The sequence below is a fragment of the Silene latifolia genome, chromosome Y (assembly GCF_048544455.1).
Source record: "Silene latifolia isolate original U9 population chromosome Y, ASM4854445v1, whole genome shotgun sequence".
Taxonomy (NCBI): domain Eukaryota; kingdom Viridiplantae; phylum Streptophyta; class Magnoliopsida; order Caryophyllales; family Caryophyllaceae; genus Silene; species Silene latifolia.
Genome location: NC_133538.1, coordinates 253,288,083 through 253,360,171, shown reverse-complemented (window position 1 = coordinate 253,360,171; position 72,089 = coordinate 253,288,083). Strand labels below are relative to the sequence as shown.

Genomic DNA, 72,089 nt, shown 5'->3' with positions numbered 1-72,089 from the left:
TATTAAACCGACTTATTTAATATTACATTTTTGCATCAATTTTACCTGAAACTGATGCAAATGATATTAATTAAAAAACAACTGTTATACACACGGTCACACACTCTCAAAACCGCTCTACGCCTATACTCCTCTTCTTCGGCTCTAACCTAATTTCCCACATCTCAAATACCAATTAGGGGGTGTTTGATTCAAATAGAAAAGGTATGAAGTATGGGTTTGGAATAAGTCAAACCCATACCAAGTGTTTGTTTGGCAAATTTGGAGGTTTTATACCAATACCTCAAACCCATGAGGTATGGGTTTCTCATACCCAAGGAGGGGGGTGGGTATGAGATTGATACCCATGGCCATGGGTATCAAACTATATTAAACAAAAATGTGAAAAAAATACTATTACATATTGTAAACGAAACATTTTACATAATTATTTGATTAAATCTTTATTTTCATGATTTTATATGTTAAAAATATTATTTAAAGTATTGGATTTTACCTATTTCAACTTTAGCTTAGTTTCAAACCATACTGCCTACAATTGAAACAAACGCAAGTTATGAGGAATGGAGTTCCAACCCCATACCACCCAGGTATGATTCCTGATTCCAAACCCATACCCATGCGCGAAACAAACGCCCCCTTATTTTCTGCGATAGACGCACACATCCTTGCCATCATCGACAGCTAACTTCTCCACTGCGATAACCCCAGCAATGGCGGCTCATCCCTCTGCGATTTTTCGTTCTCTTTCTCATGGTATAATCCCCTAACTTGAATAATTTCGATTTAATTAATTAGGTTTTTGGGTAACTAGTTTTTTATTCAAATTTTACAAAATTGATTTGTTTTGTAATGTTTGTACTGTCATTTGAAGTTAAATATACTAAATTTATGTTGCATTATAAGTATTTGGCTTAGACTGAGTGGATTCGATGATTAGGGTTGATGAAAGTAGGGAATTTTTCTTAATTACAAATTAGGGATTTCTGATTCTTCAATATAAGTATTTAGCGGTCGAAAAATATTTGCTATTGGTTATCTTCAGTCATCCAAATTTTTTGCTGTGAAGACTTAAAAGGTAAATATTTGAGCGTGAACTCTTCTTCTAGTAGAGGCTATGTTTGATCAAAGTTTGAATGAGAAACCGTTTTTGGTCATTTGAGCGTGAACTCTTCTTCTAGTAGTTTTGGCAGTTTTGAAGAATTGAGTTTTCGGGTAGATATACGAGTTTCACTGAGTTTATTATGTAGAGGCTATCTATTTTCAATGCCAAAATTTTAATTCTGGTTAAATATTTTATGGAAGTTGGTGACGGAGTGAATTTTCACCAAGGGAGTACGTCTGTAATAAGCGGTTATTTATTTTATTTCAGTTGTTTGAATGAATTTTATGGAAGTAGCCAACACCTGATATTGGTCAAAAGTAGTATGCTTTATCTGAAGCCAATGAATCTTACAATCGTCAGGGTCACATAATTCACTATAACTAAAGTGTATTTTTCATTTTCGTATTGTTCTTTATAGTGAACTTCTCAACAATGGCCAGGTAACCAGGTTAGTTATGCAAATTATGAGACTAAGCACCCAACACTGTCATATTAGAAAAGGAGTTGCTGATGTTCTTTTATTTGTGTTCTGGATAAGGCTCGTGCTACTGGTTTTAATAACCATAAGTTTATTTGGATACATGGTTTTCTCTCTACGACTTATCTGAATAACTTTCGTCTTTTTATCTTTACCTTTTACAAGCGTGGTGTGCTAGATCGGTGTATTACTAAGACCAATTTAGTAACCAACTTAAATTTATTTCTTCATTACAAATTAGGACCTTAATGTTCCTTGATTAACCAACTTAAGTATTAACATGTTTGTTGAAGTGTTGAACAGACAACAATCAACATTAACTCGGTTGGCGTACCTGACCGACTTGTTATACTTTACCTTCTTCCATCACATCTTCAGGTTTTCTCTTTCTCTTATGATCTGTGTTTTGCTAAAGTACCTGATACGGTTTTAAGATTGTTGTTATTGAATTTTTGTGTTGGTTATATTATTAAGTTGCTGCTAGATTGATCAGTTGTGATCTTTGAATTCTACGCGCATATATTAGAAACGGTAGAAACGGTAGAAGATTTTATTTATTTTTCAGTGGTATGTTACTCTTGGAATCGTGTTTCATCTTTAATAAAGCAACAATGAAGGTTAATGCCAATACCATGGCTTTTACTAGCTAAAGAGATCGGTTTGAAAATCCACTCCTGGGATGATTTTTTGGAACTGGTAAGCCATGCACAAATATGCATAGGCTACAATATACTTCGTTTGCTATCTATTTTATGATTACAAGTGTATATAGTAACAAGTTCTCGATAAAAAAATTGTACATAATGCGAAAATATTTGCAGAGAAGCAATCAACAATTTGATCTTCCCGCGAAAAAGGAAGATGATATTTTTACTATAATGTACACTAGTGGTACAACCAGTGAGCCTAAGAGAGTGCTCATCTCCAATGAGACAGTTGTCACTGTTGTATCAAGCATTAATTTCTCATTGAAGAACATCAATGAAGAGGTATGTTCACTCTCCAACATTCTCCGCCGCAAATATTGTAAAAGCGCTAGATCACTATAAGATGGTCATACTCAAAACTTCTCTTGTTCTAATTTCCCTGCCTTTTGAAATGATGTGAATCCACATCTAAGGCAAACAAAGGCAAACTGACAGGTATATGTCATACCTTCCCCTAACACATATATTTGATCTAGTAGTCGAGGAATTATTCATCTCAACTGATGCTTCAATTGGATATTGGCGTGGGGTAAGTGAAATCCTTAACTCAAAAATTTAATTTTTTTTTCCTAAATATTTAGGTTGATCTCACATATGAAACTGTCGCACATAAGACTCGCAAAAACCTTAAAGCCATTATTCATGAAATGTGGAGTTTTCTCTACTCTGATAACTAATTGTGTGTTTAGGATGTCAAGCTATTATATGAAGACATTAATTAGCCGAAACCAATGATACGTTGCACTGTTCCGCGTGTGTTAGATAGAATCTATGCAGGTCATACTCACCACATTTCTATTGACTTTATGTTTTTTTTACCTCAAACATCAAATTATAACAACGTTACTCTACCGCGTTAAAAGTTTCCTGCCTTGAAAAACCAAGGTTTCAGCCTTTCAGCTGATCAAAATGAAAAATCTGTTAAAAAATCACGTAAATTGACAGCTACTTTAGTAACAGTATGTTTCGTGAATATACTAAGCCATTTCACTTTATTTCCTGCGTTACAAATACATCTCGAGAAGAAACCGAGAGTTATCGAAACAATTCAAGTAGTACTCATCTGTTTAAGCTTCTGATGGTTTCCTGTCTGTTCCCCTCACTATATTGCTCTGATACTTATCTTCCCATGTACCCTTTATCCGTGTCACAAAGTCAATGATCAGACAATTGGGTAATACCCGTGTGGCCGTGTTAAATACATACAACCTAGTCTGAGCAACACAATATACTGCTGCCAATGATAAAGGTCTTTTTTTGATATGTTGTATGAGTTAATTTCCTGCTGTATTAATGAATGCACATTGAGCTATATATGAGGTTTAATCCAATCATACTATGCCCTGAAATGTCTGTAATCTTACGTTACACAAGTGTATGCTATTTTTGTGAAAGCTCATCGTGAGACACCTTGATGCTTGGAATTACTGGATGTAATAGGCTGGTACATAGTTTCAATTTTTTATTTTATGTTAAATCTTTGTGCCTTTTTAGCTACCTAATCAAATGAGCTAACTAAGGTGATTTTTGCTTCATGTGAATAGCCGGAATTGTTTTAGTGGCTGCTTTGTGGAGTTGTCGCATACCTTCTATGCAAAGTTAAATAAAGATGAGGCTGCCAGAATGGAAGGTTTACTCCTTTTCACTCTTAGTAGGCTATAAAATAGGTAGAATACTTGATTACTTCCTATCTTTTTAAGTTTACTACAAAAATTTTGCTATTAAAGGCAATCTAGAGGTCAAGGCTTTTAATTTTGCTATTTTCCGACACATTTTTCTTTTTGCAGCTATCAAGGGAATTCACCGTGTGATGGTGGGCGAGACTATATTTTTGATGTCTAAAGATCATGGTAACTTTCTTTTGCGTTGCTTTTGATCAGCCCAACACCTATCACAAATTTGTTTATGTATATTTGATGGCAGTTTTGATATACTAGCACCGTATCATTCAATTAATTGCCTTTGATTAAAATATATCTCACAAAGAATAAAAAGTAAACAAATGACCGAGAGTAAGGGAGTACTATTTATTTTATTCTATTTGCTCGTCTCTAATGGCATACTTCTCCATATAGCAGCATAGAATTAGGTGGACATTCATTTGATAAGCGAGCTATCTAATATGCTGTTGATTCTCGATGATTCTAGGTCAAGGAACTTCATTGAATATCGACGACATACTCCTTATTTCTTTGTTTTTGCGTTCGCTTTTTGTTGCAGCATTGCAACTCTAATTATTAACTTAAGGGTGTTATCAAATATGTGTTGGAAGAAGTTTTGCGGACACTGAAACTGACTGAAGGAAGCTTTCAAATATGCTTTTGATCATCCCAGAACTTCTCAATCTTTTAGTGGGTTTGTGGCATCGAGTTTGGATTGATGTATAGTTTTATGTAAGTTTACTAGATGTTTAGAGAACATTTAGTATAGATTAGCTTTGTAACTAAGACTTTTGTGGGATTATTTGTACTTTGGATTGTATTTGGAGCGTTGTTGGGTTGAATAAGATGTACTGTTATTTTACATGTGATGTATTAGTAGTTGGTTTGATTTTTTAATTTGTTGCAGGTTTTTATGTTTTGGTATTCGGCTTGTGAGTTTTATGTGATTTCGGCAGCAAATTTTTATATATAAAAAAAAATTAATAAACTGTGTCGGTTCTTGAAAGAAATGATGCAAATGAAAAAAAAATGAATTTTCCCTAAAACAAAATATCAATTACATCAGTTATGATAACAAATGACGCAAAAAATAAAGAAAATAAATCGGTTCTATAAAGAACTGACGCAAAAAAATAAAGCAAATATATCAGTTATGATATCAATTGCGTCAGTTTTTAAAACACAACTGACGCAAATGTTGAGCTTTCTGAGTCGGTTTTTAAGACAAATCTTACGCAAATGTTGAACTTTTTGCGTCGGTTCCACAACTGACGCATATCAAATTGATGTGTACATTATTTGGACACATTTAGTCCCCTAATTGAACCTATTTTGCATACTTTTATAACATTCCATAGCCATTTTATCCGTCAAATCCTTCCTATTTGCTTTCCTAGTGCATTTTATATGTTTTGTAGGAAAGGAGATAATAAGGCGGAAATTCCCGTCTTTCGTGCATATTTGGAAGCTTGTTGACGATATTTGAGGGACTAAGTATGAAGAAGAGGCAAGAATGATGACCAAGGATGTAGGAATAAAGTGTATATAGAAGGATCAAAGGGTTATGAGTAAGGATGAAGAGAAGGAAGACATTGCAAGAAGAAATTGCTCGAAACCCAAACCAAGAGTTGCTCCTTTGTCTCTGGAAGTATTCTAGATGAAACGGCGTCGAAAAATCAAGTGATCTAGGCTTTTGAATCACTCCAATAAGAGTCCGGATGAGAAAATGACGTCCGTTTTACAATCCGAGCTCAAACAAAGAAGCTGTCCGCCAATCCGCTCGTCCCGAGACAAATCCGCTGGGATTCTCTTACAGCAACTTTCGTGTTCTTCTTATTCTATGAAGGATGCACATATTTTTCAAAGACCGGCGAAAAGGAGACCGGAGTCTCTCTTGAGACCGGCGATTCCCTACCCAACAATTAGCATTGTTAAATTACTATTTTACCCTTGCTTAACCTAATGATGCTCTACTATATATACCCCATTTGTAATAATCAAAGAATAAAGTTTTCATTAGGTTAATTCAATCCTTCTTTAGATTAGATTAGGAGTAGATTATAATAGATTACTCTTTAATCTTTCCACAAATTACACATTAATCTTTCCTTAATCATTGTTCAAGTTCATTATTGAGTAATTGAAGTTTATTATTGGGTAATTGGAAGATCATTTAGGTTTATTGGGAGATTGACAACCTTCCATCAATCATCAAGTACTTATATTATTCTTTGCATTATTATTTTGGAATCTTCATAGGTATAACTCTCTTAATCCTTGTTTTATTTATTGTTAATCTTTCTTACTTGTTCATCATGTTTTGCCTTATTAATATGATTGACAACCTTGTTAGCATGCTAAACTTGATAATGAGTGAGTAGTCTCTTAGTTAGGATTAATGGGTAATTTGGGAAAACAAACATGGGGAATGATTCATGCTTAATCTAATATGCTTCCATAATTAATTTGCTCGCTTGTTGTGATTTCAACTTATGCACATGTTATGTTTGATGAAATGTCAAGCCTATGAATCCTTGCATTTACAACAATCTCTTATCTTTTCAATGAGACTTGTAAGACATAAACCAACTCGAGTCTCATTATACCATGCATATAGTTGGATAGGGAGGATTAAGTCGACTTGTAGGTGTTATACAATCTAATCGATTCGGCTCCGGGATCCAAACTTTCCTAGGATTGTAAGATATAAACAACCTCGATCCATCACAACAATAATTGCTTGCATCTAGTAGGAAACATGTTTGTATGATCAACTCCCATGAATCCCTTTTGAACCCATGATATCCTAGCATTTTTAATCAATTGTTTACATCTTTCCTTTTGTTGCTTGTTTATTGCTTTTATTAGATTAGAATCATCAACCCATTATAATTGTGACAACCCCAAGCACAACCATAATTAGATTGAATATTTTGAGTAACCACCGTCCCATGGATCGACCTCGACTTACCACTAACTAGTTGTATGTTGAGTATTATAAATGTGTTTGATTGGATGTGACCCGACGACATCACCCATCAAAATGGCGTCGTTGTCGGGGACGGTGTTGTTTATTTGAATTGTTCTTTTGTCTAGTTTTAGTTGTGCTTCTTTTTCTTGAGTTTTATTGTACTTGTTCTATTTCACATGCTCAACATGTCTACATTCACTTTTTGGCAATATGAAAATGAATCATTTGATAAATATGTTGTAAGATTTGAAGATTATATGACTCATGCTTGGTATCATGGTTTTACTCTTTCAAATTATGAAGCATGTTGTGTTGTTTATAATGGCATGAACCTTGAAACCCGCAACTTGGCATTTCACTTAAGTGGTGGTAGAATTTGTGAGATGAGTTGTGAGGAATTTTGGGAATTTGTTGAGTTCATGACCATTCATTGTCTCAAGCAAACTATACATGACATATTTGAAAGTGCCAAGGAAGGTATAGAAGCGATAAAAAGCACATTTCAAAAATTCATTGAGGAAAACTATGATGAAAATGAGATTTGTGAGGATGAGAAACCTTCCTATAACCTTGAGCCAATCCACTTTGCCCACAAAATTAGCCCACCTTGGGAAGATGGAGTGCTAGATGAAGAGAGTGATGATGAGGAGGATTACATTTTTGATTGTGAAACTAATGCTTGGATGCCGTCATCCTACTCCTCTTGTGTTTCAATGAAATCAACCTCCATAGAATTTTATGTTAATGGGCAAAGTGAGAATGATATGGATGTGAGCTTGAGAGAAAACTCACCCTTTGAGGATGACATATTTGAGGGAGATAATTGTGTTGAGCTTGGTGAGCCTTGCTATGACAACCCCTTTGATAATGGACCTTGTTGGGATGAGGAATATGATGAGGACATTTGGGAACCCCAAATAGACACCCTTAAAATCACCTTGGATGATAATGAGAGTACTTGCATTGAATGTGGTGATTTTGACTATTTGGAGGATGAGTTGAGTGAATTGCCAACCAACTACCCATTTCATGTTCCTTCCATCCATCATTTCTCTTATAATTTTTGTCATAATGTTCTTGACATGCTTGTCCGGTCTCTTACTTGGGCATTATTTCATTGCATAATCTTGTGTTGTTATCCATCCCTATTTATTTCTCACTCCCAAGAATTTGACCGACTTCTACGTGCTTTGAGTGCTAGTGATGATTTTCCATGAAATTGTTAATTAATAATCTTTGGTTTAATGGAGTTCCTCAATAACCATTAATTTGTATATATGCATTTAGTATAGTTTGCATTGTAATATTTCTCACATGATTCATGTATATAGGTGCATATAGATTAGAATTCATGCATAGTCACTAATGGCCAAACCTATTCATTTCTACTCTAGAAATAGTGTTTAAATCGGTTTGGGGAGGTTTGATCATAGGTGACCATAGTCTACTAGAAAACATGCATCATCTAGTGTAGATTGCTTTCATTTGTTATATATGTCATATAGAATTGCATTTAGTTAAAGCATGCATTCATTCATGTCATATCATTCCATTTGTACTTTATTTCAAAAAATCAAAAAATCCATAAACATGTATTTCTTTTTTTCAATCCTACTCCTACATGTACATTGAGGACAATGTCCAAAATAAAGTGGGGGATGGAAATTTATATTCCAAAAATGCATAAAAATTGAAAAAATTCGAAAAATCACAAAAATATGTCCTTTAATTTCATAAGACAAAAACCCATAAAAATTTGAAATTTTCAAAAACCCAAAAACAAGTTCATTTTCCTTTGTAGTGTAGACTTGTATATATTGTTTGTATATATTATGTTTGTCTATCCTTGCTCACATTGAATGACTATGCCACATCCGAGACATGAGGATATTGAAGACCGCATGGTATGATCTTTCCAATTTCCTTTTTCCACTCTATGTTAATGACTATGTGGCTTTATTTTGATTGATGCGGTATAAACAATGTGAATTTAGGACTTGCATTTAGATTATATGGCATATTAGTTGGTAGAATCAATTGCATTAGGATGTATATATATGTTAGTTGCATCATGGCATGTAGTTTGCATGTTAGAAATTTTTTTGTGAAACCGTCTACTTGGGAAGCTTGACAAGTGTATATAGGCCCTAGTAGATGCTTTTTCTTCTTAAGACTTTGCTTGTTAGAATACTTGTAAAACACCCTAGGATGTGTCATTCTAGTATCCTTTGACCCATGGATTAAGGCCTAGTCAAGAGTACCTTGTGGTGTGATAACTCCTTGGCTACCGTTTATTCCAAGGTGACCCTTGAAACCATGCAACCATCATTCATCCATGTTCTACCATACATTTTGTCATCAAAGGGAATGGGCACAAAAAGAAATTGTTCAAATTTGAGTTCAAGAAATGAAATGAAATGTCAAAAAGTTTGCAATTGCATCAAAACAAAAGAGGAGTAACAAAAATGAAAACTCCTATGCTTCAAATATAAGGCACCCTCGTTACTAATTGGGTGACTTTGAAAATGTTCAAAAGAAAATACAAAAGTTGAAAAGTTGTCAATTATTAAAATGCCAAACATCAAAAAGAGATGGCAAAAGAAAGTGTCCTCAAATGTTATATGCCACAAGAAATTGGGGGGAAAAACAAAAACAAAAGCAAACTACCAAATGAAACTCAAATACTATTGATCCCTTTATCCATCGTATCCATTTTTGTGCATGGTAGAGAGGGGACGACCCTTCTTCTTGTCAAGGCAAGAGGGGTAATTCCGCGATCCTCTAGTGTTTCTAACACCATAAGGAGTCTATTCTTGACAAAAGCATTTAACGATTGAGGACAAAGGTACCCTAGCTTGACACAACTTGGAGGTGATTTATTGGTATCCTTCTAGGCTTAGTAGTTTGAAGAAATTGCATCTATGAAGAAGTGTGTACCCTTGAATTACTTCCCTTGTAGATAATTTCCGCCACTTAGATGAGGAAAGTGGCTATTATTTTGTAGATGCATCCATTACTTGATTTTGTGTGCTTTAATGATTGGATGTGTCGCCATTTTGGCAAGCCCCACCTTGCCTTGCAAGAAGGCATCCTACCTCATGGTTGTCTTATTGTGAGTTGAAGGGGCGGAGTGAGACCCGCTAATTGTCTCATATCGGTTATATTAGTAGGATAGTTTAAATAAAGGTATAGTTTTTGTCACCTCTTTACTCGAGACGAGTAAAGGTTCGGTTTGGGGATATTTGATGTGAACATTATTTGCACACATTTAGTCCCCTAATTGAACCTGTTTTGCATACTTTTATAACATTCCATAGCCATTTTATCCGTCAAATCCTTCCTATTTGCTTTCCTAGTGCATTTTATATGTTTTGCAGGAAAGGAGATAATAAGGCGGAAATTCCCGTCTTTTGTGCATATTTGGAAGCTTGTTTACGATATTTGATGGACTAAGTATGAAGAGGAGGAAAGAATTATGACCAAGGATGTAGGAATAAAGTGTATATAGAAGGATCAAAGGGTTAAGAGTAAGGATGAAGAGAAGGAAGACATTGTCAGAAAAAATTGCTCGAAATCCAAACCAAAAGTTGCTCCTTTGGCTCTGAAAGTATTCTAGATGAAACGGCGTCGAAAAATCAAGTGATCTAGGCTTTTGAATCACTCCAATAGGAGTCCGGATGAGAAAATGACGTCCGTTTTACAATCCGAGCTCAAACAAAGAAGGTGTCCGCCAATCCGCTCGTCCCGAGACAAATCCGCTGGGATTCTATTACAACAACTTTCGTGTTCTTCTTATTCTATGAATGATGCACATATTTTTCAAAGACCGGCGAGAAGGAGACCGGAGTCTCTCTTGAGACCGGCGATTCCCTACCCAACAATTAGCATTGTTAAATTACTATTTTACCCTTGCTTAACCTAATGATGCTCTACTATATATACCCCATTTGTAATAATCAAAGAATAAAGTTTTCATTAGGTTAATTCAATCCTTCTTTAGATTAGATTAGGAATAGATTAGAATAGATTACTCTTTAATCTTTCCACAAATTACACATTAATCTTTCCTTAATCATTGTTCAAGTTCATTATTGAGTAATCGAAGTTTATTATTGGGTAATTAGAAGATCATTTGGGTTTATTGGGAGATTGACAACCTTCCATCAATCATAAAGTACTTCTATTATTCTTTGCATTATTATTTTGGAATCTCCATAGGTATAACTCTCTTAATCCTTGTTTTAATTATTGTTAATCTTTCTTACTTGTTCATCATGTTTTGCCTTGTTAATATGATTGGCAACCTTGTTAGCATGCTAAACTTGACAATGAGTGAGTAGTCTCTTAGCTAGGATTAATGGGTAATTAGGGGAAACAAACATGGGGAATGATTCATGCTTAATCTAATATGCTTCCATAATTAATTTGCTTGCTTGTTGTGATTTCAACTTATGCACATGTTATGTTTGATGAAATGTCAAGCCTATGAATCCTTGCATTTACCACAATCTCTTATCTTTTCAATGAGACTTGTAAGACATAAACCAACTCGAGTCTCATTAGACCATGCATATAGTTGGATAGGGAGGATTAAGTCGACTTGTAGGTGTTGTACAATCTAATCGATTCGGCTCCGGGACCCAAACCTTCCTAGGAATGTAAGATATAAACCAACTCGATCCATCACAACAATAATTGCTTGAATCTAGTAGGAAACATGTTTGTATGATCAACTCCCATGAATCCCTTATGAACCCATGATATCCTAGCATTTTTAATCAATTGTTTACATCTTTCCTTTTGTTGCTTGTTTATTGCTTTTATTAGATTAGAATCATCAACCCATTATAATTGTGACAACCCCAAGCACAACCATAATTAGATTGGATATTTTGAGTAACCACCGTCCCATGGATCGACCTCGACTTACCACTAACTAGTTGTATATTGAGTATTATAAATGTGTTTGATTGGATGTGACCCGACGACATCACCCATCACAAATACGTCCCCTCGATATACGTCAGTCAAAAACCGACGCAAAATGCCCTCTACAATTAACGCAATAAGGGTTTTTTCCATTAGTGCATGAGCGCAATTAGGATTTACGAATGAATCCTAATGGCGGCATGATAGGCGGCCAAGAGTGCTCTCCGAAATTATAGCTAAAGGTAGTATAACCTTGTTGCTGATTCGAGTGTTATAGCTGAAATTAATACAACTTTGGGTCGTTACTCTAGTTATGGCTGAAACGGGTATAACCTTGGAAATATAAATCAAGGTTATAGCTGAAGCTACTATAACTTTGGATGCGAGTTAAAGTTATAGCTGAAAGTAACGTAACCCTGAGATTATGGCTCAAGGTTATAGTTGGAACTAGCATAAATTTGAGTTGCGTGTCAAGGTTATAGTTGAGGTAAGTATAACTTCAAGTTATATGTGTTGAAGTTATAGTCGAGGCTAGTATAACCTCCCATCTATAGTTCATGTTATGACTAAGGTTACTATAACCTTGGTTGTTTATACTTGTTTCTTATGTTATGTGATGTTCAGTTATTATATAACGGTATGTTGCATTTGTCGTTGGTTACTCATGTTCTTATGATAAGTGGGTTAGTCAGTTATACTATCCTATGAGTTGGGTCGTGATGTTGTTCACGCATGTTGGTACAGTCAGTTATACTGTGCATTTTTTTGTGGGCTAGTTTGAATAGATGACGGTAGTATCAGTTATATACTATCAGAATGAATTAACGCCACCCGTTGATGCGGGATTTATTTTGGTCTATGTTCGGGGGTTGCCAGAGTCATCAGTTATACGCTCTGGGTCCCGAGTGTCGTTCGGTGTACAGTTATTGCATCGAGGGGTATGGCCAGGTCTTAGGCATATAGACAGTGGTGATACGCTATACATAGTACCATGGAGGCAGTGGTGTTATGCTCCACACCTATGGAGGCAGTGGTGATATGCTCCGTCAGTCAGAGGCAGTGGTGATACGCTCTGACAAGTTAGAGGCAGTGGTGATACGCTCTAACGGGCTTTCGCTCTATTCGCTATGCTTTGTTACTAGCTTTTTGACTTCTGTTGCTCTCGATTGTGTGTGACCTTATTCGCTATGCATTGTTGCTAGCATTGTGCCTTCTGTTGCTGTGAATCGCGTGTTACTTGGGTTGTAAGTGTCCATGGTCTAGTGGTTGCATATGGTCTAGGTTCGCATGATTCCATTGTCTAGTGTTGTGTAAACTGTAGTATGTTAAGTTGAAGTCGAGTTTTCATGAGTATAGATGGTCCCACATGTTTACTGGGTTTGAATTTCATTTGTTTATGATTGTTAGTCATATTTAATTGTTGTAAACATGACTAGGAGAGCATCTAGTTACTCCCGACTGATTGTCGACCCCCATTCTCAGGTTGTTCAGATGATTGTTATTTTCGATGATATCTAGCTGGGAAAGTACTGTGCGGCGAGATGAATAATAAATTAGGAGTTTGTTTTCATGTTTTGAGAACCCTGGCCTGAATAATGTAATAGTTTGGTTTTTAGATTTATTAGCGAACCGGATTGTTCAGGTGTTTCCGCCACCTTGACCCTTTTATCATTGTTATACTCTGATAATTCATTTTATATACGTTTTCCCTCTGTTTTATAATCCGGGTTGTCACATTTGGTATCAGAGTGAACACGCTCCCAACTCTCGCTTAGTTGATAACTAAAATAAATGACCTAGCTGTTAATGAGTGAGAGTAAATGTGATAGAAACCAATAGGATTTGTTGGTTTTCGTATGTTTGTAGAGTGTATGAGTAGTTGTTTGGAGTGGTACTTAGGTTCTACCACTTATAACTGAAGGTACTAGACCCCTAATTAGACACCTCTAATTAGTTACTAAATTACTTGTTAATTAAGTCTTAATGATCTAGTTACATGCAAACTTATAAGATGACTAAAATGATGTAAGAAAAGTATTACTTACAATGCTTAAGGAAAAATTTGGGCACAACACAAGGACACCTTCCTTGTATTTTTCTTGTGCTAAAAACTCAAGGATGAACTTCCAATCTTCAAATCACCAAAGTAGGTGATCTACTCTTGATGGCATCCAAGATATCGCCCAAAACCAACAAAATTACTAACTAGATAATTTAGATGATAACCTTGAAATAGTATTAAAAATTATTATTATTATAATAATAACTGATGTATATTATTTCAGTGAGTTTTAGGTGAGTTTTTGTATGAAGATTAGAAGGAAAAAGATGAAGAACAACTATTTTTCATTAAGGCCTAAAACCGGCCACTACTAGGGAAATAGAACAATTTTTCCTTCTAAATTTTCTAACCTTCACCAAAGAATAAGTTGAGGGTATAAATAGTCCTCAAATGTAAGCAAATAAGGGACATAAGTTAGTGGGTAAAACAAAAACACATATGATGACTATCATCATAAAAGTGGCGGCATTCATGTGGACTTTCGGATCCATTTCGACTTTCGACATTTGTCCCACAAATGATTATAAGTCCTATATTTAATTATCTTATATAATTAAATATTAATTCAATTATTTAATACTTAAATAATATAAATTAACAAATGATGTTCACCCAACTTTTAAGTATTATTAGACCATTTTATCAATATAAAATGTGTCCCATAAAACTCTATTAGCTAATTTTACAACCTCTTGTAAATTTAATTAGCTAATTACCTCCGCCTCAAACTTAAAAAAATCATCGTATTAAAACTAATGCTTTATCAGTAAATAATACTAATTTAATCAAATAACTATTAAGTACTAAATTTTTATCTCATTTAATCACCTTAATAAGATATAATATTTATTACTCAATTATCACATAATATGATAATAAATATACTTAAAAAGTCACTTGACTAACCATTAGTCAATATGTATATTTCAAGGAACTAATTATCCAAATAATTAGACTTCTATTTGGGCTCCATCCTATAGGTGTGACCTCGAGGGATCAACTGATCACCGCCGTCGCATGGCAGTAACGTCAAATTCTAGTCAACCGAGCGTTACCGATTTAGGTTAATTAGTTGACAAATAAAATATTATTTCCCTGATATTCCTTTTACGTGATTTATTATGTAGACGCACTATTGAGGAGGATACTACTCCAACAATCTCCCATTTGTCTGACACAAGTGTGCGCCACCAATTCTCTTGTCCGGTAAATCTCCCACTCAATGCAAGATGTCTTTCAGGTCGTTATTGCACGTGATCATATCATATAATGGTTTCCTCGATCAGGAGAATGACTGTCTGGCCGGATAATCTAAATTAGATCTCATCTGAGCGTGGCAACGTATTTCCAGTCACCTCTCCTCGAGTGGCCTTAAAATAATAAACCCTGACGAGGGTGGATAATCATGTTGACTTATTTTCTTCGTTCGATACAGATCACAATGACCCAGTAAATGTCCTTCAGCCTCCTTTTACGGTGCGACCTAGGAGAAAAACCAAAGATACCGGAAAACAGTACCAACTCAGACAAATAGTCGCAAATCTAAAGAATTGACTCAAAGGAATAAATATAAATCCTTGCCACGACCAGGCAACATAAGGATTCTGTGAATGGTCACTGTCTAATAGATCGTATCAATAATCTGCCTATGTAATGGACCAGCCATCTAAATGGCCTTATGACAGTCGAACTCGTCATCGATCACCTTACAATCTAGTCACTCTGAGACGTCACTTCATTAAGTAACTAGGGACAAAAATACAATGTTAATCCAGTTCACTTTAATAGGGTCCGACGTTGTCACTACAACCAATTTAGATAAAACAAAGTATTTAAATTCAGATAAAACTGAACAACTAGAGTTTATACACTATAAAAACTCAAACGATGAATATGATTATCATATATGAAATAATTAATACAATATCTAATTATTACATATCTCATAATCTACGATAATTCAGGCATTTGCCTTAATCCTATAAAAACTACATGACCATCATGCTCTGCCTGCGATAAAAGCTTGGCTAAAGGATCTGCAATATTTGCTTATGTCCCAACCTTGCAAATCGCTATTTCTTTCCTTTCAATATAATCTCTAATTACATGAAATTTTCTTTGTACATGTCTAGACTTATTACTTGACTTGGGCTCCTTCGCTTGGAAAATTGCCCCACTGTTATCACAATAAATAGTTATAGGATCTTCGGCTTTCGGAACTACCCTTAGTCCTTCCAAAAATTGCTGAATCCACACAGCATCTTTTGCAGCTTCAGATGCTGCAATATACTCAGCTTCCGTTGTAGAATCCGCAATGACCGACTCTTTAAAACTTCTCCACCAAACCGCTCCTCCATTTATCATAAAGACAATACCAGCCTGGGATTTCATATCATCCCTATCTGTTTGGAAACTGGCATCCGTGTAACCTATTACACGTAACTCAGTATCTCCTCCAAATACTAAGAATGAATCCTTAGTCCTTCTCAAGTACTTAAGAATATTCCTGACGGCTATCCAGTGACTCTCACCTAGATTGTTTTGATAACGACTCGTCATACTCAATGAAAACGAGAGATCGGGACGGGTACAGATCATAGCATACATGATCGATCCAACAGCGGAAGTATAAGGAATCGATTTCATGCATTCAATATCCTTAGGCTCAGTAGGACATTATGACTTACTCAAAGTAATCCCACTGCCTATCGGTAGAAATCCTCTCTTAGAGTTTTTCATATTGAACCGATCAAGAATCTTATCTATATAATCCTTTTAACTCAAAGCTAAAATCCTTTTGGATCTATCTCCATAGATTCTGCTGCCCAAGATGCGCTGGGCTTCTCCAAAATCTTTCATTTGGAAATGATATCCCAACCATTCCTTTATAGAAGTAAGCATAGGTACATCATTCCCGATGAGCAGTATGTCATCTACATACAAGAAAAGGAATACAATCTTACTCCCACTAAACTTCATGTATAAACACGGCTCCTCAACACTTTGAGTAAAGCCATTTTCTTTAATAACATGATCGAAGCGATGGTTCCAACTCCTTGATGCCTGCTTAACACCATAAATGGATCTCTTAAACTTGCACACTTTGTTAGGATTATTAGGATCCACAAAACCTTCAGGTTGTGTCATATACACTTCCTCTTCTAAAAATCCGTTCAAGAAGGCGGTCTTGACATCCATTTGCCAGATTTCATAGTCATGAAATGCAGCAATCGTTAACATAATCCTAATGGATCGAAGCATTGCAACTGGTGCAAAGGTCTCGTCATAGTTTAAACCATGAACTTGAGTGAAACCTTTTGCTACTAATCGCGCTTTGTAGACATCTTTATGTCCATCCATGCCAATCTTAATCATAAAGATCCATTTACAGTGAAGAGGTCTAGCATCTTCAGGTAAATCTACCAGGTCCCATACCTGATTGTCATACATGGAATCCATTTCGGATCGCATGGCCTCAAGCCATTGTTTAGAGTCGGGACTAGATATAGCCGCCTTGTAGGTTAGGGTTCGTCACTCTCTAAAAGCAACACATCATAACTACCATCCTCTTCGATAACTCCTAGATATCTATCATGCTGGCGACTAATTCTACCTAATCTCCTAGGTTCTGAAGGAATTACAACTGAATTAGATGCCGAAGGAATATCTTCCTGTGTCATCTCCACCTCTTTTCTAAAGAGACAGCATCACGAGCTACAAGCACTTTGTTCTCGTGACAATGTAGGATTAATGACCACACGTTTTCTTTCGGACAACTTACAAATTAGGTACTCTACCTCTCCATATCTAATACGAAGTGTATGCGACTGTTTAAATGTATTTTGATTTAGTTGGAAAAAATTAGAAAGACCCTAATGGTAAATTCAAGTGGCTAAATAAAACTTGACAAAGACCACACCATGTCGTATAAGTTCGATATCTCCTTCCAACCACACCTTATGTGTTAGGAGAAGTAAACTTGTGATACTTTATCACCCTTCTTTTGGTGAAAATCGAAAAGTCATTACTTAGATATTTCTTTTCATGATCGGATCGTTAATCTTTGATCTTATAATCCTATTGGTTATCTTATTTACTCGAAAACTCTTTGAACTCATCAAAGGTTTCTCTTTATACCTCATTTAGTAGACACACCAATATCTACCTAAATCGTTGGTAAAAGAAAAGAAGTAATTATAATCAACTCTAGTTGAGATTGTTATTCGACCACACACATCCATATGTAATTATGGTCAATAACTCACTTGCTCGATCTCCTTTTCAACAAAAAGGCACGAGTCATCTTGCTTTGAATACAAGAGACGCATATACCATAAGATTCATAATCAAATGATTCTAAGAGAATTAGATAACACTAGTCTATGAATGCGCTTTCAATCCAGAATTAAGATTTTATCTGGGTCACCAGATTTGAGCCTTTTATAATAGATATGACTTACACTTCTAGTTTAGGTCTAGAATATAATAACCAATGATTGGAATGACACATCCATAAGCCAAATCATGGCAAATTAGGGCACAACGTTTGTTTATATCACAAGAGTGAAACCCTCTGTAGATTACATAAAACATGAAATAATATTCTTATTATTTAGAGTTCGTGTACATAATAACTTTTTATTAAAGCACAACTTTAAACCGAAAAAGTAGATTGAGTATATAATAACATTTATATGTCTCATAATGAAATGACAACTACTCTAGTTCCATTTCCTATGTGAAGGGCGACATTAATCTTCACATGATCATTATCCCATGTATCAAATACAATTATGATAACCACCATCGATATCAAAAATTGACGAAATGGTACAGGCATAACTAATGTCAATCATATAGATATTTAGAGAAGAAGGAACTTTTTAGGTGTCACACACCCTTCGTATTCTCCAAAATGCTAGGGGTATTTTCTTATCTAATGTCGTACATTTTCATAATTGCGACGATATTGGTCGGGATTGGCATTGCACTTAGGTTAGGCGTTGCTATTCACAATAGCTTAGCTTTAACCTTTGCCTTGAACCAATACCATAACCAAACCAATTTCCTTTTTAAACCTCATCCTAATCTTAACTATTAAGAGTTATACATCCCTCTTAGAGCTCTCACTCACTTCTAGAACCTCTAAGAAGTGATTGTGGTAATTGGTTAATCATGATTTCTAACAAATCATATTATCAATTCGTTCCAACGTTTCTACGTACTTAAACAATTTAAGTATGTGAGAACAATGTATCTCGTGAGCAATAAGATTGGCGTAACTCCCATTCATACTCTTCACAAGAGACCCTTATAACAGACAATACAAGGATAAAAAAGAATTGCAATTTGTCTTTAGCTCTGGTGGTAAAATGGAGAAAAAAAATCGAAAAATCGAAAATAAAAAGTTACCGTATACATTTAGAAAACTATTTTCATGTATAATGAAGAATCGATTCTACAGAGTGAGGAGCGAATTGAATACTAATCATTGCGCGATATATATATAAATTAAAAATAACGGAGTAAGTGGGAAATCTAACATTTGTCGTAAATTAATACTTGAAAAACAATTTTAACAAGTTTAAATAAGCATTTATATAATGATCTCTCACCTAAATTATATAAATGATCCCGAGATCCGTCTCTAAATAAACCTCGGCCCAGTGACGCCATACATACGAGATCTAAATAAATTCGGTGAGTAAACTCCTTGACTGATTCTACTCCTAGAACTCTCGGTCGACAGATTTCAAGTAAATCGGTCTCTTAGCCCCGGAACACAAAACTAGGCCCGGTGAAGCCAGACATACCAATCTTGCAATTCCGTCGACTCCAACCAACTTTTACGTGTAACAACATTTATTACCATGCTTAACCAATGTAAAAAGGGAACACCACGGTGAGCCGAACCGGCCCCCTAATGAAGAAGGGGTTCATAGGTGTTACTAATTGGAAGGGGTAGTCTCATTATTTAAAAAAATGTGAGAGATCTTGTCAATTAATTATCAATTCCCTTTAAGTGAACTAAAACGGAAAATTCTTGATAATTTTAATTGACAATAGTCGAAAACAAATAAAAATGCATGTAATGGCGATTTGGCATGAAAGCATACAAAAGATAAACATGTAAAAATAAAATTCCTAGTATGGCCTCATAATAATAGCTAATCTAATCAACTTTACATATTCAGAAACCAACACCTTGGCCCCAAGAATCTTCACTGCAACACCCTCCAATATGCTACCGTCTTTAGGAAACACCGGTCTACATCAAAGCTCCTTTCCGAAAAGCACCGTATTTTGGTCCACCGTAATTACAAAATAATTACTAAAATAAACGAATTACACAACATTTCAAATTATACATTAATGAAAATAAAAATAAATCTATTAAATATTACAGACGGGTGATACAAGATCGCATTTAATTACAAACCAACCGATATTCCCTTACATTACGGGTAATACCGGTTATAACTAACTTGGCCATACTAGGTAAGAATTACATGAATAATAAATGAATCAAGTTCGTAAAATAAATATAACAATTATATAAATTTAAAAAACAATAAAAGTCATGCCAAATCTCCCCTAATACAATCATTTGATATTAGCTCGGTTTTAATTGAATTAAGCGATTTTCAACTATTAAAAATCACTAATTAATATTTAATCATATTTAAGGTTAAACTAACCTCCTAAACTGATTTAGAACTAAAAATTAGTTTTCACTAATTTATTGATAATGGATTAGCTTAACATTGCTCTAAGTGCTAATTTTAACGATTTTATCATAACAATTTTGAAATAAAACCAAATAAATTAAAATAATTTTGAAAATTTTGAAAATAAATTTTTTTATATTCTGGAGCATTTCCAGAAACTCAAAAATCCAAAAATTATTGCCCAACAATATATTTTATCAAATAAACAATTTTAAATTTGTTTTTTTCACAATTTTTATGATCTAATTCCAAATTTATCATCAAAATTATGAAAAATCGAAAATTAAATTTTTTATTATTTCATAACATTTTCCAGAACCTAAAATTGGTAGAGAAATACCAAAAATTTCAACCAATTAGTTTTTGAGAAAAACAATCCCGATTTATCAGTTTTTGTCTTATAATAAAAACAAATAAACACTCAAAATTTAATAAAAAAATGTGAAAATTACCAAATCAAATTTTTAAACATTCTGGAACATTTTACAAGATATTAAAATGGCAAAAATTCGAACCAAAAATTTTAAAATAATTTTGAGAAAAATACAATCATAATTTATCGGTTTTTATTGAATACAAACCAATAAACATGCAAAATTAATCAAATTAATTTTTTTTTCACTTATACCAAGTAAAACATGCATGTGACCACATATAATTTTCTCATGCCCATAAATATAATTTTTAGGGCATTTTAGGGCATGTTTAAATATGATTTTTATTCTGCATTTTTTAAAATAAATATCATTTAAATTTATGTAATTAATTAATGTAATTTGTCTAGTATGGCCTAGTTGGTTTAATTGGTATTTCCCATATTGTAAGGAAATATCGATTTGGTTTGTAATTATTTGCGATCTCGTATCGATGTTTTGTAATATTAATAGATTTATTTTTATTTTTATTTTTATTTACAAATGTATAATAGAAATTGCTATGTAACTCATTGTTATATTTGTAACTATTTATTAAGAATACCGGCGGGGTCCTAAAGACGGTGTTTCGGAAAGGAGTTTCGATGACGACCGGAGTTTCCAAAAGACCAAGCTTGATTGGAAGGCGTTCCAATGAAGTTCAAGGGACAAAGGAGTTAGTTTCCAAAGTTGTAATAGTTAATTAGATTAACTAGATTAGGAGGTCATACTAGGATTTGTTTTTACATTTTTATATGCATTCACGCCAAATCGCCATTACATGCATTTTAATCGTTTTACGACTGTTGTCAATTAAAATTATCAAGAATTCGCCATTTTAGTTCACTTAAAGGGAATTGATAATAAGTTGACAAGATCTCTCACATTGTTTAAATATTGAGACTAGCCCTTCCAATTAGTAACACCTATGAATCCCTTTTTCATTAGGGGGCTGGTATACAGCACACCGTGGTGTTCTCTTTTTACGTCGGGTAAGTAGGGTAATAAATGTTATTACACGAAAAGTTGGTTGGACTCAACAGAATTGCAAGATTGGTATGTCTAACATCACTGGGCCCAGTTTTGTGTTCCCCAGCTAGGAGATGGATTTACTTTAAATCTGTCGACCGAGAGTTCTAAATGTAGAATCAGTCAAAGAGTTGACTCACCGAATTTATTTAGATCTCGTATGTCTGGCGTCGCCGGGCCGAGGTTTATTTAGAGACGGATCTTGGGATCATTTATATAATTTAGGTGAGACATCATTATATAAATGCGTATTTAACTTGATAATATTATTTTTCAAGTATTTGTTTACGATGAATGTTATATTTCCCACTTACTCCGTTTTTACTATTTTTATATCGCGCAATGGCTAGTATTCAATTCGCTCCTCAATCTATGGTATCGATAATTCGTTATACATGAAAATAGTTTGCTAAAAGTATTCGGTAACTTAAATTTTCAATTATTCATTTTATTTCTCCGTTTTACCACCATAGCTAATGACAAAATTTTGCAATTATTTTAACCCTCATATTGTCTGTTGTAAGGTTCTCTAGTGAAGAGTACAAACGGGATATTTGCTTAGTTAAAAGTGTTTTAATTTTGCAATATCATTTTATTTACAACAACGATACTACAATCTTTTTAAGGCTTCATCTTTAGAATTTCGTCGGTCTTCGTAATAATTAATTACAAATATAAAATGAATTACATAACAATTCCTATTATACATTTGTAAAATTAAAATAATAAAAAAACTATTAATATTACAAAACAGCGATACGAGATCGCAATAAATTACAAACCAAATCGATATTCCCTTACATTACAGGTAATACCACTTTAACTAACTAGGCCATACTAGACAAATTACATGAATAAATTACATAAATTTAAATGACATTCATCTAAAATATGCAGAATAAAAATCATAATTAAACATACTCTAAAATGCCAAATCGCCCTATAAACAAACAGTAGTTTGATATAAAGCTCGAAACTTTGGTTAAAATTGACATTAGCCTTACCAATTAGTAGAACCTATGAATCCCTTCTTCATTAGGTGCAGGTTCGGCTCACCGGGGCGTTCCCTTTTAAAGTATGGTAAGTAGGGTAATAATCGTTATTACACGTAAAAGTTGGTTGGACTCAACGGAATTGCAAGGTTGGTATTTCTGGCTTCACCGGACCCAGTCTTGTGTTTCGGGGCTAGGAGACGGATTTACTTGAAATCTATCGACCGAGAGTTCTAGAAGTAGAATCAGTCAAAGGGTTGACTCACCGAATTTATTTAGATCTCGTATGTCTGGCGTCACTGGGCCGCGATTTATTTAGAGACGGGTCTCGGGATCATTTATATAATTTAGATGAGAGATCATTATATAAATGTTAATTTCCTTAAACTCGGTTGAAATTGTTTCTCGAGTAATTTATACGATGAATGTTAATATTTCCTTTATTCCGTTTTGTAGTATATCATCATGCAATGACAATTACCGACGATCAATCAACTTCTCAAAATTCACAGCCGCATAGTTCCTTGGGAAGCGTTTCCTTGGAAAATAATATTTATCATAATTAGGAGACAAATCTCCATAAAGAAATTGGAACAGACGAAACAATGCGCAAATTAGTTAAATCTAATTCTACCAAATCTTATAACTGTGCAACAAACGTTGATAAATCCTCTTATGAAGAGAATAATGCACAAGTTAGCGGGAGTTTTGGGAAAGAAATATTACCTTTAAATGTTAAAGATAAGACGAGGTTCAAAAGAAAATACCCTGAACATTTGGACGATAAAGTAGCTGAGCGTATGACGGTAACGAGCTCTTTTTCCTCCAATGTTTATATGATAGCTAGACATAAATTATGCTAATACCATGACATGGGTATTTGATACTGGTTGTGTTTCACACCTTTGTAATCACTTGCAAGTGTTAGTTAACCTACGGCGATTAGCTAAAGGTGACATTGACCTACGTATGGGAAATGGAGCTAGAGTAGCAGCCGTTTCTGTAGTAACATATGTAATAAAATTAATATCAGACAAAGAGTTGTACTTAAAATTTTTTTATTATGTACCAACTCTAAGTAAGAATAAAATTTTCATTTCCGTGTTAGACACAGAAGGTTTAACATTTGTGATTAAAAACAACTGTCTCACCTTTTCATATGATGATTTGGTTTATGGTCAAGCCATAGCAATTGGTGGAATATACATTCTAGTTCTAATTAAAGATGTTTATCATATAGACAATAAAAGGATCAAAACAGGTGATTTTGATCAATCCTTTCTTTGGCATTGTCGTTTAGGTCATATAAACGAGAAGCGTATAAAGAGACTTGTGTCCACAGTAGTTCTCAAGCCATTCGATTTTGAATCTTATGGAATATGAGAATCTTGTTTTCTTGGCAAAATGACTCGTACTCCTTTTTCTGGAAAAGGAACACGGGCGGGTGAGTTGTTGGGTCTTATACATAATGATGTATCTGGACCAATGACAATCACAGTCAGATGACGTTATGACTAGTTCATCACTTTTACTAATGATTTAAGTGGATATGGCTATGTCTACTTAATCAGACATAAAAGTGAGGCTCTTGAAAAATTCAAAGAGTTTCAGAATGTCGTAGAGAACCAACTTCAAAGAAAGATCAAAGCCTTACGAGCATATCATGGAGGGGAATATCTAAGTAACGACTTCGATAATCACCTGAAGGACTATGTAATAGTTTCACAGTTAACTACTCCAGGAACACCACAATTGAATGGTGTAGCTGAAAGAAGGAATCGAACTTTATTCGATATGGTTCGATCCATGATGAGTCAAACTGAACTACCTAACTCATTTTGGGGTTTCGCGCTATTGTCTGCTATTTTTTCACTAAATCGAAGTCCGACTAAAGCAGCCAAGAAAACTCCATATGAGATATGGAAAGAAAAAGTCTCTGACTTGTCGTTTCTTCGTATATGGATTTAGCTAAAAATAGCACAATATGAAAAGGCCCACTTGGTAAATAAAAGTATCTAATAAGAAGAAAGGGAGCCCACGGTTGGAATAAAGCACGAAGAAAAGAATGGGCCGGCATGCATGCAGGAGAAGACTGAAGCCCAATGAAGGAGGCATCCGGATTGAGGAAAGAAGAGTTAGGGAGAAGTTAGGGAGAAGACAGGGAGATCAGGGAGAATTGAGGGAGATGACCGAATATGGAAAGAGTTTTTATGGAAGTTATAATCTCTTTCCATAATCGAGGTAAGACATATCTAGGGTTCTTACCCTATAAATACCCCAAAGAAGAAATTAAAGGAGGACATTTGATACCGTCGTTTTGTATCAAAATTTAAATTTATAAATCCAAACTAAGACTATAGCTAGTGATAGTATGGGTCGAACCACAGAGAGACAAGATCAATTTTGTTTGCTATTTTCAGTCTATAAAAGTAACAATTAAGTGGGGTTTTGAAATTGTTTGATTCTAAAAACTAATCGACGAAATAAGAAGATTCTCAAAAGATAAAAGAAAGATCAGGAACTTCGGTTCACCATGGCTAAGGTCAGGTCAAGAAGATAGCAGAGTTCTTGTAATATGGTCTCGAGGAACATGAGCAAGTCTTTCGATCAATGCTCAATAACCTTACGGTCTTCTAATTCCCAAGAATTTCTCGAAGCTTTCGCTTAAAGGAAATTCCAACCCCAATGAAAGCCTAGCCAACTAATCTTTCAATCTAGCAAGACGAGTTTATCATGGGTAATAAGATCGATACAGAAGAATTCATACTAGCCTCGTTCCCAATCAAGAAAATTAGCTATGCATGATTAAAACTAAAACAATTTCAAAATTGAAGACAAAGAATGAGATCGACTTAACTGAAATTGAACTTAAGACGAAAGATTAAAACTGGATTTCTTGAATAAAAACTACTAACAACAAGAATTGAATTGACAAGAAATAAAAGAGGAAGGAAATTGAATTAAAGCTTACTAATTAATTGATGAACAAAGTAGTTGAAATTCCGATCCGTCGTCTCCCAAAACTAGATCTAAACTATCGTTCTCTGATAATGAAAAACATAACCTAAATTATTCATCTATTCTCTTATAAACGATGCAAAAAAAGTTAATTACAATTGGGATTTTTAAAAGTCTAACACGTAAAATCAATAACAGCTGCGAAACCTGGTCGATCGACTGAGTAGCATGGTCGATCGACTAGCCAGAAACAATGCAGTAGCTCCTGCTGAAATTCCACGGTCGATCGACTGAAGAGCTTGGTCGATCGACCAACTGAGCTGTGCAGTAACCTCCTTTCCTCTTCAAATCAGCCACTTCACTCCAATGCACGCATCCCAAAGTGAGTGAGTACGAACTCCCTTCTTCCAAGCTTCCCTGAAGTTGCCTCCGGAGGACGATTTAGGCTTGATTCAGCTCACTTCCACTCATTCCTACAATAAATCATAGAAATCGCAAAGTAAACCGTTTCGGGAGAAATAATAGCTTTAAGCTAACAAATACGCATGGAAATACGTGCCAAAACTGCAAATAAAGTGTATAGAATATGCACGTATCAAATCTCCCCAAACCAAACCTTGCTTGTCCCCAAGCAAGCACTAAATGCAACTAAAACGACCTAATGGAAAGGAGTATATCTCAGAGCTAACTACAAGTCAATGCTAAACCGTTTAATGCACGTAATCAACTAATGCAAAGCTCAAAGCAAGTGAACAAATTTATGCATATCATGGAATTAAATCGGGCATTCGACCTTGCAAGACTCATAAATTTGGACTCTCCCGGGTCACTCTTCTCTCAGCAAGGCAAACGGTAAGAATATATGTATAAGAGAGGGAAGAAAATACAGACTCTCACCTAGACTGCGACCGACAAAACATGTATGCTTGACTAGTATGAATAATGATTCTAGCTACCGTACATACGCATAACCACCGTCAAGGACTATTACATGCCGAACTATTGCAAGATTTGGATATGTGAGGCTAAGTGGGAAAGAAAGGGCAAAACAAGTATGGAAATGTGAGGGTAAGAGCCAAGCTAGTACCAAACAAACCATCAGAAACCGTATCCCGTTCCTCCAACTCGAAAAATAAACAATTGTCTCTAAATGTCTGGGCAACACACTATCCCAAAACAGACACCTCCATTTCATAAAATGAGCACATGAGGCGTATTCTCAACTCAGCCGAATTATTATTTTTTCTGAATTCCCTTTTTTTTCTCTCTTTCTTTCTGTTTTTTTTTTTTTCATTTTCTGAGCTAGCGGTCGATCGACCAGAAACAGCAGTCGATCGACCACCCCGGCATTCCAGTGCCCGCTGCCCAGATCAACCTCCTCTTTTTTCATTTTTTTTCTGAGTTTTTTTTTTTCTTTTCTGACTTTCTTCTTTTTCTTTGTTTTCAGGCTGACACATTAGCAACCCCTGCAATTCTCATAAATACTCACTCCAACATTACCGAAACGAACCAAAACTGCTATAATTCGACAAATTCCTCTACTACTACCTAGCTTGGCACAATGGTAGGCTAAGTATGGGATGTAGTTAAGGGCAACTGGCAGATATGGCTTATAGTGGAGTTAAATGGGGCAAAATGAGAAACGGGGAGATGCAATAGTTCTCAAAACACGTAATACGACCACAAACCGATGCGTATAGGCAATAAGCAATCAAAACTCATACACGTGCAAAACATAAAATGATGGGAGTACTACTCTCAATCCTAAATTAACCGGTCATGAATGTCAGCAGTTATAGGCTCTATATCTCAGAAAGTATAAGTAGTTTGCCAAAAGTAACGAGTCAAGTCTAATAACCCGAAGTAAATTCCACAACAAAATTTGAAAAATCACTTTCAACTCTCGCTAAGCAGTTGTGAAAGGGCAAGGAATGGCATAAATTTGACTAATAGTGCAATGTCATCATTAGTAGACTCCAATCCGACTCGACTATATGCAAAAGTAAACGTGATATTTTTGATTTTTGGTGGTTTTTTCACATTTTGTTCGTCTTTTTTTTTTTTTGAAATAACACAAATGCAAGCTAAAATGCAATAAACGTGTGACTGAAATGCAATAAAAAAACAAATGCAGATGCAAAAGACATATGCAAATACCCTCCCCAAACCAAAACGCACAATGCCCTCATTGTGCTCAGCAGCAAATCACCAACAGTAACAACAAAATGGGGAAGAATATAAGCAACAAAAAAGTAAAAGGAAACTAATAAAGAGGGATCGGAAACTCACAAAAGACGACCTTCCCAAACCAGCCAAAAACGGGGGAGGTCACAAGCATCTAATCCCCACCATCATAATCAGAACCACTATCCTCCTCGGACCCTGAGTCATCCTCCTCTTCTGCCTCAGCAGCAGCGACAGTAGTAGTCGTGGAAGAAGGTCTCCTAGCAGGCTGAGGGTAACCGCCCACCGGGGGAACGAAGAAAGACGGGTGAGTCCAGGCACCCTGTGGGAGCATACCCGTCCGAGCGTACTCCTCGTAGACTGAGTACAGGGCCAGAGCCGTGTCTAATCTATGCTGATCAAAACTCCTGCACAGATCACCCAACACACGTGACATCGCCCTTTGGTCCATGACCGCAGGGATAACCATAGGAGGAGGGGGACGAAAAGTGGCCGGAAGCCCGTGGGAGCAGGAGTAGAGGAGGAGGAGGCCTGTGAAAAGGAGGCACGAGCTCGCCTCGAAGTGCTAGCAGTAGCGGTGCTCGCCCAATAGGGAGCCTGTAGCTAGGCAAGGGCGGGCGAGCTGCCCTCGAAACAGTGGTAAGGGGCAGGATAGGAGGGAGGCCAAGGACAGGGATGAGGTCGCAAATGAAAGAATCAATCTTCCACCGACTCCGACTATCGACCCACTTCACAGACCGCGTGTAGGCAAGATCCATGAAGCGTAGGTCAGGGTCAATAGGGGCCTCCTCTCTAGGGAAAAGAAGAACTAGACGGTTGGCGATACGCGTCACCAACCCACCACAAGCAATAGTGGCCAAAGTGCCCTCACTTATAGTCTGAAAGTGAGCGGCAGTCAAATAAGCTATGTTATAGATACGGGCTACCCGACTTTCAATGTTCAGATAGCCCGCTAAGATAGACAATTCAATGGTATTCACATTATTTGACTCCTTACGGCTGAAAATGATATTACCCATTAGCCATAGAAAATAACGAAAAGGGGGCAAGTGGACGGAAGTGCCCGTCCTCTTAGGGCCGTTCCAGTCAGAGATACACGACCACATGACCCGGTGAACATCAGAAGTTTCCGAGGTGTTGCCCTCGAAATAAAGACCCAAAAATCCAGCAAAATCGGTTAATGTCAGGGAGTAGGTGACATTGAATAGCCGAAAACAAATGCAAGGGATACTCCTGTTGGCTTCAAAAGAAGCCTGGTCAAAAGCATAAGACGAGAAAAACTCGAGGGTCAAAGTGTAGTAAGTGAACTCAGCCATGTCCACAAGACCCGACATTCCTGTCCCATTTAGCAGAGACACAACAGACTCAAAACATCCTAATTTCTCTAAAGTAGGCCGATGAAGAAAACGAGTGGCCTGAACTTTCATTTTTGCGACAAAGAGAGTGAATTTAGCTCGCTGAGTAGAGGTGAAAAAAAATAACCTGCGGATAGTCAGGTAGACTATCCGTAGTATCCTCGATCATCAATGGCGGACCCCGCGGCCATTTGGCGGCGTCCTGACTGGACTGACCTTCGAACATTTGCTGCTTCGCTTTCGTCATTGTTGCTTCCTGCAAACAACAAATTAGTAACAATCTTCCCTTAACCCTTAACAAAGACAATTTATGACACCTTAACCAACAATCAAAGATCAAAAATTAATTTAGGGTTTCGAAGATTTGGGGGAAGACGGAATTAAGCTGTCCCTAGTTGCTAAAATGGCTCGAAATCCAAGGGAATAGGAAAGCAAATACAATTAAAGCACAAAAAGCGAACGAAATTGGCCCGAAATCGATCTTCCCCAAATCGATTTTTCGATCAAAACGTAGCTTGGCTTGAAATATGGGCATAGAAATGCAGCAAGAATCGAAAATAAAGGATTAAAAGAAGATTAGAGACATACCTTTGACGAGAACTTGAAGATTTAAGCAAGAAAAATCGAGATTAAGGGGGATTTGCAGGAAAATCGCAAGGAAGGGGAAGAAAATAGGGTTTTCTTCTGATTTTTGATTTTATGAAAGTGAAAGAATGAATGAAGAATGAAATAAAACTTCCCTATTAACTTGCATTCTGATTCGCGCGGTGGTCGATCGACTATCAGGCCCAATCGATCGACCAAGATCCCCTTATGCAGCTCTCTGGTTGTCGCGTGGTGGTCGATCGACTATATGACCCAGTCGATCGACCAATCTCCCTTACACAGTAGCCTCTGCCTTTTTCTCCTCAGTCGACCGACTGCGTAACTTAGTCGATCGACCGCAAACGTTGGCAATTAAACTCAAAATCGTCAAAATTTCATTTTTGCACTTCAATTTCCTGTTCTTTTCTCATGAAAATTCAGTAAACCACCCTACGCACTTTGCTTAAAATAAATTCCTGCAAAAAATTCTCAAAGGCGCACATTTTTTCAAACCAAGGAATTGATAATTAAAAGGAAATAACTAAGGCTCCTAATGCAAAACAAATGAAATAAAACCATTAGGATCCTAATTACAAAAATTTACAAGCCGGGTTGCCTCCCGGTTAGCGCTGGTTTAAGAGGTCCCGCACGACCTTTTTACCTCAGTTTGCATCATCCGATAACGGGTCGAAGTACAATACCTCGACTTGCCCAACGAATTCATTTGTTCCGTGATAATGCTTTACATATTGGCCATTAACTTTGAACCGTTCTCCAGCAGAGGTCTCCAATTCAACTGATCTGAATTTTGTAACTACTGTGACCGTATAAGGGCCAGTCCACCTGGATTTCAGCTTACCAGGAAATAAACGGATACGAGCGTTAAAAAGAAGTACCTTATCGCCAATATGGAACTCGCGCTTGATGATCCTCTTGTCGTGCCAGCACTTTGTTTTCTCTTTGTAGATCCTAGCATTATCATAGGCCAGCAGCCTAAATTCCTCCAGCTCATTCAGCTGTGTCATACGTTTCTCACGAGAGAGGTTAGGATCCAAATTCAAATCACAAATAGCCCACCAAGACTTACGCTCCAACTAAACAGGTAAATGACATGTCTTGCCATAAATCAATCGGTATGGTGACATCCCAATTGGCGTCTTAAACGCGGTCCTATAAGCCCATAAGACATCATCTAACTTAAGACTCCAATCTTTCCGTGATTTAGAAACAACTTTAGCTAAAACCTCTTTCAATTCCCGGTTAGAAATCTCAACCTTACCACTAGTTTGGGGATGATACCCCAAACCTATACGATGTTGGACACCGAATTTAGTCAATAAAGCACTAAGTTGTTTCTCTTTAAAATGCATTCCCCCATCGCTAATGACAACCCTAGGGACACCAAAACGAGGGAAAATAATCTTTTTAAACAGTTTAATCACGGCCGTTACGTCGCAATGGGGAGTAGCAATAGCTTCTACCCATTTGGACACATAATCTACAGCTACGAGGATATATTTATTACCTTGACTGCTCGGAAAAGGTCCTTGATAATCAATGCCCCAGACATCAAAAATCTCAACCTCTAGAATGCCTATCTGTGGCGTCTCATGTCTCTTAGAAATATTCCCCGATCTTTGACAAGCATCGCACTCAGCAACAAAATTGCGACTATCTGCATGCAAAGTTGGCCAATAGAAACCAGATTGGAGTACCTTAGCCACAGTCCTGGACGGACCATGGAGACCACCATAGGCAAAAGAGTGGCAAGCTTCTAGGATATCCTTCACCTCCCATTGAGGCACACATCTCCGGATAAGACCGTCTGCGCATTCCTTGAAAACATGAAAGCTCGGGTGGTATCATACCTGTCACAGCAAAGTTAGCAAAATCAGCAAAACATGGAGGTGGATAATACTCTGAAGTAGTAATAGCTAACAGACTCTCATCATGAAAAGAATCATTAATAGGTACCGAATCCTCCCCTTCTGTCAGCTGCAGACGAGATAAATGGTCAGCCGCCACATTCTCTGCTCCTGTCTTATCTTTGATCTCCAAATCAGACTCCTGCAAAGGAGTATCAACCTCAAAAGCCTTGGCTTTGCATCCTTTTTAAGAAAGAGAGTCTTCAGCGCTGCATGGTCAGTATAAACAACAACCTTAGAACCTAACAAATAAGGCCGAAATTTGTCTAAGGCAAAAACTACAGCTAGAAACTCTTTGTCAGTGGTATAATAATTGACTTGAGCCTCATCCAGAGTTCGGCTCGCATAGTATATGGCATTCAAAGCTTTATTCTTCCGCTGTCCCAAAACTGCACCAATTGCATAATCGCTGGCATCACACATAATCTCAAATGGGAGGTCCCAATCAGGCGGCTGAATGATTGGTGCAGAAACTAGAGCCTCCTTCAACCTGTTAAAAGCTAAAAGGCACTCATCAGTAAACTCAAAGACAGCATCCTTAAGGAGTAATTGTCTAAGTGGTTTAGCAATTTTTGAAATCTCCTTAATGAAACGCCGATAAAAACCAGCGTGACCAAGGAAACTCCTCACTCCTTTAACATTCACGGGAGGAGGCAATTGCTCAATCACCTGCACTTTTGCCTTATCAACATGTATACCCTTATCGGAAATCAGATGCCCTAACACAACTCCCTCATTGACCATGAACTGACATTTTTCCCAATTTAAAACAAGATTAACATCAATACAACGCTGCATGACTTTATCGAGATTAGCTAAACAACGATCAAAGTCATTACCATAAACTGAGAAATCATCCATAAATACCTCCATAATATTCTCTATATAATCAGAAAAATTCCCCATCATGAACCTCTGAAAGGTAGCTGGGGCATTACACAATCCGAATGGCATCCTGCGGTACGCAAAAACACCCTGTGGACAGGTAAAAGTGGTCTTACTCTGATCATCCGGATGAATAGGGATCTGAAAGAACCCTGAATATCCGTCTAGAAAACAGAAAAATTTGTTAGAAGCAAGTCTTTCAGTCATTTGGTCAACAAAAGGGAGGGGGAAGTGGTCTTTCTTGGTGGCGGCATTCAACTGTCTATAATCAATTCACATCCGCCACCCTGTCACAACTCGTGTTGGTATTAATTCATTTTTCTCATTTTTAACCACGGTAGTCCCTCCTTTCTTCGGAACTACCTGAACTGGGCTAACCCACTTGGAGTTGCCAACTGTATAAATAATACCTGCATCGAGTAGTTTCATCACCTCGGCCATAACAACTTCTTGCATCTTCGGGTTCAACTTGCGTTGACCCTATCTGTAAGGCATGTGGCCTTCCTCCAGCTCTATCCTATGCATACAAATATCAGGGTTGATGCCCTTAATATCATCCAAAGAGTAACATAGAGCTTTCCTATTTTTCTTAAGCACACACATCAGAGCAGACAGTTGGTCATCATTAAGCTTAGCACTACCAATAGCTGGGTACTGCTCCGTATCATCTAGAAAAAGATACTTAAGATTAGGAGGAAGTGGCTTACGCTCTGGTACCTTTACCTCTACAGCATAGACAGAATAAGCTTCAGTGGTATAGCAAGTGTTTACCAAATTCTCGTTGGCCAGGCTTAAGAGCATCTCATCTTCTTCTTCTGTGAGCCCGTAGCTCTCCATTGAGGCTACCAAAGCATCTGGCTCCTCAGCATTCTCCGCTGTATTACCTGCACACTCATCTAAACGGGTTAGATCAGCTAAGGGATCCTTGGCTAAGGATTTCCTCCAATTACAATTAACAGCCCTGTCAACAATATCAATGGAATAACATGTGTCATCATCAGCAGATTCAGTCGTCTTATGAGCAAGATTGAACTCAATGGTGTCATCCCCTACCTCTAAGGTTATGATTCCGCGTTTAACATCTTATACAGCTCCAGCTGTATGTAAAAATGGTCTACCTAAAATAATAGGTATCTAACTGTCCTCTGCAATGTCCAAAACAACGAAATCGACAGGAATAAAGAACTTACCCACTCGAACGGGTACATCCTCTAAGACTCCTAGAGGTCTCTGAGTCGATCTATTTGCCATCTGAAGGGTAATATCGGTAACCTTAAGTCTACCAATATTTAGCCTTTCGCAAACAGAATATGGTATGACACTGACACTGGCCCCTAAATCGCAAAGGGCCTTTCCAATTTCGTGGTTACCTATAGTGCAGGGAATTGAAAAACTACCCGGGTCCTTTAATTTAGGTTGTATATTAATTTGCGAAAGAGCATTGCATTCTTCCACAAAAGCAACATTACCATCATCATGAAAATTTCTCTTACGATTCAAAATATATTTCATAAATTTAGCGTAAGAGGGTACCTGGGTAATTAGGTCGGTGAAAGGAATTGTTACCTCGAGATTCTTGACCATTTCCAAAAACTTACCAAACTTGCGCTCCAGCTTAGTATTCTTTAAACGCTCCAGATACGGGACTGCAACACTGGCCGTAGGATCAGTAACCTTCGGCTTCCGTAAGTTTAAAACCTCCTTCAAATCATCAATAAGTGTAGAATCATGCAGACTAGTTGACGGATTTGCGTTCTTCACTGGAGTCCCAATCGATCGACCATTGAGCTCGGTCGATCGACTAATCATGCTGGGCGTGAACAGTTTCTGGTCAGAAACTGTTTCTTCAAGAACCTCGGTCGATCGATTGTTGTTGGTGGTCGATCGATCACTTGTGCTGGGCATGAATAGTTTCTGGTCAGAAACTTTTTCCTCAGAAATTCCGGTCGATCGACTGCTGTTGGTGGTCGATCGACTGCCGGTACTGGCAATAAAGTTCGTTTTCGCTTCAGAATTTAAACTAGCCTCTTCAACATTTCCCGAGTCTCCTCTTGGCTTATCGGGACCTTCATAAGAGAGGCCACTTCTGAGATTAATGGCATTAATCGTTTCAATTGGCTCCTCACATTTGCTTGAAGAATTGGCGACTTGCTTAGCCTCTATATTCTCCAACTGCTTCACAAAATTCTTTGTAGATTCAATTCCAGCTGCTTCTATTTTCGCGACTTGAACCCAAAGAGCTCGGACCATTTCTCTCAATTCCGCGGTCTCATCTGAATTATGGACAGGAATTTCAACTCTTTCCTTGGAAGCTTCAGAGGTCTCGAGCTTCTCGAGACGGGCAGTGATAGAAGTTATGAGTGTCACAACGGCACTCATTTCATCACTTTGCTTTCGCAACTTTCCACGCGAACTTCCAAAGTCGGCTCTATGGACTGCCATCTCCTCAATAGTGTTCCAACCTTTATTCTGACCGGTATTATTTTGGAACCTACCATTCGCAGCTGCATCGAGGATGACCTTGTAATCATCATATAAAGCATTATAGAATATGTTGCAAAGGTACCACTGCTGGAAACCATGGTGAGGGACAGCCCTAACCAAACTCTTGAAACGTTCCTATGCTTCACAAAATTCCTCATCAGGTCCTTGCTGGAAATTTGTAATTTTACTTCTCAAGGCATCAGTCCTTGCAAGTGGGAAATATTTTTTGTAGAAAGCTAATGCTAGAGATGTCCAATCTGTGACTCCAGCTGCTACCCTATCAAGGTAGCGGTACCAATCTCGCGCCGAATCCTTCAAGGAGTACAAGAACATTATCCCCTTTACTTCATCCTAGGTCATCCCAGCCGGTACAGGTATGGAGCAGCAGTAATCTGTGAAAATTTCCATGTGCTTCAAAGGATCCTCGTCCGGTAGACCAGCGAACTGATTTCGCTGCACTAAATCAATAAAAGAGGAACGAAATTCGAAGTGACCAATAGTAGAGGTAGGTAATACATGTCCCTTTGGAATATGCTGCTCTTTTGGCTGAAGATTGTCATATATCGTAGTCATGTTCGCAAAACTGAGAGTACTCAAGTCTTCCTCTCAAAGACATGTCTTCTAACTGTGCAAAAGCAAAACTAGAAGCAAGAGTAAGCAACGGCCTCAAGGAACCAAAGTTCCTTGAGACAAGAAAAATAAACTAAAAATAAAGCAAACAGAATTACACCGTCTCCCCGACAACGGCGCCAAAATTTGATACCGTCATTTTGTATCAAAATTTAAATTTATAAATCCAAACTAAGACTATAGCTAGTGATAGTAAGGGTCGAACCACAGAGAGACAAGATCAATTTTGTTTGCTATTTTCAGTCTATAAAAGTAACAATTAAGTGGGCTTTTGAAATTGTTTGATTCTAAAAACTAATCGACGAAATAAGAAGATTCGCAAAAGATAAAAGAAAGATCACGAACTTCGGTTCACCATGGCTAAGGTCAGGTCAAGAAGATAGCAGAGGTCTTGTAATATGGTCTCGAGGAACATGAGCAAGTCTTTTGATCAATGCTCAATAACCTTACGGTCTTCTAATTCCCAAGAATTTCTCGAAGCTTTCGCTCAAAGGAAATTCCAACCCCAATGAAAGCCTAGCCGACTAATCTTTCAATCTAGCAAGACGGGTTTATCAAGGGTAATAAGATCGATACAGAAGAATTCATACTAACAAAACAACCCTAATTTATGCCATGTCTCACCTCGTTCCCAATCAATAAAATTAGCTATGCATGATTAAAACTATAATAATTTCAAAATTGAAGACAAAGAATGAGATCGACATAACTGAAATTGAACTTAAGACGAAAGATTAAAACTGGATTTCTTGAATAAAAACTAGTAACAACAAGAATTGAATTGACAAGAAATAAAAGAGGAAGGAAATTGCATTAAAGCTTACTAATTAATTGATGAACAAAGTAGTTGAAATTCCGATCCGTCGTCTCCCAAAACTAGATCTAAACTATCGTTCTCTAATAATGAAAAACATAACCTAAATTATTCATCTATTCTCTGATAAATGATGCCAAAAAGTTAATTACAATTGGGCTTTTTAAAAGTCTAACACGTAAAATCAATAACAGCTGCGAAACCTGGTCGATCGACTGAGTAGCATGGTCGATCGACCAGCCAGAAACAATGCAATAACTCCTGCTGAAATTCCACGGTCGATCGACTGAAGAGCTTGGTCGATTGACCAACTGAGCTTTACAGTAACCTCCTTTCCTCTTCAAATCAGCCACTTCACTCCAATGCACGCATCCCAAAGTGAGTGAGTACGAACTCCCTTCTTCCAAGCTTCCCTGAAGTTGCCTCCGGAGGACGATTTAGGCTTGATTCAGCTCACTTCCACTCATTCCTACAATAAATCATAGAAATCGCAAAGTAAACCATTTCGGGAGAAATAATAGCTTTAAGCTAAAAAATACGCATGGAAATACGTGCCAAAGCTGCAAATAAAGTGTATAGAATATGCACGTATCAACATTCATACCTTCATACATACACACATCCTCATCAAGACATCACGTATTCACATACACTAGTATACATTCATCCAAGATCCTGCTAATACGATGCCTCATGCCAGCGAGATTAGCATTGCATATCAATTGTAATCGTCCTCCTATTCGAGTATAATGCAATATTTGGAAGGGTACCATCCCTCCCGCGGTTGTTCCCACATTGGGTTTTCCGCGTCACCAAATCTCACGTGTTGATACTGTCGTTTCGTACCAAAAATAAATACCTAAGTTACTACCAACAGAAGTCAGCGGTAAGTAGGGTCGATCTCCACAGGGAGGCTAAGTTGCTATCTATCTGTTTAATTCGGTCCAATCGGTGTCACGAAATGGGGGTTGAATTGATCGTGAACTAACTAAACTACTGAAACTAGAGGCAAGAGAAGGGAATAAAGGAAAATAAAAATAAGAGAAAGGAAGTATGCTAGGAGTCGGTCTACCGTGGCAACTATCAGATCTTATACTATCGGGAATACTAAGGCGATTAGACTATTGATAAGAAGAGCTATGGTCGTCACCTTTCGGTCCTTAAACCGCCCTAGAGCGTAAACAGCTTAACTTTCACCCTCACTGCAATACCCTATTGTAATTAAGCAAGCCTTCCCTTCCAATATTTCGATCTAGGTCGGGGTTAACTAAATTTATGGTCTCCTGCATGCATTCATTCGACCGGATAACAATTAAATTGCCTAATACAATTCCTATCGCAAGACTAATCTATATAAGTCAATTAAAACATCGCTACCACGGCTTCCCTAATCCTAACATACTAGGGGATTTAGCTATGCATAATTAAATAGAGAACAAGAAATAAAGGAGAAGTAAACATTAAATAAAAGTAAAGAGAATAATGGGAAAGAAGAATTACTGAATAAATGATCCGGAAAAACAAGGAGAGAATGTAACAGTGTACTCGAACAGTAACCAAGCAAGGGAAAGGAAAAGAGAGAATGAGAGAGAAGAGAAGAGAGGAAGAGTAATGTGCTAACTGGATCATTACAAATGACATCCTAACTCCTATTTATAAGAAAATAGGAGTATAATTAAACCTAATGACGGAAAATAACTAAAAAGCCCACCACAAAGAAAATCCACTCGATCGAGTAACTAAATCACTCGATCGAGCAAAGGCATAAAAGGAACTGGTCGATCGAAAGGAAAAATAGTCGATCGAGTACTTATTCATCCTAAAACCACTCGATCGAGAAGAAGTGGCTCTCGATCGAGCAAATGGGCTCTCGATCGAATAGAAATAGTTCTCGATCGAGCACTTCTCAGCGCGTAATTCCTGCTTCGCGCACTGAACTTCAAACGGCTGCCATTTCTTCGTTACTTTGTCAAACAGGGTGATTCCGGTGGCATTGGAAAGCTAAAAGGACAAACTTTCATCTCTAATTGGAGTCACCTGAATATCTGTTTTATAACCCGAGATATGGCTCTCCAAAGTAGGCACTAGCAGTTTGAAGTTCTTCCTTTGCTCGCCTAGCTATCTTTCTTCTTTGCGCATCTCAAGATAGCTACATTCCCGCTCCAAATTCACTCTTCCTCCAAATGCATGCTAAAAGGACGGTAAAAGGCTTGATTTAGCTCCTCTTCGGTTAATTCCTGCAAATAAGACAAAACAAACCAAAGTAGCATATTCGGGGCATTTCGTAGCATAAAACCACGATAAAAGCATAAAGATACGCGCATAAATTAGGCTAAAAAGACTATATAAAATGCACGTATCAAATCTCCCCAAACCAAACCTTTACTCGTCCTCGAGTAAACTAAAATGCAACTAATGGAACGGAAAAGATAACTCAGAGCTAGCTACAAATGCCCACTTAAGCCAATTTAATGCAAACGAACTAGACACTTATAGCTAAGCAGTCAAATGCAAACGAGTTATAGGATGTTTATAATAAAGCTAAACCGTCGACCTTGCAAGACGTTTAAAATCGGACTCTCACGGGTCACTCTTCTCTCATGAAGCAAAGGGTGAACATATATATGTAAGAGAGAAAGAAAAATAGTCGCTCACCTAGACTACGACCCACATAAACATGCATGCAACCAATATGATAGACAATTCTAACTGCCAAACATACATTCCAACCAAACAAGGTCCTCCACAGTAGAGGGCTTACAAAAATATGGTAAAGTGAGGCAATGGGTAAGAAAAGGCAAAACATTTATGGGAATGTGGAGGTATAGGTGATCAAGCTAGTACCTAAACAAAACCATATGAAACATATCCATTTCCAACTCAATTATGAATTTAAGCACATGCCCTTCATTTGGCACAAAACTCACCAAACCAAACTAGAAATACTCCTCAAATGATATAAGATAGAACATAGGAGCAGAAACCGACTCAACAATCAACATTTTTTTTTTTCTTTCTTTCTATTTTTTTTTCGGTTTCCTTCTTTTCTTTTCTGATTTTTTTTCTGATTTTTTTTTTTTTTCAACTTCTTTCTTTTTTCTTTTCAATCCTTTTTTCCATCATCCTCCTTTTCTTCATAAATTACCAACTCCAAGTCAACAGATACAAGCCAAAATTTGATACAATGAAATATATATCGCAAAACATACACTAAACTAGCTTGACAAGGCAGGCTAAATTTGGAATGTAGCTAAAGGTCAACTGGCAAATTTGGCTAATGTGGAGTTTATGGGTAGAAATGAAAGAAAAGGGAAAATGTAAGCACCTCCCTGCATGTGACACCAACCACTAACCCGAATGTATGCAGGCAAAAAGCAATTGAATTTCATATACATGCAAATTGATGATACATGTTATGCAAGGAGTAACTACTCACAATCCTAAATGAAACTGGTCATAAATGACACCAGTTTATAAGGCTCTAATTCCTTAGAAATTATAAGTAGGTTGCCAAAATTTCAGGTCAAGTCTATTCGTTCAGCTAAATTTTAACATTAACTCGTAGACATGCAATAAGACAAAGCTAGAAGATAACAGTTTAATGCAAGGCTTAAGCAAAAAGACAGTTGTAGTGCAATTTCATCATTGAAATCTACCGTTCCGACTCAACCTATATGTTAAATTAAACGTGAAATTTTTGAATTTTTAACAATTTTTCAAATTTTATGGAATTTTAAATTTAACGAAAATAAACAACAATGCAAACATAAAATTAAACGTGATAACTGAAATGCAGTAAAAACAAAATGCAGACACAGATATGGATGCATAACCTCCCCAAACCAAACCGTACAATGCCCTCATTGTACCAAAACATGGAAAGGAAATGCAAACTAAAGGAGGAAAAGAGTAAATGCGGAAAGACTCACAAAATGCGCGAATAAAGGGACCTCCCCAAACCGACCATGAACATGGGAGGTTGCTAAAGGCCCGGAAAACCGTCTCAGGAAGCTGATACAAGTCAAATACACTCGATATCCGTCCAACAGTGGTCGATCGAGTGAATGGGCATCTAAAAACTGCTCGATCGAAGGGAATATCAGTCGATCGAGTGGTTTTGTTTCTGCAGGTGGTCGATCGAGTGGAAGGTCTGCTCGATCGAAAAGAATTGTCAGCAAAAGTGCTCGATCGAGTAGAAAAACTACTCGATCGAGTGATTCTCATTGTATTTCCTGCAAAAACGCAATGTAAACAGCCCGTAACTAACAAAAACAAGCTCAACTGAGACCGTCTATGGTATAAAAACCATTTATTACAACTTAAATGAAATAAAATGCAGAATAAAATCGCCGGGTTGCCTCCCGGGTAGCGCTAGCTTCAGTCAGGTCCCAGCTCGACCTTCTTTTTCTTCGAGCCTCTATAATTAATCACAATCAAAACAGCTCAAAGCGCGCAGCAACCTGTCAAACAGCTGCGCATGTGCTACACAACAGCATAAGTAGCACCAAAGTGGAATACAGAAATAGGAAATAAAAATGTTTAACTTTTTAAGCCGAACAAATTTCCTATGAGCGCTCCTAAATTTATCCAAATAATAAAGGAGCGCGGAGCAAATCACAATATATAAGGGTCCCGATTCAGATTAACAGTTTTGAAATGACGAGGACGGTGAAAATTCGTTAAATTATGCGTCCACATATGAGAGGGTGTAGCATTAAAAGAAGGAGCACAAATTAAACGAGGCAATATACTTTTAAAACAAACAATAATGAAATTATCGCTTACTACCTCGGGTTGGTCGCTCTCAACGACGGAGTCACTGACAAAGGAATGGATTACCTCATCCGTGCTAGGAGCAATTACCGTCTCAGCTGCTTCTTCATCAACCTCCTCGGTGGAATCCAACCCGTAAATCGCAGACTTCAAGTGTATCCGCCTCTGTGTGAATAAGGAGGTTCACCGTAACCTTCATCATCGTCAAACTCGTCATCCAATATGAACCCAAGTGACGAATTAAAGCTCCCAATGGCCAATTCGATCGATCGAGCGAGAATAATCACTCGATCGACCACTTTCTTCCCAAGATCTCACTCGATCGAGTAACAAAATCACTCGATCGAGAGCTATCCTCCTGCATGTCACTCGATCGAGAAGAGATATTACTCGATCGAGGACTTTCTTCCCCTGTCTGACGAATGATATCCCCGCATACACTCTGGAAATACGATAGAAAGTCGTCATCCGAAATATAGAAATCATTTTCAGCATTGGGCAACGCGGGTTCTTCATGGGAAAAACCGCTCTTGGTCAAGTACACCTCTTCTGGTTGCCGATCATCCAACACAAATTAACCGAGCAATTTCGCATCGCACTCGGTGACTTGAGCACCCATATATCTATCATATTCTAGAATTAAGGATTTCAGCTCCGCGATTTCTTTTTTCTGTATATCTCGAGGATCTTGTTGCGGTGGCCATTGATGGGGTGGATGTGGCGGCACAACTACAGCTGCATTGTGCTCAGCAGCACCACATCCCCAAGATTTCTTCCTTTCCCAACTAGCAGGTTTCTCAGCTTGGGCTTCAAACTGAGCAATTAGTCGGGAGACAGATGTCATCTTGGCAAGAGGGATCGAAGGTACTCAAGCCTTCCCTTCGATAATCTCCCTTAGCCTGTCTAATAAACTTGTAGGCCTATCAAAACAGCACTAAAGAAGACGATAAGAACAGCCTCAAGGTACTTAGTCTTCCCTTGAGGCGAAAGGGCAAACAAAATAAAACAGATAAAAAGCGTCGCCTCCCCGGCAACGGCGCCAAAATTTGATACTGTCGTTTCGTACCAAAAATAAATACCTAAGTTACTACCAACAAGTCGGTAAGTAGGTCGATCTCCACAGGGAGGCTAAGTTGCTATCTATCTGTTTAATTCGATGTCATCGGTGTCACAGAAATGGGGGTTGAATTGATCGTGAACTAACTAAACTACTGAAACTAGAGGCAAGAGAAGGGAATAAAGGAAATTAAAAATAAGAGAAAGGAAGTATGCTAGGAGTCGGTCTACCGTGGCAGCTATCAGATCTTATACTATCGGGAATACTAAGGCGATTAGACTATTGATAAGAAGAGCTATGGTCGTCACCTTTCGGTCCTTAAACCGCCCTAGAGCGTAAACAGCTTAACTTTCGCCCTCACTGCAATACCCTATTGTAATTAAGCAAGCCTTCCCTTCCAATCTTTCGATCTAGGTCGGGGTTAACTAAATTTATGGTCTCCTGCATGCATTCATTCGACCGGATAACAATTAAATTGCCTAATACAATTCCTATCGCAAGACTAATCTATATAAGTCAATTAAAACATCGCTACCACGGCTTCCCTAATCCTAACATACTAGGGGATTTAGCTATGCATAATTAAATAGAGAACAAGAAATAAAGGAGAAGTAAACATTAAATAAAAGTAAAGAGAATAATGGGAAAGAAGAATTACTGAATAAATGATCCTAAAAAACAAGGAGAGAATGTAACAAATGTACTCGAACAAGTAACCAAGCAAGGGAAAGGAAAAGAGAGAATGAGAGAGAAGAGAAGAGAGGAAGAGTAATGTGCTAACTGGATCATTACAAATGACATCCTAACTCCTATTTATAAGAAAATAGGAGTATAATTACACCTAATGACGGAAAATAACTAAAAAGCCCGGCCAAAAAAATCCACTCGATCGAGTAACTAAATCACTCGATCGAGCAAAGGCATAAAAGGAACTGGTCGATCGAAAGGAAAAATAGTCGATCGAGTACTTATTCATCCTAAAACCACTCGATCGAGAAGAAGTGGCTCTCGATCGAGCAAATGGGCTCTCGATCGAATAGAAATAGTTCTCGATCGAGCACTTCTCAGCGCGTAATTCCTGCTTCGCGCACTGAACTTCAAACGGCTGCCATTTCTTCGTTACTTGGTCAAACAGGGTGATTCCGGTGGCATTGGAAAGCTAAAAGGACAAACTTTCATCTCCAATTGGAATCACCTGAATATCTGTTGTAGAACCCGAGATATGGCTCTCCAAAGTAGGCACTAGCAGTTTGAAGTTCTTCCTTTGCTCGCCTGGCTATCTTTCTTCTTTGCGCATCTCAAGATAGCTACATTCCCGCTCCAAATTCACTCTTCCTCCAAATGCATGCTAAAAGGACGGTAAAAGGCTTGATTTAGCTCCTCTTCGTTTAATTCCTGCAAATAAGACAAAACAAACCAAAGTAGCATATTCGGGGCATTTCGTAGCATAAAACCACGATAAAAGCATAAAGATACGCGCATAAATTAGGCTAAAAAGACTATATAAAATGCACGTATCAGGTGTCAATTTATATTTCGTACTTTATTTCTTTATTTACGCATCAACATACAAACAATTGATCGAATATCCAACGAGTAAGACCACATTGACCCGAATCATCCAATTCGGTAAAATATACCCAAACAATAATCACCTGAAGGACTATGTAATAGTTTCACAGTTGACTCCTCCAGGCACACCACAATTGAATGGTGTAGCTGAAAGAAGGAATCGAACTTTATTAGATATGGTTCGATCCATGATGAGTCAAACTGAACTACCTGACTCATTTTGGGGTTTCGCGCTATTGTCTGCTATTTTCTCACTAAATCGAAGTCCGACTAAAGCAGCCAAGAAAACTCCATATGACATATGGAAAGAAAAAGTCCCTGACTTGTCGTTTCTTCTTATATGGGGTTGCGAAGCTTATGTCAAAAGAAAGACGGACGATAAATTAGCTCCCCGATCCGACAAGTGTTTCTTTGTGGGTTATCCAAAGGAAGCTCGTGGTTATAATTTCTATCACCGTCAAGAGGACAAAGTGTTTTTGTCTTGTGATGCTGATTTTCTAGAGTTTAAGAGCCACAAACCGAGGAGATGACACATGAAGATGTTCCTCCGGCATCTAATTCAGTTGTAATTCCTTCGGAACCTAGGAGATCAGGTAGAATTAGTCGCCAGCCTGATAGATATCTAGGAGTTATGAACCTGTAACCTACAAGGAGGCTATATCTAGTCCCGACTCTAAACAATGGCTTGAGGCCATGCAATCCGAAATGGATTCTATGTATGACAATCAGGTATGGGACCTGGTATATTTACCTGAAGATGTTAGACCTCTTCACCGTAAATGGATCTTTAAGATTAAGATTGGCATGGATGGACATAAAGATGTCTACAAAGCGTGATTGGTGGCAAAAGGTTTCACTCAAGTTCATGGTTTACACTATGACGAGACCTTTGCACCAGTTGCAATTATTCGATCCATTAGGATTATGTTAGCGATTGCTGGATTTCATGACTATGAAATATGGCAAATAGATGTCAAGACCGCCTTCTTGAACGGGTTTCTAGAAGAGGAAGTGTATATGAACAACCTGAAGGTTTTGTGGATCCTAAAAATCCATATTAAAATTTGAGAAAAATACGGTTACATTTTATCGGTTTTATCACATAAAAACCCCTAAACATGCAAAAACTAATTAAATTAATTTTAGAAATATACATCTAATGTATACTACATGCAAGTAACCTTATATAATTTTTTCATGCCATAAAATTCATTTTATTGATTTTTAACTAATATAATCACATTTTATTGATATTTAGATATTAAAAATCAATAATCATGGAAAATTAATCAAATTAATTTTCTAATTTTAACTTACTCTCAGAAAATCATGCATGTGTGACTATATAAAATTTTCATGGCCAGATTTAACATGCAACCAATTTTTAGTTAACTTTTAACCATTTTCATGCATATTAAGTCATTTTTAGTCTAAATAATGAAATAATTAGCAATAAATTTTCATAATTAACCAAAAACATTTTTAGGTCATAATTTATACATGCAACAAAAAATTTCGTGCCTTACCCACTAATACACAAAATTTTTGATTTTATAAAGTCATCTTATAACTCGATAAAAAGGTCGAAAATCGACATGCATGCAAGAACTAAGCTCGGAAACCACTTGAAGGTACTAGACCCTTAATTAGACACCTCTAATTAGTTACTAAATTACTTGTTAATTTAGTCTTAATGATCTAGTTACATGCAAACTTATAAGATCACTAAAATGATATAAGAAAAGTATTCCTTACAATGCTTAAGGAAAAATTTGGGCACAAGACAAGGATTGCTTCCTTGTATTGTTCTTGTGCTAAAAACTCAAGGATGAGCTTCCAATCTTCAAATCACCAAAGTAGGTGATCTCCTCTTGATGGCACCCAATATATCACCCAAAACTAACTAAATTACTAACTAGATAATTTAGATGACAGCCTTGAAATAGTATTACAAATTATTATTACTATAATAATAATTGATGTATATTATTTAAGTGAGTTTTAGGTGAGTTTTTGTATCAATATAAGAAAGAAAAAGATGAAGAACAACTATTGTTCATCAACGCCTAAAATCGGCCACTACTAGGGAAATAGAACAATTTTTCCTTCTAAATTTTCTAACCTTCATAAGTTGAGAGTATAAATAGTCCTCAAATGTAAACAAATGAGGGACATAAGTTAGTGGGTAATACCAAAACACATATGATGACTATCATCATAAAAGTGGCGGCTGTTGGAAAATGTGTCATCAACAATAGTGTGATCACAAGATTTAATATCATAATTAAATCTCATATCAAGAATATGAAAGGGATGATTCTTTATATAGTCAACTGTTCATCATTAATCGGTAATGATTGGCTAACTAGAGTTTGACATTACTATCGTATGACGGTGGTGGTTAGTTGATCCCTTTAGGTCACACCTATAGGATGAGGCCCAAATAGATATTTAATTAATTGTATGCGATACAGATTGATTAATTCCAAAATTATGGGAGTGCGATTTTACGTCTTATTCTAATGTGATTAAATAAGATTTAATTTACTAATTAAGTGTTAAATTACTAAATTAGTTGAGGTTTTATATAAGTTTTGAGATAGAGGTAATTGGTTATTTAAAGTTACAAGAAGTTGTATTTTTAACTAACTAGCAATTATAGGACCCATTATATATTGATATAATGGTAGTATACTACTCAAAAGTGGAGTGTATATTACATTATTAATTGTAATATTTAAGTGTTAAATGATTACATTAATAATTAATTATGTAAGATAGTTAAACATATGACTTATAAGCATTTGTGGGACAAATGACAAAAGGCAAAAATGGACTAAAAGGGCTCCATATTACCGGCCAAAGGAGAGCAAAAGATGCTCCTTTTGTCTTTTGTTTATTTTGGTTAGAGTGTGATAGTGACATATCATATTGTTCTTGGCTTGTTTTTCACTTATATTTCCTCACATGCAAAATCCACATATAACTCTCAAATACTAATACTCTCCAACTATTACTAGAGGTAGTAATACTAGAAATATTAGTAATATTAAGGTAGCATTTCTACTACATATCTAGTTAATATTAGTAGGAATTTTTGGGTTGAAACTTGGGTGCAACTTATTGGAGTGTCTTCTATAATTGGAGTCTTAGGAGGATCATCCATCATATTAAGCTCAAGAATAAGTGAAGGAATGTGACCTTACTTGTGCCCATATTTTCGAACCTACTTACAATATAAGGGACATTGTTTTTCTTATAAATCTCTTATTTTGTTATGCATGCACTAGATCTAATGAACAAATAATTAAGATGTTAATTAGTTCACTATTAGAGGATTCTAATAAGAGGTATATAAACCCAACAGCGGCATTCATGTGGACTTTCGGGTCCATTTCGACTTTCGACATTTATCCCACAAATGCTTATAAGTCCTATATTTAATTATCTTATATAATTTAATATTAATTTAATTATTTAACACTTAAATAATATTAATTAACAAATGATGTTCACCCAACTCTCAAGTATTTTTAGACCATTTTATCAGTAAAAAATGTGTCCCATAAAACTCTATTAGCTAATTTTACAACCTCTTGTAAATTTAATTAGCTAATTACCTCCGCCTCAAACTTAATAAACTCATCATATTAAAACTAATACTTTATCAGTAAATAATACTAATTTAATCAATTAACTATTAATTACTAAAATTTTATCTCATTTAATCACATTAATAAGATAAAATATTTATTACTCAATTATCACATAATATGATAATAAATATACTTTAAAACTCACTTGACTAACCATTAGTCAATATATATATTTCAAGGAACTAATTATCCAAATAATTAGAATTCCATTTGGGCTCCATCCTATAGGTGTGACCTCGAGGGATCAACTGATCACCGCCGTCACCTGACAGTAACGTCAAACTCTAGTCAGCCGAGCGTTACCGATTTACGTTAATCAGTTGACAAATAAAATATTATTTCCCTGATATTCCTTTTACGAGATTTATTATGTAGACGCACTATTCAGAAGGACACTACTCCAACAGTAACGAGATTTTGTTCTTGGAGATGGTTCGTAATGCGAATGGTAAGACCGATGTTGATCACATTAGGAGACTTGAGGCCGCTTTGGCAACTATGGCCGAGGGTTTTACTAATCGCCTCAACAATAACAACAACAACAACCATCCGCAACAGACTGTGTTTGATCGCTTTGCTCGTCACCGTCCTCCTACTTATGATGGTGCGAATGATCCTACTGCTTTGGAGGCTTGGATTCGAGAGATCGAGAAGTTGTTCATCGCTACTGGTTGTCCTGAGGATCAGAAGGTGGACATTGCCACCTATTATCTGAAGGATGAGGCCAATAACTGGTGGGCTCTTGTTAGAGCTGGCCTGGAAGTTCAGCCAGGATATGGTTGGGCTATCTTCACTGAAGCTCTGAAGAAAAGGTTTTATCCCGAGGAGATGCGCTGGTAGAAGGAGCAGGAGTTCCTTCGTTTGTAGCAGGGTTCCATAACTCTAGAGGAGTACACTAACAAGTTTATGAAGCTGTCACGATTTGTTACTTCTATGGCTATGAACGAGGTGTCTAGGACTCGTCGCTATGACAAGAATCTGGCTTCCAAGGTCCGGACTGCTATGTCTGGTATTCCTTCGACTTCTTTCCAGCAGGCTTATGATCGTGCTCTTAGCATATATGATTCAGTTCTTGCTACTGAGGCTGAGGAGAGTGTGAAGAGTAAGTTCGTAAAGAGGCCTTATGTTGCTCCTCGCGCTCCCAGAAGAAGCAGAAGTTCGAAGCTTGTCCGTATGCTCCGCGTGATCAGGGTCAAGCTAAGAAGGATATGGTTTGCTTCAAGTGTGGAAAGGCTTACCACCCGGGTAAGTATTGTGAAACTGGTAATCAGATCACTTGCTTCACCTGTAAAGCTCCAGGGCACAAGGCTGTTGATTGTCCTCAGAAACCCAAGACGAAAAGCACCAATGGTTGTTGCTCCGAAGACTGGTCGAGTGTTCGTTATGAGTCGTGCTGAGGCAAATGCTAATCCAGATGTGGTTACGGGTACTTTTCTAGTTCACTCTTTATCTGCTTTTGTTCTTTTTGATACAGGCGCGTCGATGTCTTTCGTATCCGAATCCTTTTTTGTCCGTGCTGGACTTACTTCCTCATCATCTGTTGATACCTCATTTCCGTTCCTGCAGGTGAGATTGTTTTTTGCTCCATTTTGTTCAAGGACGTACATGTTAGTATTGCAGGGGCGATCCTTCCTGCTGATCTTATCCAATTCAAACTAGGAGAGTTTGATGTGATTTTGGGCATGGATTGGTTAGCTCGATATGATGCTAGGTTTCAGTGTCGTGATCATAAGATCGTGCTTAAGAGTCCTACAGGTTCGAGGGTATCTTATCAGGGTGTGAGGGTTACACCTACGGTCAAGTGGATTTCTGCTTTGAAGATGGTTAGCTTGGATAGACAAGGTCATCATATATATCTATGTAGTGTTCGGGATGTTTCAACAAAGCTGAAGTTAGAGGACATCCCTAACGATCCACCCGGTATCCCTCCTGAACGAGACGTGGAGTTCACGATTGAGTTGCTGCCTAGAATTGGTCCCATTTCGAAAGCTCCATATCGTATGACACCAGCTGAGTTACAAGAGCTTAATAAGCAACTTGAGGAGAAGATCGATAAGTGTTTTGTCCGACAGAGTGCTTCGCCGTGGGGTGCTCCTGTTCGGTTCGTCAAGAAGAAGGATGGTAGTATGCGGTTGTGCATCGACTACCGTAAGCTGAATAAGGTTAAGATCAAGAATAAGTATCCTTTGCCGAGGATCAAGGATTTTATTGATCAACTTTGTGGTGCTAGTGTGTTTTCTAAGATCGATTTGAGGTCTGGCTATCATCAGATTCCAGTTAGGAAAGACGATATTCCTAAGACTGCTTTTCGCTCAAGGTATGGTCACTATGAGTTCGTGGTGATGCCATTTGGGTTGATGAATGCACCTGCCATTTTCATTGATCAGATTAACCGCACTTTCATCGAGTATTTGGATAAGTGTGATGTGGTGTTCATAGATGACATACTGATTTACTCAAGAGATGAGGCTGAACACGAGAGTCATCTTCGTGTTAGTTTGGAAACTCTGCGTGTGCAGAAATGGTATGCTAAGTTCTTGAAGTGCGAGTTTGGCTAAGGGAAGTTACCTTCTTGGGTCATGTGATATTTGGCGATGGAGTTATGGTTGATCCGTCGGAGATTCAAGCCGTGGTCGAGTGGAAGAGTCTGAATAATGTGAACGAGATTCGGAGTTTCCTTGGTCTAGCTGGGTATTATCATTGGTTTGTGCATGATTTCTCTAAGATCGTGAGACCGATGACTCAGTTAATGAAGAAGGAATCTAAGTTCATTTGGACTAAGGCTTGTGAAGCTGCTTTCAAGGAATTGAACAAAAGGTTGACTACTACTCCTGTGTTGACCCTACCAGATGAGGGCGTTGAGTTCGATGTCTACTGCGATGCGTCAAAGTTTGGGTTGGGTTGTGTCTTTATGCATAAGGGTAAAGTTGTGGCTTATGCTTCTCATCAGTTGAAAGTTCATGAGATGAACTATCCGACTCACGATCTTGAGTTAGCAGCAGTGGTGTTTGCACTATTTTTATGGTGTCTCTTGTAACATTTATACGGATCATAAGAGCTTTAAGTATATCTTCACTCAGAGAGATCTTAAAATGAGGCAGAAACGTTGGTTGGAGCTGCTTAATGAATGCAAGGTTGAGCTGAAGTATCATGAGGGTAAGGCAAATGTGGTTGCCGATGCTTTGAGTCGCAAGGTGTGTCATGCTATGAGATCTGTGTTGGTGTTACCTGATGACTTAAGTCGAGAGTTCCAGAAGATGAGCCTTGAGATAGTTCTTCCTGGTACTTTAGATTTGAGTGCGATGGTTGCTGAACCCGATATCATTCATGAGATCCGAGTTAAGCAAAGAGAGGATGAATTCTTAGAAGGAGTTCGAGTCGCTATAAGCAAAGGTTGCGCCAAAGGCTTCGACGTTGGACCTGATGATGGTCTGAGATTCCAAGGTCGTTGGTGTGTACCTAGCTATGAGGTCTTAAAATGTAAGATTCTCAAGGAGGCTCATAGTACTCCCTATTCGGTTCATCCTAGTGGTGATAAGATGTACAAGGATCTGAAGCTACGGTTTTGGTGGCCGAGTATGAAGAAGGAGATCGCCGAGTTTGTGAGCCGTTGCCTGATCTGTCAGAAGGTCAAGTTTGAACATCAAAGACCTGGTGGTCTACTACAACCTTTGGAGATTCCCACTTGGAAATGGGATTCTATTTCGATGGATTTCATCATGGGATTGCCGAGGTCACCGAGAGGAATGAATGCGATTTGGATAGTGGTTGATTGTTTGACTAAGGTCACGCATTTCAGTCCGATGAAATGCTAATCAACGAGAGATCATTCATCTTCATGGGGTTCCTAAGGATATCATCTCCGGCCGTGATCCGAGGTTTTGTTCACAGTTTTGGAAGAAGGTGCAGTTGGCTTTCGGCAGTGTGCTTAAGATGAGTACGGCTTTTCATGGTGCAACTGATGGTCAGACCGAGCGTCCATTCAGACGCTTGAGAACATGTTGCGAGCTTGTGCTTTGGAGTTCCAAGTTAGTTGGGAGAAGATTTTACCGCTTGTGGAGTTCTCCTACAACAACAGTTACCAAGCGAGTATTCAGATGGCTCCGTTTGAAGAACTTTATGGAAGGAAGTGTCGTAGTCCTTTGTGTTGGGACGACTCTAGTGAGGTTGTCGTTCGTATTCCAGACTTGGTAAAGGACGATTAGTTATAGCTAGCTCTGAGTTTTCATTTCCGTTCCATTAGTTTGTATTTAGTTTACTCGAGGACGAGTAAAGGTTTGGTTTCGGGAGATTTGATACGTGCATTTTATATAGTCCTTTTTGGCCTTTTTATGCACTTATTTTTATGCTATTATAGTAGTTTTACGCTACGAAATGCCCCGAATATGCTACTTTGGTTTGTTTTGTTCTATTTGCAGGAATGAACCAAATAGAAGCTAAATCAAGCTTAATACATGTCCCTATGCATGCATTTAGGAGAGGAGTTGAGTCGGAGCTTTAAGACTACTATTTTGAGATGCACAAAGGAGTAAGATAGTTAGGCGAGCAAAGGAAGAACTTCAAATTGCTAGTGCCTACTTTGAAGAGCCGTATCTCGAGTTCTACAACTTATTTTCAGGTGATTCCAATTGGAGATGAATTCTTGTCTTCTTATATTTCCAACTCCACCGGAATCGTCCTGTTTTCCCAAGTAACGAAGAAATGGCAGCCGTTTGAAGTTCAGTGCGCGAAGCAGGAATTGTGCGCTGGAAAGTACTCGATCGAGTACAATTGTGTTCGATAGACTACTTTTTCTACTCGATCGAGTAGTTGTATTTTAGGGGTTACTCGATCGAGTAGATTTTCTACTCGATCGAGTGGTTTGAGCTTAATTTTGTTCGATCGAGTGATATAAAGTTACTCGATCGAGTGGTTTTGATGTTACGCGGGATTAATTAACCCGTGTTGGGCTTAGTTTCGTGATAGACTTTTGTTTTCCTATTTAAGCTTTCATAATTAGGTTAATAAGGACGTTTTTACTCGTCTTGGAACGCCACTTACTCTCTTAATCTCTCCCTTAAACTTTCCACTATAACTTTTACTCTTGGATCTCTTGGCTTGGATTTTGGTTGTTCTTTACGCCGGAATCGCTTGTGATTGTAATCTCTTTTCTCCGCTTAATCTTAATCTCATTACTTTCTTGCTTTAATCCTTGCTTTATTGTCTTAATTATTCTGCCCTAATCTCAGTTTATGCTTAATTTCTGTTGTTGCATCATGTCTCTAGTTAGTTTATTCATTATTGTTATTGTTGACATCACTAGCGATATGAGTAGCTAATTTCTTTTATGTTAGGACTAGGGAATCCATGGTAGGACTGTGACGATGTAGCGAATAGACTAGATGGTTTACTTGTGAGAATCTGTACCCATGGCAATATAACCGTATCACCAATTTAGTTGAATGCATGCTTCTATATTATTTTAATTTGGTTAACTTCATTCCTGGATCGGAAGATTGGAATGAACAGACCTGCTATTAACAGTAGACTACCATAATGAGGACGGAAGTTAAGTTAGTGGAAATCTAGGATAGAAAGTGGACCGGAAGGACCTTTCTTGTATCCTTCTCACAGTAGATTGTCTAGGCTATTTGCAGCTGAGTCAATAGACTACCATGGTGAACCGAAATTCTGACATGTTCTCTCTCTTTCGATCATCTTACTTGCATTCTCTGTCTTTTATTTCTTTTTCTTTACTGCTCTTCCCTTAAGCCTTATTTAGTTTAGAAACCAAATATAAACCCCCCAATTGTGACAGATAGACGGACTGCAGATAGATACCTTGCCTCCCTGTGGAGATCGACCCTACTTGCTGCTAGCTTCTGTTAGTTGTATTTAGGTATTATTTTTGGTACAGAAACGACCGTATCATGTGACATGATTTGATGATTTACAATCTCCTAGAAACGAGTCAAATATAACATATGAGCATAAATATTGACCTTATGTGGTGGATTGTGGTTTGTTATATCATTAAGGAGGCTGGTGGTGCATCACAAACCCCGGGGTCTGTAGGTATATGGGATGAATAAGAAACTTCGGGATGAAGTTTGTTTTTAGGGAGATGTAATGTGATACTATATTTTTCTATGTGGTTATTTGGATTTCCATTAGTAATTACTACTTCAAACAATGCGGTAACATGTTTATTATATTGAATGATAGCTTCCGTGTGTGGTCGAACTATAGTTGCATATGTTGTTTATATGTTTTATTATGAATTGTATTTGTGAGGAAGGACCATGATATCGCGTGGCTTGTGTGGTTTTATATGTGTTAGGTTACGAGGACTTAACCTTCTTTTTAGGGGGGATGAAATGTGACAACCCGAGTTTACTCAAGTTTATATGAGTTAGCATAGATTTTACTAGTTATGCATATGAGTTATATTATGGGTATGAGTTATATAGTGCTAATTATATGTGATACTAGGTGTTGTTGGTTGTAGTTGGTGCGAACTTCGGGGACAAAGTTCTTTTTAAGGAGGGAAGACTGTAATACTCCATATTTTAGTTGGAGTACTCGGTCGAGTACATGGTTGGTACTCGGTCGAGTGTGTGTTACTCGGCCGAGTGCACTAGACCGAGTAAACCGGTTCAGCAAGTTTGACGGTTTCTTTTATGTTTTGACCAAGGGTTTTGTTTAGAAGGCTTAAGTCATTTCTAGTTCATTTTAGCATCTCTAAAAACCATTTCTAAACCGTGAGGGAGGGAGAGGAAAAGGAATTGTTGAGCCTTTCATTTGATTGAAGATTTCTCACCGATTTCAACCTAATTCGATTTCCCGGTTTGTAAGTCCATTTCATTCAATTGTTTATACTGTTTTAAATTCTTCGTCTTCGAAAAGTTTGAAAAGAGAGTCCTGTTTATTTGAAGTCTAGTTTATGCATATCAAATGTCGTAGTCAGATTCTTTATGGTTTGTCCTAGGTGATTTATTTATGAACATGTCGCTGAAAAGTCTGCGAATCTGATTTGGTTGTGGAAAATGATTTGAAACCCTAATTGATATGTCGATTAAGTTTTGGGGATTTTCATACATCATATTTGTAGAGTCTAGATGACAATAGGATTTGCAATTACCGAAAAATGATGTTTTAAACTCGTTTTATGAATCAATACTTTTTATGCAACGGATTCTGTCAGCTTTTGAAAATCAGTCTGAAAACCCTTGATAAGTTTGAAATTTGAGAAAAATACGTTAGATAAGATTTGTAGCTAAGACTCATGGGGTTCCAATCCAACTAGTCTTACATCGATTCGATTTTTCTGGAATTAGTCATGCATTTTATATCAAGTCTGTCATGTGCTGGAAAATCAGGAAAAGCCGTGTTTGTTCTTTAAGTTGATATTCCTATAAATTTATGATGAGTCTAGGTTATGTGCATGATTAATTGATTGAGTAGGTGGTAATTATACATAATTATGTTATGTAGGTGATGGATATGTGAAGAATCATAATTGATTGCTTGTGTGTGCTTGGATTGCGAAAAGGTAGGGTTTCCCTACTCGGTTTACTGTTTAATTGTTATAAGATTGTGTGGTAATTGTTGTACGATTGATTATCTGCTGATTGTTGTTGGTGTATTGGAGTTGGTGTTGGTGTTTTGATGGTTGTTGGTGATGTTCGCTAGGTGCATCCTTAGCTGAGTGGAGTCACTTGCGGGAGTGGCTTCACGCTGAAATTTCGCCCTCTGTGGAACCCACCACAGGAGGAAATGTGCACATTAATGAACAGGGTTATCGCTCGTTGATGAGCGGGGCTTTGGTGGGCAAGGCTGCGGTCCCCCACTGGCGGTGAGGATTATCTGTTGTGATGGATAATCTGGCAGGGCTACACACTTTAGTGTGTAGTCAGTTACGAGATGTGATTCGGAGTTGGAGGTGGATTGTGAACAGCTGTTTATCTTTATCGTACTTTGTCTTATTTTGATTATGCAGTAAACTGGCCTCGTTTAATTGTTTTAAAAACTGTGATGATCCATCCGGGGATGGTGAGCAGTTTGTGACAGGTGATGGTTGTCTTTAACTACGGGGACGAGATGGGATGTCATCACTTCGAGTCTAGCTTCCGCTGTTACGAGTTTAGCTTTTTGTTTCAGTTGTATTGGGACTTTATACTTTTCTTTTGAGTCAGATTTTGAGACAATGTAATAGTTATCTTTAAATACTTTAATAAATGTTTTGGAATGGTTTCTTTTGATATACTAGCCTCGGGAAACTGAGATGGTAACAGTCTCTCATGCTAGAGTGGCCTTGGTAAGGCACCTTGGTATGTGGGGGTGTTACATCGCCGATGAAAGGCGTCAAGAGATTTGGGATTAAGGGCAAGCTTAGTCCTAAGTACATTGGACCTTATGAGGTGCTCGAGAGAGTTAGCGAGGTGGCCTATAGGTTGGCTTTACCTCCAAATTTGTCGAAGGTTCACGATCTTTTCCATGTGTCGCAATTGCGTTGTTATCGCAGTGATCCTTCTCATGTTCTACAGGCTGATGTTATCGAGGTTGAGCCTAACCTGACTTATGAGGAATGACATGTTCGTAGTTTGGAACGTCAGGAGAAGAGACTAAGGAATAAGGTTGTACCTTTAATTCGGGTTCTGTGGAGGAGTCAGAAGTTCGAGCAGGAGACTTGGGAAAACGAAGCATCTATGCGAGAGAAGCATCAACATCTTTTCGAATGAGGTAGTTCTCTTATCAAGTTTCGAGGACGAGACTTCATTTTAGGGGGTTGGATTGTAACACCCCTAATTTCCGTAATATATTTCTTTAATTTTATTTTCCCATATTTCATATTTTATTTTCTCGGAAAATATCCGTCTCTTCTCTTTTGGGCTCGTTGGGTTCAAAACGGGTGAAGACCCGCTCTTATCTTAGGTCTCACGTGATTTTGGTGTAGATGGGTAAGTTTTAGGCATAGGCATAAAATAGACCCATGAGTTCTTCTATAAATAAGAATGGAAACCAAACCCTTGCAATTCTTTTCTCTTATTTCTCACAAAAACCTTAAACCTAAATTCTCTCCTCTCTTCTTCCCTTGGTGTCGTGCACAATGTCGCCAAAGGTTTCGTGCCGCCCTTTCTTTTCCTTCGTACTTTATCGTTCTTCGTGCCTAGATCGATCCTACTCCTTTGATCTATCTGTCTTCTTCGTAAGTTTTATGTTTTTCGCGTAGTTTTTATAGTTTATATATATATAGTTAGTATATTTATTAGACTCGTTCTTCTTTAGCACGTGTGAAACGACAATGAAGGTGTGGAAGTTTGTCCTGGAGAGGACGTCTATATCGTTGAAGACGATCTATAGGATTATTTGCGTAAAACGGTAACTAGGTGTTTCTCTTTCAATTGTGTTTATGCCAATTGATGTAATTAATATGATTTAATGATTGTTTTGTATGATTGGTACATATTTGATTGTTTATTATCATGATTAATTATGTTTTCGCATGTTTGTATATGTTTTAATGCATTAGTTATATATCATATGTTGCTTATGCGTTAAATATGGCTGTCATGAGTGCAATTAGGGTTTACGAATGAACCCTAATGGCGGCATGATAGGCGGCCATGAGTGCTCTCCAAAGTTATAGCTAAAGCTAGTATAACCTTGATGATGATTCGAGTGTTATTGCTGAAGTTAGTACAACTTTGGGTCGTTACTCTAGTTATGGCTGAAACAGGTATAACCTTGGAAATATGAATCAAGGTTATAGCTGAAGCTACTATAACTTTGGATGCGAGTTAAAGTTATAGCTGAAACTAACGTAACCTGAGATTATGGCTCAAGGTTATAGTTGGAACTAGTATAACTTTGAGTTGCCTTTCAAGGTTATGGTTGAGGTAAGTATAACTTCAAGTTATATGTGTTGAAGTAATAGTCGAGGCTAGTATAACCTCACATCTATAGTTCATGTTATGACTAAGGTTACTATAACCTTGGTTGTTTATACTTGTTTCATATGTTATGTGATGTTCAGTTGTTATTATATAACGGTATGTTTCACTTGTCGTTGGTTACTCTTGTTCATATGATAAGTGGGTTAGTCAGTTATACTATCCTATGAGTTGGGTCGTGATGTTGTTCACGCATGTTCGTACAGTCAGTTATACTGTGCATTTGTTTGTGGGCTAGTTTGAATAGATGACGGTAGTATGAGTTATATACTAACGGAATGAACTAAAGCCACCCGTTGATGCGGGATTTATTTTGGTCTGTGTTCGGAGGTGGCCAGAGTCGTCAGTTATACGCTCTGGGTCCCGAGTATCGTTCGGTGTACAATTATTGCATCGAGGGGTCTGGCCAGGTATTAGGCATGTATGCAGTGGTGATACGCTATACATAGTACCGTGGAGGCAGTGTGATACGCTCCATACCGATGGAGGTAGTGGTGATACGCTCCGTCAGTTAGAGGCAAAGCTGATACGCTCTGACAAGCTTGAGGCGGTGGTGATACGCTCTAACGGGCGTTCGCTCTATTCGTTATGCTTTGTTACTAGCTTTGTGCCTTCTGTTGATGTAGATTATGTGTGACATTATTCGCTATGCTTTGTTGCTAACATTGTGCCTTATGTTGTTGTGGATCGTGTGTTACTTGGGTTGTAAGTGTCCATGGTCTAGTGGTTGCAATATGGTCTAGGTTCGCATGATTCCATTGTCTATTGTTGAGTAAACTGTAGTATATTAAATTGAAGTCGAGTTTTCATGAGTATAGATGGTCGCACGTGTTTACTGGTTTTGCATTTCATTTGTTAATGATTGTTAGTTATATTCAGTTGTTGTAAACATGACTGGGAGAGCATCTAGTTACTCCCGACTGATTGTCGACTCCCATTCTCAGGTTGTTCAGATGATTGCTGTTTTGGATGATATCTTGCAGGGAAAGTATTGTGCAGCGAGATGAATAATAAATTAGGAGTTTGTTTTCATGTTTTGAGAACCCTGAATAATGTAATAGTTTGGTTTTTGGATTTAGTAGCGAACCGGATTGGTGAGATGTTTCCGCCACCTTGACCCTTTTATCATTGTTATACTCTGATAATTCATTTTATATACGTTTTCCCTTTGTTTTATAATCCGGGTTGTTACAAAATCCCATTATTCAAAAATGTTTAAAAGAGACTCCTATTTATTTAAGTCTATAGTCTACCTGTAAAATTTTGTAGATTTTGTACATCTCGTTTGTTCAAATTAAAATGTTTATGAACAGCGCGCTGAAACACTTGTGAAACGGACAGTAGCTCAAAGATTATTTCGAAAACCTATTTTATCCTTTGAAAATATTCTAGGTCATTTTTATACATAATATTTGAAGAGTCTAGATGATGTTAGAATTTTACTTTGCCCCAAAACGTTTTGTTAAGTCCGTTTTATGAACTAATATATTTTAGGCGACGATTTCTGCTAGGTTTTTAAAATTAGTTTCTAAACCCTTGTTAAGGTTGTCATTTCGAAAATGTTTATTTCACAAATATTGTAGCTTAGAGTCTTAGGAATCCAACCCAATTAGCCTTGCGTCATTTCGATATATCTAGAAATAGTTATGATTTTTATAGCAACCCTATTCTGTTTTCTAAAATCTATAAATTTTTTTTGTTTAGCCCTTTTTACTATTTCGGCCTTTGCCATTTATAAATGTATTGAATTTTTATTTTTAGTATCCTCTTAAAAATGAATTCGACATTTTATATAATGAATTAGAATATATGTCCCAACGCCTATTAATTAATATTTTGATATAATACTTAGTGTAACGGTTTACTATATCGAATAATTACTAGTTTTATGAATTTTCTATCTTAAGAAAGATTCCATTTTGCATAGTTAATATATATGGAAGTTACTATTTTTTTTGGAAAGTTTCTATGTTTAGAAAGTTGCATTTTTAGGAATGTTTTCTTTTAAAGAATTGGGTTTGAATAACTTAAGGAATAAGTAAGGTGTAAGGTTTTGAATAATAGGCTTAGGTGTCTTGGACATGCTTTAAAGGTAGCCCCAGAGCCGGACACATTGGTGTCGAATGTTAGACATGCTTTAAATGTAGCCTCTGAGCCAAGTACTTTGATTTAATTTGCAAACTCTTAGTTTTCGAAACTGATTTCCATAAGAAGAATTGAGATATTGATAACTTGTACTTAATCTTTTGAACTATGTTTTGGGTTACAAATGTTTATTAATTTATTATGTTTTAAACATATGACGATTTATTAATGTTTTCAGTTTTCAAGTATTTTGTTATATTAGCATTACTTATTTGACTTGATGAAATGTGGCTGGTAGAGCGCCTGAGTTACTCCCCACTAATTGTGGCTGTTATGTATATAACATGACAGGTGGTGATTTTGCCGGGATTCGAGTGAGAGCTAGCAAGTAGTTAGAGATCCTACTATGTATTTTTATTTTATTTATGTTGGAATTGTTAAACACTTTTGAGGTTTTAATTTTTAGCCCTTTTTAGCAAAAGTGGCATTTGTATTGACTTACCGTTTTGAGAATGTTCCCATGGATTATATTTATTTTAATCCGAGTTTGATTTATTTAGTTTATCATTGTGTTATTTAATCCCATTTAACAATGTTTCCGCCACTATTTTACACTAGATTTTATAGGGGATTACAGTTGGTATCAGAGCAACCCTGCGACCGTTTGATGAGCCTGTGGTCAGGAGTACTCGGGCCACCCACCTAGTGGGGGAGGATTCTAGGCTTGGGTAATTGGCTGCGGTCAGATGCTGTCAGGCGCAACGAGAATGTTGCGTTCTTCAAGTGGGGGAGTGTGTAATACTCCACTGAACCGAAGACGTTATTCGGGTGGGGTACCCCTTTGAAAAAGTTCTTGATAGGCTTAAAATCTGACTACTACTTAAAAGAATTGAAAGTACTACTCATATAAAAAAAAGTGCACTTTCTTTTCTGGTTATCCATGCAAAAGAACTCCAGTTTAGCGTCCTTGGATGGGAGTAGTCTTTAGATGGCGACCTCCTGGGAAGGTTATCGGGATGCGCAAGTATAATTATCCGTCATTTTTAATTATTATTTTCTTTAGTATTTAGTATTATTTTGAAGATTTTTTGAAAATTATTTTATTGACTTAATATTTTTTTTATAATGCGCTAGATTTTTAAATGGATAGTGTAAATATTTGACTTACGTATACTAAATATGTGAGTGTTTACCTTGAGTTATGATTACTAAATAATAATATTAATAATAATAATAATAATAATAATAATAATAATAATAATAATAATAATAATAATAATAATAATAATAATAATAATAATAATAATAATAATAATAATAATAATAATAATAATAATAATAATAAATACATATATATAAAGTAGAAACTTTTTGAGCGATATTAGAGAGTCCAACTTTTTTAGATATCATAACAAGAGTATATTTCAAAAAAAGTTAAATAAATAAAATTATCCTAATAAAAGTAGATTTCTTAATATTTAAAATAAATTTTAATAAAATTATCCTAATATAAGTAGATCAAATATATTTTAATAAAATTATCCTAATATGAGTAGATTAAAATTATCAAATAGATAATAGAAATTCATAATAATTCAAGTTATCGTATTTATTTTCCCCCAACTTATGGTCTCATACATGTTTAGGTTGTATTCTCGCATCAAAATTCAAGAAGCTGACGGATAAAAGATGAATTTATTTATTAAAGTATCATGTTAAGATGATGTAGTGTAATCTTACGTGATTACACGAAGTATAAATTACGATTTCATCAAAATGTAATCACCAAATAATAATTGGAGTGTGTGTATAGAAATCATAAACATTAAGACCTTCATATACATTCAAGTTATCAATACATCAAACTTTTTCCTAATCTATATATGTTAATATTTTTGTTTAACTATTTTAATTTCTATAGGAATGTAGAGATCATTAGATGGAGGAATGAAACCGAGAAAAACTGAAGTAGAATTTATGGCTTTAAACAACTCAAAGCTTTTGTGTAACAATGGAACAACTCATAGTGTTTATTCATATGATGAATTGATGATCGATTGTAGACTCACGCATTAGTAGTATCACTTAATTTCATCTACTATAAAATTTCATATCACCAGCATACACTACTACAAATGAGCACTTGGGCCACGGCTAAATTCGTGGCGCAAGTACTAAATTTCCGTGGCTAAAACATTTGGCCACGGGAATACCTTCCGTGGCGCAAGTGACCGTGGCAAAGGGATAGCCACGGGAAAAACAAGAACGTGGCTATTATTTAATTTTTGGCCACAAATTCTCTCGTGGCTAATAACTCCTGTGGCCAAAGAAATTTCCCGTGGCGAAAAAATAATTCCCGTGGCAAACAATATATATGAAAATTAAATAAATAAAACGTAAAATAATTTATTTATTTTTCACAATTGGTATTTTATCATATACGGAACCGTGACAATCTAGGTAATTGTTTCGCTAGTTAACTTGATTCATTTGAACGTTATTTCGTTTCACGAGTCATGCATTTATGGGCATCGGAGAGGCTTCCCAGGAGGTCACCCATCCCAACACTAGTCTCACCTGAGCACGCTTAACCGTAGAGTTATTTTGATGTGCCACCGAAATTGAATGTTACCTTTGTTGATATAATTATCACTTTGAATCCTTTTAAGTTTATTTTTTTTCTTTCAAATCTTACCTTTAGTACTATTTAATTACATAAATGTTACATGTTTTACAATTTTTATGGGGAAAAACATTATTTTGGCCGAAACAATTAAATTTTCGACATTAACCTCCCGATTAATGATTTTGACATCATTTTTTTCCCCAAGTCGAAAAACCATTTTCTCCAAAAAGTAAAATTAATTGTGTTTTCCTAACATTTTTTATTTCTTTTGTTTATCGACATACTTATTTTCATTTCTCATGTACTCATTTTTTCGTATATTTTTCTTTGCAAATTCTATTGTATAACCGTTGTACCTGCGATATGAAAAATGAGACCATTTTTTGGTAAAATAATGACCGCTTTTGTAATTGAAGGTCTTTTTCCCCAAAGTGATCACTATTAATAAAAAAATAGTCACTTTTTACCCAAAAACCACGAAAAAGATTATTGTACAAAAGAATCGCTTATTTTCTTAAACTAATTTCTCTTTGTTATGATTTATCGTTTCTTTTCTTAACATTTTCACATTATTTGCACATGTGACTTTAAATTATTGTAATTTATATATTTTTCCGTGTGATGCGCTCCTTTTCAATGAAAAAAAAATTCCCAATTTTTTTTCTCAGCAACTTAAATTTTACGTAAATTTTTCACGGTACCCTCGAATTTTGACAGATTACATATGGTACCCTTTTTTAAAGTTTTTACATATGCTACCCATGTATTTACGTTTTTCAGTCTCAGAATACCCTTTGACAAACTTCCGTCATAACGCCTCTACTCATATGCCTTGTGACGTCTTTTTTTGTTATCTAATACACTATCAATTCATCATCTAATAATACCCAATTCCTTATTTTGTCTAATAAACTAACATTTAGTACCTAAATAATATGAAAATAACAACATAACATACACAATTACTCATCAAATTACTTATAGGACTAACGACGTTATGACGAAATTTCCTCAAAGAGTATTGTGGGAATGAAAAAGGTAAACACAAGGGCAACATATGTAGAAACTTAAAATAAGGGGTACCATGCGTAACTGCAAAGTTCGAGGGTACCATGGGAAATTTCTCAGAATTTATATCAACTTCAAATTTTTCTATAAATATCCTACAAATAAAGTTGGAAATAAAATTTTGAATGAAATAGTTTAACAATATATTAATTTTGGATTTTCAAAGATAGATGGTAAATAACTTTTTTATTCAATTTGATATGCTATATCTTTAAATGTGATACGATCATTTAAGATTGTTATTCAAGATTATAAAGTTTAATTTAAAAAAGTAAAAGAAATTCACGACTTTAATAAATGCAGTATATATTAAAACAATTTTTTTAAATTATCAATATTTTGAAAAACCTGTAAAACATAAATGTGATCTGTAAAAAATCAAAAAATTAGACGATAAACTTTTCTTTGCTTGTATATAAGTTTATAAAATTTTAAAATTTCTTATTAAAGTAAATAAAACAATAAAAAATATTAATTAAATTAATCAAAGTGTTTCTAAATTTTTATATTCAAATGTATTTTCATATTATTATATTTGATTAAATTTCATTCAGATTTAAGTCGGAAAAGATACTCGCCAAGGGTGTTTGTTTGTTCGTGGCTAAAAAAATATTTTCCATGGAACAATTCGTGACTAAATAAAATTTCGCCACGGGTGTGACATAGGTCGTGGCTAAAATGATTATTTGCCACGGGTGTAGCCTAATTCGTGGCCGAAGTGACTTTTTGCCACGGAAAACGTTATCCCGTGGCATAAATTTTTTTCCAAAATAAAGAATAAGTTTTTCCCGTGGCTAAGCAAAATTTAGCCACGAATTATGAGTTCTCGTGGCATAATTCGTGGCGCAAGTGATGATTTGTTGTAGTGATATATCCAAGTAATGTAACTATTACGAAATAGTAGGTGTTACATACTCAAAATACACTATGTAACACCCCGTAATTTCGGACCATTATTATATTGCGGAGGTAATTTATTAATCAAGTAAAATTTGATATTAATGTATTTTGAAGTAATAATAATTCAAAGAAATATAATTCTATTATATTTTGAAGTAAAGTATTTATTTTGATAGTACCGAAATGTTTAAAAATAGTTTAAACCGTGTAAAAACTTTTTATTTCGAAATAAGGGCATATCGGGAAAAATGGCAACTCTTTTGAAAATTGGACAAACGATTTTGGAAATGGGTCGTATGAGTACTCAATCTTCTTGTAATCTCGTGTTTAAGAATTTTGGTCTTGTCGGAATTTGCAATTGACAAGCGGTTCTAATTATCGTCGTAACGAGCCAAAACTGACTCGTGAAATTCCGCCTAAAATCTCGCTCCTTTACTCTCCTTTCCACGGCACCCTCCTCTTCCTCCTTACCATTTCTTCCTAAGACTTCTTTTGTCCTTCTTTTGTGCTCTTGACCGAATTCCTCAAAAAAAAAAAATAATAATCTTACAATCGTAATTTCATCATAATTTCTTCGTCTCTAGTCCGATTTTCGCAAAATTTATATTTTCGGAATCCTCTCTTCAAGATCTACATCCTAGTATGTTTTAATTTCAGTTTTAATTATGTCGATTTTGGCTGATTTTGGGCATAATTTCGGTTTTGATAATTATTATTGTGTTTTTGTTGTTTTTAATAGGTGAAGATTATGAGGATGATATAGGGGACTCCTATATAGTAGAGGATGATGGGTAGCTACTGTTTTTAGGGTTTTCTCAAGGGTTATTTTGCCTTTTTCTAGCTTAAGGTAACATATTTCGAGTTACTCGACGATTAAATGTCACATTCTTTGCTTTTTGTATGATTTTTGTGAAGGTTATTTGAGTAGTTTATTTCACATGAAAATATAGGTTAAATTCATGTCTTTTGTATGTTAAGTTCACTTATTAGTATGGAAATGAAATGGGAATGATTAATTGATGCTTGACGATGTTAAACTGAACAAAAATGGAAAAATGGAGGGTTTGGGGTGGCGGCAAGAGTCCGACAGCCCAGCAGCCCACGGTAGGCCCCGGTTGGCCCGTTGCTTGTTTCGCGGTTTTTCATGCATTATTTGTCGTTTCGGGTTTATTGATGTTATATTTAGTATAAGTAACAAATGGGTAATCTTTTGAAATGAATCATATTAGTAGTAAATATAATGTTGATGGTAAAATTGTGTTTATATTGGTAGTTGCACATGTTAGGATAGGTTATGATATGAAATTGTAAAGAATAGGCTTAAAATGAATTTTTTAGCGATAATTGCAATGTTTGGTGATTAAGCCGAAAATCGAGCCTTGGTCCCTTTTGAATCGATGTCGATGTCGACAACCGTGTGATTGGTCACCATGCGATTTAACCCGTGCACTGTCGCCGCAGACTGGAGTTGCGGTAAAAATTCGGTTGGATGTAAATTATTGTGAAAAATGGATAATTGGCCTTATTCTTGTTTTAGGCCATTTATTATGTTTTTATTTCACATATGTTGTTGGTTGATTTGAATGGTTTCTTATGTTGTAGAAACGGCCCTAGATTCCCTGGAACCTTTAATATTGTCAAGTTTGGACTCTTTGCCTCTCTTTTGGTTAATTGGGTGTCCTACTTGTCTTGTGTGGTGTGGGCTAAAGTATTCAAGCTGGGACCTAGATTGGTTTTATTTAGGTCCTAGGTGAGTGTTTCTGCCTTCATCATAGATAGGCCATTATAGTCTTTGACGAGTGTATGTTCACTGCTTGATAGCCTCTGTGTTCTTGACTTGGTGGGATTATATCCAAGTTGGGGCATTACCTCGTTACTTATTTTGATAGTAAGTGGTCAGCTTAAGTACTTGCCAACCCTTTGGTGGACTCCTTAGGGTACTCACTTTGTTTTAGAAAAATTGTGAGTCTTGGGTGCGGTGGTGTGTATCCGCATGTCTAGGTCTGCGCAGATTTTAGGCTAGGGTTGTGTTGTGTCTTGGCCATGTTTTGATAGAACCTCTGAGCCATGATACCGGTTCGATTACCTTCCCTACCTCGTGGTATAGACTCGAGTTACAGAGTGACTATTGACCGTACTAAGAACTTATGCCTGTCTTTGATATATTGTCCTTTCTTGTATGGTGATTTTATGAATTGTAATAGGTGAGATGCAAGCCGGTTACAATTGATAAAGTTTGGATTACTGCTTGTTATATGTTTCACATAATAGTTTAATTCGGTCAGTTTAGAGTTCACTTGTTAGAATATTGATATCTAGATTATTTGTGATGTGGTTTACATGTTACGTTACATGTTACATTAAATATGACATTTCGTGGCTGGGAGGACTCGAAGTTACTCCCCACTGAATTGTGGCTTTCGTGTTTGTATAAAATACGATTGACAGGTTGATGATGATTAGATGGGGTCATAGACGAGCTAGTGAGCAAAAGAACCTTGGACTTAGTTTGGTTATTTTGTAGTAAACCTTTAAACATTTGGTTGTATTTATATTTTGAAGGGACATATGTCTCCCTCTCTTTATTTGGTTTGTATCACTTTATTCTCGCGACTTTAGCATGTTATGTAAATTAGTGTGTTAGTATTTGCAGGTTTTGGCACTCTTCATTTGGAAGTGTTTGTGATTGGTTTAGAAAAGTTTTTGAAATTACAGGTTTTATCTAGTTGAACCAATTACAAACATATCCTGTCAGTTTTTCTGTAGAATTTACGAGTTTATTTATCGCTTAAAATGAGGGTGTCACAGTTGGTATCAGAGCTTGTTGCTCCCGACGCACGTTTGTGCACCCCAATATAAATCACTTGACCTTTAAATAATAAACATGAGAGATGGGTAGGATGGGTAGATTTAGGATTTTATGTGGTAGTCTGTTTGTGATTGCTATTTGTTAGGTTCTAACCAATGTTCTCTTTTGCAAGATGGCTCTCCAAGAAATGTAGATAATGCAATCTTACAAGCTAGGTTTGTTGATTGTTAGTTATTAATTTTGGTGATGTTAAAGATTGGTTATGCCAAATGAAGAATGCTTCCACTTTCTCGATATTTCTTTCCGTATTCAGTGTATCTTACCTTAATCTTTCAAACTCGTTGTTTATTCGTCTTTCACTTTCCTCTTCTCTCGCCTTGGTAACTACTCTTCAATTCTTTCTCCCGATTCATCCTTGGTTCGTTTTCTTCTTATAATAAGAGTCCTTGTGGACACCTTCCTTTTATTCCGCGGGATAGTCCCCTTGTTCCAGAGAACCCGGTTTTGAGGGAATGTATCATTGGAGGGCGTGAACGAGTTGAGAAATTGATTGTTTAAGGTTTGAGTTGTATAGGAGAATATAACTTGAGATCCTTTGGTTAGTCTTGTTAGTTGTGCTTGATATGAGAGTCTAGTGGGTTGAGAAACACCTTGGGATTTATGTCTATTGAGAGCTTGTTCGTTATAGATGATTAAGCATGGGTACTACCTTAGCACATAAGATGGAATGAACCTAAGCTACTTCATTTGAGAGTCTCGATGTTTCTTGTGGAGAATTAAAGGAATGATAGTTAGCCCTAATCCTTGTAGGCCTTGAAAGGAATACAATAGGACGTTGACGTTGCTTAATGGATTGGTATCGTACTTTGGAATTAGTTAGTTTGTTAAACCTTTCGAGTTGACCAAATCTAGTATAGAGTAGCCCTTGTTGACCTTTTGAAATTTGAGAACACGTGGTTGACCTTATTAATCATATCTGAATTTGGGAATTTTGGTGGAATGTTGTTCGATGTAGTTCGTTAGTTCAAAGATGTGATTCTAATTTATGGTATCGGAGACTAGAAGTATTAAGTGGTGAGATGATGGAGTAAACCAGCTATGGTATTTGGGGATGACATAGTAAGTGAAGTTCAATGACGAGAATTGTAAAGGAGATACTTTGGGACATGGATGGTAACAAATGAATTTGTGTGGTGAATTAATTTTGGCTCTTAGAACCAATTGAGTTGAGGAATACCTACCATTGTGGAGTCCTTGTTAGTCCTATGATTTGGTAGACTTTTGGGGCTTTGTTGAGCACCTTAGTGATGTAACCTTATCATATCGATCATAAGCTTTGATGAGTGTTTGGTAAGCGGTAACCCTTTCTTTATGCCGCTTCTGTTCTCCTTTCCTTCTCTTTAACGTTCGTTGAACCCTGTTCTTATGCCAAGGTATACGTATCTTCTTCTTGCCCGAGATATCTTCTTAACTCGAATACCTCTTATTTTTGTCAACCGTTATCTTTACGGTCCGACTCCTTATTTCCTAACATGTCTTTTGTTCCTTGCTTATCCTTCCTTAACGCCTTTTTATAATACTATCTCTTTTGAGAAATGTTGGCCTTGGTTGGACATCATGACCTTTGAAGGGATTGTTGTGTTTGACCCTTTCCTGGTTTTGAGAGGATTTGATATTGGAGAGACTTAGGTAGTGTGATGAGACATACTTGATGGTTCTTATACCTATAGATCCTTGATAAAGTGAGTACGTTGGATTGGTGGATTTTGTGTGTCAAATGTGAGTTGCATTGGTTACTAAGGTTATGGAACATGGCATTGTTGTTTATGTTTGGGTACTAGTGCCTAGTACTTGACTTAAAATGGATGAAACTGAATGGTGGATTTGAGGATATAGGATTGGCTAAGTAGACGAGTTTTTGATTGGCTTCCATAATCACTCTGGATATGAGGGTTTGATAATGTATATGTTACCGTGTGAGAAATGTTAAATGTGGGATTATTAGTTGGTTTTAGTGAGTGATATTGATTACTACTTGAGCTATGGTATGAGAGTGGGAGTAAGCTACATTATTGGGAAGTTTTGGCAATTGTTTTAATAACTAGAAAGGGTAATGGTATGGTTGACACCAATTGCTAGGTTAAAGAACATAGTTTCAATTTATGGTTTTAGGAACTCTGAGGTGATAAAGTGTTGTTACAATTAAGACTTTGTTTCTTGGGAAGTTGATGGTAAGTAAGTTTTAGGATGTCAAATTCGAAAGAATACTCCTTTGGATGTTGATGACCATAATGGATTCGTGATGTGATTTGGTATTAGTTGGCTCTTGAGAGTTCTTGAGTTGAGAGAGATTTAGTGTCGAGAAGAACTTGTTAACCCTATAGACTTATAGACCTTGAGGTCGCATTGAGTACTTGAGATGATGGGATGATGTTGTAGCTGAGTGTAGATCCGCTTTTGGAAATCCTTAATAAGTAAAAGGATAGAGAAACTTGAGATCCTATTGATTTTTCAGATTTTGGGGTTGGTATGTTGCTACCTTGTTTTGAAATGAGAATCTTGTGGTATATTTGATGAACTTTCTCTTGAAGTTTATAGCTTGGTATTGGGATTCTTGATTAAAGGTTTATTTGTTTTGAGGAAACCATAGTTGACACTAGTTGGATACGAATATAGCTTTGTTGGAAGCCTTGACCTTAGACTTGTGAAAGTTGTTTCTAGATGTTTGAGGATTTGGAGCGATGAGATCACACTTATAGTGGAGTACCTTGTTTCAGGGAACAGATTAGGATGAGGAAACCCTTGAGGAAACCCTTGGGAGTGATGTGGTTATGAGTTTTGTTGTTAGGAAGTTTTTGGAACCGTTTTGAGTGTTGTTGTTTGTGATAAAGTGTCTGGCGTTTCCTTGTTAACTAATTTCCCTTCTTCCTTGATCATGAGCGTTATCGTTCATACCTCTCTTCCTTACTTCATCATACTCCTCTCATAAGTTTGATGTTGGTAACCTATGAAACTCCATCTTTGACACCCTTTTAGGTTCGACTTCAATTCTTACCCCATGAAATTCATACAGCCCTTTTGATTAGTTAAGCTTGGATCCTCTTAGCATACTTGCTCCTATGATGTCTAAGTTACTTTTCACTTCGAGGAATTTCTAAATATTTCAAGCTACCAGTTTCGATTCATTCTTGAAAGTTTATGTCACTTCTGCAAACCTAACCTATTTTTGAAGACTTGAAAATGAAAATTTGATTTAGTTCCCTATTCCTTTCTTGAATATAAACTCGTTTATCGTAATTTTAATTTCTAGACCCGAGTTTTCGTTAAGATTTGTCCAATTTCTGTTACTTTTGATCCATTTATGACTTCTTTGTCAAGGTTTAATGTTACATTTTAGGGATTTGACCCCATTGGGTTTAAAAGTGAAACCTTCATTTCTATTTTGGCTTTTTGCAAAAGGAAATTTGAGTAGACTACCTTTCTCTTACTTTGATTTTAACGTTGATCGGATGTTAGAACTAGTTATTGGAGACATTTGATAACTTGTTCTACGCTTATCGGCGAATAGTTTTTGTTTAAAAACTTGTCTCTGATTTGGAAAAATAGCGTTCTTGTGTGCACGACAAGAGCAATTCCATTCCATGAATGAGACTTACATTCTTGAAAACTCTTCATTAATGTTTTGAAGGTATTTTGGGTTTTGAATTTTACAAATGATTTGCCTTTTTACCTTATCTTTGATATGAAATGTGGATGTTCCTGCCTGATCAACAAGAGTATCACCGTTTCATTGAAAGATACCTATATTTTCTTATGATGATATTATTAAGATGTTGTTTACTATAATTTCTCCTTTTAAGTTTCGAGGACGAAACTTTTTAAAAGGAGGGGTGATTGTAACACCCCGTAATTTCGGACCATTATTATATTGCGGAGGTAATTTATTAATCAAGTAAAATTTGATATTAATGTATTTTGAAGTAATAATAATTCAAAGAAATATAATTCTATTATATTTTGAAGTAAAGTATTTATTTTGATAGTTCCGAAATGTTTAAAAATAGTTTAAACCGTGTAAAAACTTTTTATTTCGAAATAAGGGCATATCGGGAAAAATGGCAACTCTTTTGAAAATGGGACAAACGATTTTGGAAATGGGTCGTATGAGTACTCAATCTTCTTGTAATCTCGTGTTTAAGAACTTTGGTCTTGTCGGAATTTGCAATTGACAAGCGGTTCTAATTATCGTCGTAACGAGTCAAAACCGACTCGTGAAATTCCGCCTAAAATCCCGCTCCTTTCCTCTCCTTTCCACGGCACCCTCCTCTTCCTCCTTCCCATTTCTTCCTAAGACTTCTTTTGTCCTTCTTTTGTGCTCTTGACCGAATTCCTCAAAAAAAAATAATAATAATCTTACAATCGTAATTTCATCATAATTTCTTCGTTTCTAGTCCGATTTTCGCAAAATTTATATTTTCGGAATCCTCTCTTCAAGATCTACATCCTAGTATGTTTTAATTTCAGTTTTAATTATATCGATTTTGGCTGATTTTGGGCACAATTTCGGTTTTGATAATTATTATTGTGTTTTTGTTGTTTTTAATAGGTGAAGATTATGAGGATGATATAGGGGACTCCTATATAGTAGAGGATGATGGGTAGCTACTGTTTTTAGGGTTTTCTCAAGGGTTATTTTGCCTTTTTCTAGCTTAAGGT

The 72,089-nt window shown here is 36.6% G+C and overlaps 1 protein-coding gene and 1 non-coding gene across 8 annotated transcripts; both read left to right on the top strand.

The window, feature by feature from the left end:
* The first annotated feature begins 562 nt into the window (after window positions 1-562).
* Window positions 563-4,813, top strand: LOC141627350 (uncharacterized). 7 transcript variants are annotated; one of them, XR_012536917.1, is made up of 5 exons: window positions 563-756; window positions 1,887-1,961; window positions 3,835-3,957; window positions 4,078-4,140; window positions 4,511-4,813. XR_012536917.1 is itself a non-coding variant. In XM_074440665.1 (5 exons), exons 1-5 carry the CDS (start codon window positions 714-716, stop codon window positions 4,522-4,524), a joined length of 291 nt encoding a protein of 96 aa, XP_074296766.1. In that variant the 5' UTR covers window positions 563-713; the 3' UTR covers window positions 4,525-4,813. The 7 variants fall into 7 exon arrangements, 3 of the variants coding, with proteins under 3 accessions (XP_074296766.1, XP_074296765.1, XP_074296767.1); XM_074440665.1 differs by having other exon boundaries at window positions 1,877-1,961; window positions 3,835-3,920; XM_074440664.1 differs by having other exon boundaries at window positions 1,877-1,961; window positions 3,835-3,920; window positions 4,439-4,813.
* Window positions 4,814-35,542: 30,729 nt separating this feature from the next.
* Window positions 35,543-35,651, top strand: LOC141635413 (small nucleolar RNA R71). Its single transcript, XR_012540105.1, has one exon. It is a non-coding gene; the product is annotated as a small nucleolar RNA R71 (small nucleolar RNA).
* The last annotated feature ends 36,438 nt before the right edge of the window (window positions 35,652-72,089 follow it).

What these genes read in the sequence shown, in the direction of transcription:
- LOC141627350 (XM_074440664.1), top strand. Translation starts at nt 714, where the DNA reads ATGGCGGCTCATCCCTCTGCGATTTTTCGTTCTCTTTCTCATG. An exon ending in TTTTCGTTCTCTTTCTCATG is followed by an intron (nt 757 to 1,876) that starts GTATAATCCCCT and finishes TGTTTGTTGAAG; the next exon opens with TGTTGAACAGACAACAATCA. An exon ending in TTCTTCCATCACATCTTCAG is followed by an intron (nt 1,962 to 3,834) that starts GTTTTCTCTTTC and finishes TCATGTGAATAG; the next exon opens with CCGGAATTGTTTTAGTGGCT.